This window comes from Budorcas taxicolor, chromosome 11 (genome assembly GCF_023091745.1).
Source record: "Budorcas taxicolor isolate Tak-1 chromosome 11, Takin1.1, whole genome shotgun sequence".
NCBI classification, from domain to species: domain Eukaryota; kingdom Metazoa; phylum Chordata; class Mammalia; order Artiodactyla; family Bovidae; genus Budorcas; species Budorcas taxicolor.
The window spans coordinates 22,547,673-22,619,761 of NC_068920.1; the positions used below are offsets into that span (position 1 = coordinate 22,547,673).

The 72,089-nt window shown below is 42.1% G+C and overlaps 1 protein-coding gene and 1 pseudogene across 1 annotated transcript; both read left to right on the forward strand.

Annotated features, from left to right (window-relative positions):
* Positions 1–5,292: 5,292 nt before the first annotated feature.
* Positions 5,293–30,542, forward strand: LOC128055145 (60S ribosomal protein L36-like; annotated as a pseudogene).
* A 10,932-nt stretch (positions 30,543–41,474) lies between these two features.
* Positions 41,475–42,352, forward strand: ID4 (inhibitor of DNA binding 4). Its single transcript, XM_052649691.1, has 2 exons — positions 41,475–41,924; positions 42,308–42,352. Exons 1-2 carry the CDS (start codon positions 41,475–41,477, stop codon positions 42,350–42,352), a joined length of 495 nt encoding a protein of 164 aa, XP_052505651.1.
* The last annotated feature ends 29,737 nt before the right edge of the window (positions 42,353–72,089 follow it).

A 72,089-nucleotide genomic window follows, 5' to 3' on the forward strand; every position in this document is an offset into this window, starting at 1 on the left:
AAATATATATATATATACATATATATCTAAAACATATATAAAATACCGAGAGGACATTAATAACATTCTACGTTTTTTTCTCAAATTCAATCCAGTCCTATTCTTTGAGTTGTATGTTTTGTATCTGTCACTACTCAGAATACTAAAGATTCTAAAATGCTGGATTCTGAAACATAACCATTAGAATAGTTGTTACATATTTAATTTCATGCTCCACTCAGCATAAAGCAGTTGTGAGACTACAGACCAAGGCAAATTAAGTGGTTCCTTAGATAATTTCCTGCTTAATTGAAAGCAGGTAGCTTTTTAAAAGTAATAATTGGCTTTGTTTCAAATGATTGTAAGGTTATTTCTTTTTTTTTTTTTTTTTTTTCAAATACATGGTCATAGGGTAACAGTCTACTTAGTCCAAACACAAAGGGCTGGAAGTCTCCCACTGAGTCTAAGGGATAAGAATGTGACCCAGTGCTGGCAACAAATGAATGGAACACTCCATAGAGGTGTGTAGATACGGGGGCATGGGGCAAAGTGGAGGGAAAAAAGAAAACACACACACATATATATGAACATATACATATGTCCTTTTTTCATTAACATGTACAATAAATTAGATATCCTTTCTATCACTCTGCTTTACTCTTAGCATTGGTTTAATGTTAGCAAGTTGTCAGTTATGGAATTGGCAGCCCCAGTTCATATCTAACAGACAGGGATTCCTTATTATAGTATAAAACTAACCATCAGCTATAAAAGACTTCCCTGGTGGTCCACTGGCTAAAGCTCTGTGTTCCAATGCAGAGGGCACGGCTTCCATCCCTGGTCAGGAAACTAAGGTCCCACATGCCCTGTGGTATGGCTAATAACAAACAAAAAACTAACTTTAGCTGTGATATACTCTGTCTTACTTTAGGAGATGCAGTACAAGGAGTGACTGAATGTAAGCATACCAACAAGGAAGACAAAGGAATAAGGTTTGGCACAAATACCTCTGTAATTAGTAGACTACAGAGTTCTGTTTTGCCAGGAGTTGGTATTCAGATCTTTTCAAATAAATCAGACCTGCTAAAAACCTTTTAAATTACAGAAAAGATAGAATGCTTTCTTGTTGCCTGGATTTAAGAGAAAAACAGAGACAGAAAGAGGCAGAGAGAGAGGAACAGATGTTCTTCAGAACCAAAAACTTTACAACATAACAAGGGAAATGTTGCTGCTTAGTCACTCAGTCATGTCTGACTCTTTGTGACCCCATGGACTGTAGCCCGCCAAACTCTGTCCATGGAATTTCCCAGGCAAGAACACTGGGGTGGGTTGACATTTCCTTCTGCAGGGGATCTTCTCAGTCCAGGGATTGAACCCACATCTTCTAAACTGACAGTCCAATTCTTTGCCACTGAGCCTACCAGGGAAGCCCACAAGGGAAATACATATATTGAATTTTTACATTCAATTGCCAAGATGATTCATGCAACTGATAACAGTGAACATCAGTACCCTACAGCTATGGGCAATGCTAGAGATGCATTTTTGGCATTTACTAAAATTCTAACTTGTCTGAGTCTTTTTTTATTGAAGAAGAGTGGATTTACAATATTGTGTCAGTTTCAGGTGTACAGCATGATACTGACTGGTTTTTGTTTTGCATCTGGATCTAAACTTTACACCTTATATAATAATGAACTTAAAATGAATTATACACAAATGTAAAATGTGAAATTATAAAACTTTTAAAGGAAAACATAAAAGAAAATCTTCAAGATCCAGGATGTAGTGGAAATTTCTTAGACACAACACCAAAAGCATGATACCTTTTTAAAATATCAAAATATTGGTCTTCCTCAAAATTAAAAACTTTGTTCTCCAACAGAACCTTTTAAGAGTATCAAAAGACTGGGACAAATTACTTGCAAATCCCATGTCTGATAAAGGATCTGTATCTAGAATTTATGAACAACTCTCAAAACTCAAAAGAAACAAAACAATCTAATACAAAAATGGGCAAAAAAAATAGGAAGAGAAATTTCACTGAAGAGGATATGTGGATGGCAAATAAAGACACTAAAAGATGTTCAACATTACTAGTCATTAGGAAACTGCAAATTAATAATATCATAGTGAGATATCACTAGACACATATTGGAGCAGTTAAAATAAAAAATGCTTTCTCGTGTGTGAGTGTTGGAAAAGTAAAATAGTACAGCATTTCTGGAAAATAGTTGGGCAGTTTCTTAAAAAACTAAACATATACTTACCATATGAGCCAGCAATCACACTCCTGGGCATTTATCCCAGAGAAATGACAATTTACATCCACAGAAGAACCTTTAAGTGAATGTTCATAGCAACTTTATTTGGAACAGCCGCCAAGAAAGGAAACAATCACAGTGTCCTACAATAGGTGAATAATTAAACGATGGTACAGCCGTATGATGAAATACCTCTCAGTAACAGAAAGGAACAAACTACTGTTACCTGCAACACCTTGTACAGATCTGAAGAGCACTGTGCTGAGTGAAAAAAGCCAATCTCCGAAGGTCACAAGCTTGTAACAATCAATTTATATAATCTTTCTCAAAGGGCAAAATAATAGAGATGAAGAATAGGCAAATAGCTGACAACCGTAGGGAATGGTAGGGACTGGGTTACTACAAAGGAGGACACCAGGAAGATCCTAGTTGTGTTAGAATAGTTTCAGGCCTTGACTGTGCTAGTGGCTACAACAATCTGCAAATGATGAGATGACACAGAATTACAGGGACACTTTATACCAATGTCAGTTTCCTGATTTTACAGCTGTTTAATAGTTATGTAAATGTAAACCAAGATGGAAACAAAGTAAAGGACATATTGAACCTTGCTCCACTGTATTTGTAACTTTCTGTGAATTGATAAGGGGAAATTAATTTAAAAAAGCTGTCCCAGGCCATACCCCAGACCAAGTAAACAAAAATTTCTAGGGAAGGAACCTAGCCAAGCATATTTTTTAAAAAGTTCCTAGGGTAACACTCAAGGGTGGCTAGGGTTGGAACCACTGGCAGCTAATGCTGTTACTGAAATTACAGGTGAGTGAAATACCTGTGATTAAGTCTAGTTGAAGACAGAAAGGAAGGGGAAAAAATTAATATGCAGATCTGTTTTAAATAGTGTCCCCCCATGTTGAAACCTGGCACTTAAATGAATCCAAATAATGTGGCTGGGATAATCAGTCATCCGTTAAGTTAGAGACCATTTTATACAAAAAATGTCAACCCCAATAGATTGTTCTTTGGATTCTAAAGCACTTGGTATGGATGTTATAATTTTAAAATGCTTAGGAGTAATTACAATCACGCTTAAATATGCAGCAATTTTAGAAAATTAATGTTTCACTGAGTCCTCATTTTTGATGGGTAACAAAATGAGTCCGTGGGTTTAAAGAAAAAAAAATTAACAAACTGATGACTGCCACCAGCAGTTTCCTGGGAAACATGAAAAGTAAATACTGCAATCTTGATCGTGAATTCTAATATATTAGTTATATTAATGGTCATCAACTACTACGTCGTAGTCTCTTTACAAATAACTGTGCCCAATGTGCTTAGTAATCACTCCTTAGCACCATCATCCAAAGATACTCACTGTGCATCATCTATTCAACTGAGTCGGGAGATGTAAAGTTTAGGAGAGTCCTTCTCTGCCTTCGAAGTGTTTAAAATCCATTTGGAGACTGAACTAAACATATAAACAACAAATAAAGCAAAGACGTATATGCTGAAACCTAGAAAGTAGAAAGGGGCCGAAGGGCTTGCTTTTACTGGAGGTATTTTTACAAGAGGTGGAAAGGGAATTTGCCTCCTCCCGGCTCAAGAATCCCGCAGACCAGCAGCTTCGGCAATGCAAATTTATGCTATCCGTGGGAGGGTTTCGCTTAGTTCTGCTATGGACTTACTTCCAAAAATGCAGATGTTCTGAAGCAAGAGTTTTGTCAAAAAAATAGAAGTGAAATAAAGCATAACGCATTACCTCCCACCCAACCCTGGTCAATAGCTAAGTCTTCTTCACTCCCTTCACCTCCCCAACTCGCCCACCTTTCAGGGCTTAAAGAGTTTTGGATGGGGGTGGGCTGGGGTGAGGGTGGAAATGGGTTGCATACTGAACTATTTGCCTTACTCGGAAAACCAGCAACCTCTTCCATCTCTCCTTCTTCTTTCTCTCTCCCTCCCTCCCTCTCCTTGCAAATACTCTCCATTCTTATTTACACCACTACAGCTTCCCAGATATGTTTTCTCTCCTGGGATGATTCATCGTTTTGGAAGCGTCCAGTCCCTAACTTCAAGTTCCTAAAAGTCTTGAAGTCTGCTTTAAAAGCAAAATAAGAACCGCCGCGTTTTAAGAGGGGATAGCGCGAAACTCTTTCTTTAAAAAAAGTTGTTTTGCGATCGTGGGAGGCAATCAACACCTACTCCGACATTCTTCTCTAGGACAGCCGAGGTTTATCATTTTCGCTATTACGGCAATAAATTTTCCTCCTTTTGCCTTACGCCTTTTGGCAGGAGCCTAGACTCTGCAGGTGTGAGCGCTTCCAAGGGCTGAACCCAACCGCCAGTAGGTCTGCCGAGCCTAGCATGGGATGCTGCCCAGCAAAACACAGCCCAGGGAGACCGCGACGGAGGAAGGGAGGCCGCAAGCACGCTTCAGGAGAGACTGGGATTAGAGCCCTAGAAAACTAGAGGGAGAGCATTTCCCGGCAGGGGGAAGCCGCAGGAGCCTGGAGAAAACGAGAAAGAAAGAAAAGAAAAGAAACCCACCCCCGCGCTCCTAGGCTCAGCGAGAGCGCGAGAGCGCGCGGGCTGCTCGGGACGCTCCAGCTGGAAGTCATTGTGCCGGCTGGCGTCGGCGTTGTCAAGGCGACCGCCCGGCCGGCGCCAGCGGAGGGGGGGAGGCGGGCTCGGTGAATGGGTGACGTCACGCGGCCGGCGCCAGGCAGTCTGGGCGGCCGAGCCAATGAATCAGCTGTCGGGGGAGCGAGTGCGACGCGCGGGAGGAGGGTGCTGGAATGCGCCGGGAGCCGCGCGGCCCAGGCCGGGGAGGCGCTGCGCCCGGCCCCGCCCCGCCCCGCCGGTCCCAGGGCGGCCGGCGCGTTCCAGGCGAGGCTGCGCTGGCGCTCCTGGCTCCTCGCGCCTGGGATGCGACTGGGCGCCCTGGCCCGCTAGCTCTCTGCGGATTCCCGCCCCCCGCCGGCGCGAGCTCTGCAGCAAGGCTCGGGTGCTGGGCCCGGTTCGATGAGAGGGGACCTGTTTTCCACCTATGGTGACTATGCCGTTTACTCATGAGAAAAGGGAAAACGAAATGAAACTTGTCCTTGTAGATAAAGTGGGCTTTGAAAGTATTGTTTCACTGCGGCCTCACTGTGTTCTGCATTGTGCTGGAATCACACATGCACACGCACGCACACACAGAATCAGAGGGCTCAGAAGAGTTTAAGATTATAAGGGGAAGAAAGAAATGTATCAGACTTAGAGCCGACTGCATTTCCTTCCATTAATCCGTGGTGTTGCACTATTCAGTGTCTGAAAGGGTCTAGGTGAAGGGCTCCCGTTTTTCAGTGTCTTCATGTTTTGTTTTTCCTCTGCCCTGACTTTCTGCATTAGACAGTGACCTTCAGAAAGCCAAGTTATTTCGGTTATTTCATGGTTATTTCAGTATCCTCGGCCTTTAGCAGTCTCTCAGACACATGATAAGCACTCTGAATTGTGATGGAGCGTCTACAACGCAAAAGCATATAATCTTTGAGTAAACGCTTGGGTTAAATGAATCCCCCTGAATTGCTGAGCATCTGTTTGGGGTGATTACTTGTTACTTTGGCGGTGTCAAGATTGGTGATGCTGAAACTGGAAAAGTAAAAAGTATGATCTGAGCATTATAGAAGGTGTTAAACCAGCTCTCCCAGCTGCAGTCATTCCCCTCTCTGAGCCTCCAGTGTTTCTTCATCTGTAAAAGTAGATTTGGTGAGATGTTTTCTCAAGATCGCTAAAATTCTGTAAGCCCATCATAGTATTTATCAACCATTAAAACAAAATTCTGAGTTGACTGTTTCCATAATTGTATTTGGTCAACAGGAAGAGCATACATTCATTCAACAAATAGTTCAGGGTGCTGCTATTCTAGTTCAGGGTACTAGAAGTTTTGATTGAATTTTTTTTTTAAGTTAGGAGATAGGATCTCTGACCTGAAAACCTCTAAAGATACCCAAGTAAGAAACTAGAAACGCAAAGAAGATGCTTTGTTGTAGCGTTGCTAAGCCGTTTCCAACTCTCTTGTGACCCCATGAACTGTGGCCAGGCTCCTCCATCCATGGGATTTCACAGGCAAGAATACTGGAGTGGGTTGCCATTTACTTCTCCAGAGGATCTTCCCCACCCAGGGATCGAACCGGAGTCTTGCATTGGCAGAAGGATTCTTTACCACTGAGCCATCACTGAAACTTTAAAGAAGCTACTAAACTGTTGTAGAACAGTGCTTCTCAAAGGTTGATGTGCATTGAAGTACCTAGTCTGGTTGACATGCAGACCTCAGGAGCAAGATGGGATTTTGCATGTATAATAGGTGTCCAAGAGTTTCTGACTCATGGACCACACTTTGAGTAAAGAAGGTCTACACTACAAAGTACTCATCGTATCTTAGAGTAAGAATATGATGGGTATTAGGTAGTACCATTTCCTGAAAGCCTCTAGAGGAGGTGAACTTGAGCCAGGTGGCTGAGGATGTGATAGGCTGAGGGGAAATGAAAACACCTCAGGAGAAGAAACAGCATAAATGATGACATTGGAGGGAAAAGAGCAAGAAATAAGTAGGGCAGTAGAGAGGATTTTGATGGACTGAATTTAGAAATATTTGGGAAAACTAAAAAGATGAGTATGTGCAAAAGATGAGTATGAGTATGTGTGTCTGACTTTTTGTGACCCCATGGACTGCAGCCCTCCAGGCTCCTCTGTGGGATTTCCAGGCAAAAATATTGGAGTGGGTTGCCATTTCCTCCTCCAAGGGATCTTCCCAACCCAACGATCAACATTTATCTCTTGTGTCTCCTGCATTGACAGGTGATTCTTTACCACTGTGCCAAATGGATATTTACTGGTGGGATGGGTAATGAAATAGAGAATTTACTATTGTAGAGCTGAAAAGATTCTTAGAAGTTATCAACTCCGACTATTTTGGTGCAAATGAGGAAACTGAGAAGAAAAATGATTCTGTTAGGTGATGACAGAGCTTGCAGTAGAAGTCAAGCTGAAAATATAGACTGCATACCTTCTGTACGAAGCAATTCAGTTCAGTTCAGTCGCTCAGTTGTGTCCGACTCTTTGCGATCCCGCGGACTGCAGCATGCCAGGCTTCCCTGTCCATCACCAACTCCCAGAGCTTGCTCAAACTCATGTCCATCAAGTCGGTGATGTCATCCAACCATCTCATCCTCTGTCGTTCCCTTCTTCTCCTGCCTTCAATCTTTCCCAGCATCAGGGTTTTTCAAATGAGTCGGTTCTTCACATCAGGTGGCCACAGTATTGGAGTTTCAGCTTCAACATCAGTCCTTCCAATGAATATTCAGGACTGATTTCCTTTAAGATAGACTGTTTGGATCTCCTTGCAGTCCAAGGGACTCTCCAAGAGTCTTCTCCAACACCACAGTTCAAAAGCATCAATTCTTTGGCACTCAGCTTTCTTTATAGTCCAACTCTCACATCCATATATGACTACTGGAAAAACCATAGCTTTGACTAGACGGACCTTTGTTGGCAAAGTAAAGTCTCTGCTTTTTAATATGCTGTCTAGGTTGATCATAGCTTTTCTCCCAAGGAGCAAACATCTTTTAATTTCATGGCTGCAGTCACCATCTGCAGTGATTTTGAAGCCCCCCAAAATAAAGTCTGACACTGTTTCCACTGTTTCCCCATCTATTTCCCATGAAGTGATGGGACCAGATGCCATTATCTTAGTTTTCTGAATGTTGAATTTTAAGCCAACTTTTTCATTCTCCTCTTTCACTTTCATCAAGAGGTTCTTTAGTTCTTCGCTTTCTGCCATAAGGGTTGGTGTCATCTGCGTAGCTGAGATTATTGATATTTCTCCCTGAAATCTTGATTCCAGCTTGTGCTTCATCCAGTCTGGCATTTCGCATGATGTGCTCTGCATATAAGTTAAATAGGCAGGGTGACAATATATAGCCTTGACGTACTCCTTTCCCAATTTAGAACCGGTGTATTGTTCCATGTCCAGTTCTAACTGTTGCTTCTTGACCTGCGTACAAATTTGTCAGGAGGCAGGTAAACTAGTCTGGTATTCCTATCTCTTGAAGAATTTTCCACAGTTTGTTGTGATCCACACAGTCAAAGGCTTTGGCATAGTCAATAAAGCAGAAGTAGATGTTTTTCTGGAACTCTCTTGCTGTTTCAGTGATTCAACAGATGTTGGCAATTTGATCTCTGGTACATACAGAGTTCTTGATACAAGGAAAACCATTTGTTATGGTTGTGCAAGCTGGAAATATGAAGGAAGAATGAAAACAGGAGAGACAGAGCTATAGGAAATAACCTAAAGTCCAAGCATGGAATTCTGGATAAGATCTGGGAGACGAGGAAATAAAGGGAAAGATTTAATCTGAAAATTTTGGATTGTTATATAAGTTATAATGCCCAGAACCAGCTGATTAAGTCATCTTTTTTTCCTGTAAAAGAATTACCTTCATCCTTCTCAGATTCCGATGCAGTATTTCCCAAACCTGATTTCACATCAGCATCACCCCAGAAACTTAAAAAAAAAAAAAAAAGGAATGCCTGGGTTCCACCCTGCATGAATTTAATCAGACTCTCTGGGAGTGAAGTTCTGGCATCAGAATTTTTAAACCTCCCCAGGTGATTATAATGTGCAGCCAGTGTTGAGAATCACTAATCCTAATAAACAGTCACTAGCCGATTTCATAGACTTCATTTCTGCCCCTGAACATTACCTCTAGTGCTATTATATGAGCACTACATCATTTTTAATACTTGGTGTATTTTGTGGTGGATTTTGATGGTTTATAGCACATTCTCTGAGCTCAATGTCATTTATCCCTCATTAACTGTCATGGCTTAGTTGTGAACATATCCTGATATTTCTCATTGGCAAGAAGAGAAAAAGTGATTTGGCACATTATTGGATGGAAGTGATCAACCTGGTCTATGAAACTATATGGTACCATAGTGTGGCAATGTGTTGACTTACAGATATTTTACTTGATTTTATCTTAGGTTTAACAATCTACATTAACAGCCTCTCTAGGATTACAGCTGATGAAAGAGGTAAGTACTTAAAATACCTACTTGGAACTTTTATTTTCAGTTTTCTCTCAAAAAATAATTTCGTTTTTGCTGAAAAAATAATCCTAAAAGTGAGAAGTCCTTATGGCTTTCTCTTGGGCGACTAATTTAATTTTTAAACCTGCATGGATTCATTCATTCATTCATTTCCCCAAAAATAATTGAGTACCTACTATGTGCAGGGGCTTTTTCACATATGAGGATGCCAAGAGAAGAAAAGCAATTTTTCTGTCTTCAAAGAGGAAAGGAGGGACTTTCCTGGTGGTTCAGTAGCTAAGACTCTGTGCTGCCAATACAGGGGGCCTGGGTTCAATCCCTGGTCACGGAACTAGATCCCACATGCTGCAACTAAGAGTTCTTTTGTATGTCGAAACTAAGACCCAGTATATATTAAATTTAAAATATTTTTTTAAAAGAGGAAAGGATAAGAACAATTAATGTGAGGTATTATATTTTTTGGTCTGTACCTTTAAAATGTACCTGACTTTTCCACACTCTCTTACAGCTGAACTCTGTATTTTTAAAATTTTACTCCATTCTGTTAAAAAACAGAACCTAATGCATCTATGTGTTCAAAAACCAGTGGAGACGCAAACACAGAGCAAAGAATTGTGGACACAGTGGGGGAAGGAGAGGGTGGAAGAGTTGGGAGAACAGTATGGATCACATTGCCACATGTGAAATAGGTAGCAAGTGGGGATTTGCTGTGTGACACAGGGAGCTCGACCCCGTGCTTGGTGAGAACCTAGAGAGGTGGGAGGGGGTGGGCAATGAGAGGGAGGGGACGGATGTATACCCGTGGCTGATTCATGTTGATGTATGGCAGAGGCCAGCACAACATTATAAAGCAATTTTCCCCCAATTAAAAAAAAAGTTTTAAAAAATCAAATTAAAAAAATCAAATCATTATTAAAAAACAAAAACGACAAATGAAAGCATTTTTCCCCTTCATTTTCATCCCATATCTGCCCAGTGTCCCACTCACATGCCCACAGAAGTCTCTGTTCTTATTAATGATTGCTCATATACCCATCCAGAGTATTTTTGTCAATATACAAGCAAATAGAAATAGATTCTTATTTTCCACATTTTTACATTGTTTTGTATCTTTAATTTGAAAATATTGCTAAGTTTTTTCCTATATCAGACATTATTTTTTTTCATTTTATTGTAACTCCATAATATTCTATTGTCTGGAAGTATCATAAAGTTCTTTATCTTATTCCTATTGATGGTGACCTAGGTTATTTACAATCTTTTATTACAAAGCTGCATACACAACCCCATATCTGTGACATTTTACACACATTGAATTTATTTGCAGGATAAACTCCTGCATCTATCTGAAATTACAATGTCTTTAGAGAGTGTATGTTAACATTCCTGTTTCCTTAAGCTAAATTCCTGGGAATGGGATTGCTGAGTTGAAAGTCATAAATATTTTTAAGGTTTTGATATTTACTGATAAATTACCATCTGAAAAATTTGTGTTGATTCATATTCCCCCTTGCATAGTGAGTACCCATTTCTCTGAGACCTTGCCAGCACTAGAAGTGAATTTTTTTTATAAACCTTTGTTTGTTTGGTAGGTAAAGAATGATTTGTGGTTGTATATATATATTTGTATATTTATATATATATTAACATGCATTTCTATAACACTGAGATAGTTAAAATTTTATTCCATTTGCCACTGCATAATAGGGAGTTGTTTGTTCATTTCATTTGCCCAATTTTGAAGTTTTAAAATTTCTTACTGATTTTTAAGAAATTGCTTATATTTATTAATATAACTAATAATAATAATATGGCTCCCCTTACCCTGTTCCAGGTGTTATGCTGTACATTTTTAATTGGTCCTGTATACTGTAAATATTTTACCTGAGTTTGGCATGTGCCTAATGTTTATTCAAACAGTATTTCCATTTAAAAGGGCTCCCTTGATAGCTCACTTGGTAAAGAATCCTCCTGCAACTCAGGAGACCTGGGTTCGATCCCTGGGTTGGGAAGAACCCCTGGTAGAAGGAAAAGGCTACCCACCCACTCCAGTATTCTGGCCTAGAGAATTCCATGGACTATACCAGTTAAAAACTTACAGAGGCTTTAAAAATTATGTGATAAAATAAATTAATATTTCCTTTCTGTTTCTTTGCTTTAACACAAAATATCTATGCCATTCAAAAATCAGATTAGCATTCATCTTTATTTTTTCAAGTTCCTGAGTTTGAATGATTTTTTAAGCCCAGATCAGTCATATATACACACATAAATATGAGTATTTTCAAATAATTGTATACCTACAGTGTAGCTGTCTTTTCTGTTTCAAGAAAACATTTATATCCTTTAAAAATTCAAAAAACACAGATAACTAAAAAAGAAGGTGGGACTCAGATTACCCACAATCTCACCAACCTAAACTAATGCTTACTAACAGAGCAAATCCAGATAGTTTTGTATTCACCAAATTCATGTATAAAAAATAAAAAAGAACTGATACAGATGAACTTACAAAACAGAAGGAGACTCACAGCCTTGCTGCTGCTGCTAAGTCACTTCAGTTGTGTCCGACTCTGTGTGACCCCATAGAAGGCAGCCCACCAGGCTTGCCCATCCCTGCGATTCTCCAGGCAAGAACACTGGAGTGGGTTGCCATTTCCTTCTCCAACGCATGAAAGTGAAAAGTGAAAGGAAAGTCGCTCAGTTGTGTCCGACTCTCCGCAAGCCCACGGATTGCAGCCCACCAGGCTCCTCCATCCATGGGATTTTTCAGCCAAGAGTACTGGAGTGGGGTGCCATCGCTTTCTCCGAAAACATAATTATGGTTGCAGGGGTGGGGAGGAAGGATAATTAGGGAGTTTGGGACGGACATGTTGGGACACGCTATATTTAAGATGGATAACCAACAAGGAGCTTTGTGTAGCACATGGAACTCTGCTCAGTGTTATGTGGCAGCCTGGATGGGAGGGGGGTTTGGGGGAGAATGGACACATGTCTATGTATGGCTGAGTCCCTTAGCTGTTCACCTGAAACTATCACAACGTTGTTAAAATGTGCTATACCCCAATACCAAATAAAAAAATTAAAAAGAAAAAAATATGTATAAATATGCCATACTAACTTCAGTCCTGTCTGACTCTGTGCAACCCTATGGACAGTAGCTTGCAGGCTCGTCTGTCTGTGGGGATTCTCCAGGCAAGAATACCAGAGTAGGTTGTCATGCCCTCCTGCAGGTAATCTTCCAGAACCAGGGATTGAACCCATGTCTCTTAAGTCTCCAGCACTGGCATGCAGGTTCTTTACCACTGGTGCCACCTGGGAAGCCCATGGGTATAAACACGTGTATATAAATAAATGTACTTACATATATTTTACAAAAATCGCGTTACACTGTGCATATCTTTTGTAACTCAGTTCCCCTAGCCACTTCCTTAGCTGCACAGGTAGGTATCATTGTGTGTCAATAGCTTTACATCTCATCATTAGTCATCAATGGAGGAGAATTCTCTGATGAGATCATGTCACTTCCAAGGGAAGGAAACCTGGGCAGAAGCATTCCAGGAAGAATCTTACCTGCTTGTCTGATGTTCATCTGACCAGAATTTCCTAAAGCCATTTAATCCTCTTGTTTCTCAAAGACTTGCAGTTTCGCTGCCGGCCTAAATGCCTGCAAAAAGTGGCTAACATAGTGGCCAATCATTAACCTACCCTAATAAGACAGACAGCTCAGAAAGAAAACAAAAATTGCTTTCTTAGCAAGGCATAGCTCAAGATACTCCTTTAGACTGGTTGCCTTCAGTTTGCTTTCTCTCCTCTTTCCCGCACCTCCTTCTCTTTCCCTACCCACTCTACACGCATGCCTCCTTTTAGATAGTTTTAAACTTATGCTTCTTGTTCATTTCTTAAGAAAAGTAATGACAGGGTTTGCTCTCCCAGAGACCTGACCTTGAGTTTGCCCTAACTGCAGCAGTGGCATAGACCCATCAATTATGAATGTGCTGGTTTGTGCAGAGGCTGTGCCAGGCCAGTGGTACTATTACCTTATTCTGAAGACTTTCCCTTATAAATAAATAATGAAATGTTTTGGTGAAATGCCTTTAGCAAAGGCAGGAGAAAATGTTACTTCTCAAAAGGCTAAACACTTTAAAGATTAAAAAGTTTCAAAAAGCCAGCGTTCCTAGAGGGCTTCCTTGGTGGCTCAGATGGTAAAGGAATCCGCCTGCAATGCGGGAGACCTGGGTTCGATCCCTGGGTTGGGAAGAACCCCTGGAGGAGGGCATGGCAACCTACTCCAGTATTCTTGTCTGGAGACTCCCCATGGATAGAGGAGCCTGGTGGGCTATAGTCCATGGGGTCGCAAAGAGTCGGTCACGACTGAGCAACTAAGCACAGCACAGCAGGAGGACAGAAACCATTAATATGAAAAGAAAGGAAGAAAAAGAAAGACATGAACTGGAAACTCTATAAAGTTAAACTAGTGCCCACAGTTCCCTTGAGGGCAAGTGTAGTAGACTCTAGTGAACAATCAGGAATTCCTTGGCAGGCCAGTGGTTGGAACTCAGAGCTCTCACTGCTGGGGCCCTGGGTTGGATCCCTGGCCAGGGACCTAAGATCCCACAAGCTGTGCGGCACAGCCAAAAAAAAAATGTGTAAGTGAAAACCAGAGAACCTAACATAGATTTTGGATACGCAATGACACTTATCCTCCAAATATCTTCCTAGGTTGTACATTTAAAAGAATTAAATCTCTGCACTTAAAAACCTTCATTCCTGTCTATTAAACATAATATTAAAACTGTGCAATAAGTAATTTCAATGACAATGTTATTACCTAGTGGTATGTAAAACAGGTTTTTATTATGAAATTTTTTTTTTCTGTTTCAACTAATTCATATTAGGCTTGTGTATTAAGCTAGCTGTTCGACTCTAGGTAGTAATTCAAGTAGCTTCATGAAGTACAATGAGCATTAGCTGCCTAGATGGTCTATTCTGTACTGTGTACTCTAGTCCTTTTCTAGCAACGTAGAAAATACTTGATCGTTGCCACTAGAGGGCAAATAGCCTCTGGACTCCTCTTGGACCAAAGAGCATCTCAGTCCCAGACAGTCGAAGTTTTCAGTTTCTCATATAACCTAGTCTTAAGCTTTACACTGCGAACTCTTAGTCAGTCCACAGGCTCAGCAAGCTAAGACCTCTAAAAGTCAAGATTTACCATTTTACCAAATGGTCCCATTTGGGATTATACATCTTTTCCTTGAGTGCCCTAACTCCTGACTTTTTTATCCTAACCCTTTCTGATCTCAATCTTAAACCACACTACTCTGCCAGCAAGGTAACCTAACCTCACAGCATTCAACAGCAATCTTAGACCTTCGAGGGGCAGAAAAGCACTCTCCCATCTGATTGATTTCTGATTGCCTTTCCAATCTCATATCCTACCACTCCCACTTGTACCAGTTCAGAATTACTCACAGTTCCTTAAACCCGCCCTTGTTCATGCCCTTGTGTCTTTGCTGAGGCTTCTAAATGCCAGCAATGCCCATCACATATTATGAAGACTCAGCTCAGATATTACTGATGAGAAACTTTATAGTCCTGCTCACCCTTATTCCTTTTACTTAGCGACAGATTTCATTTCTCCCTCCTGTTTGCTCCTCCAGCATCTAGCAGACACCTCTGTTAACAATGCTAACTCTGCTACTGTGATTATGTCTAGCAGAATATATGCATGTTCATTCTGTTCTGAAATGTAAACTCAGCTGTCTTGTCTTTTCTGCATTAGAAGTTGTTAGGGGTTCTAAAAGAAAGATGAATGCAAATAACTCCCCTCCTCTCCAGGAAGCAGAGACCAGGCAATTGTGGGTTTTAAAGACTGAGTTCTCTCTGCCCTTGAGTAAGGAGGTACAAGATTTCTGCTGATGAAAATTTGGACTTCATTGCTAGTTTTAAAAAGCAATTAGGACTTTTGGCATAAAGAAATATTTGGAATTCTGGAGAGGCTGAGGTAGACCGAAAATGGTCCAGGGAGGCCAAATATCATTGCCCAGAGCCAGGAAAGTGATTTGAAATGCAGCTGCTGCCTGGAGGTGCCCCGTGGGTGGGCTTAGAGAAGAGCCCCTGATGATGGGCAGTGATGATGTACTCGGGAGCAGTGCTGAATAAACCCTGCACGGCCCTCCCCAAAGGACTGTCTAGTTGAGTGGGCACTCTGCCTCAACTAGAAAAAAAATCGCAAGATGTGATTCTCAGCCTATGATCAAGTCTTTTTATTTTTTAGGCAAACACAGACTGTTCCTAAAAACAAAGATCACTTATCATGGTGATCATTTTGGAATGTGTAAGAGTATCGAGTCACTATGTTGTACACCTGAAACCAATAATATTGTAAGTCAATTATATTTCAATAAAGAAAAACACCCAAAAAACAATTATTGACAATCATTGAAAACAAGGAGTATCTAAGAAATCAGTCAAGAGGAATCTTAAGGAGACATGACAACTCGGTATAAAGTGGTGTTCTGGATCAGATCCTGGAACAGAAAAAGACTTAAACGAAAACTAAAGAAGTGTAATAAAGGCTTCCCTCCTAGCTCAGTCGGTAAAAAAAAATCTCCCTGCATGCAATGCAGGAGACCTGGATTCGATTGCTGGGTCGGGAAGAGCCCCTGGAGAAGGCAATGGCACCCCACTCCAGTGTTCTTGCCTGGATAATTCCATGGACAGAGGAGCCTGGCAGGCTACAGTGCATGGGGTTATAAGAGTCGGACACAACTTAGCAACTAAACCACCACCACCAAAGAAATGTGATAAAGTGTAAACTTTAGTTAATCACAATGTACCAGGATTGATTTGTGAATTACATTTATATATGATATCAAGGTTAGATGTTAATAATAGGGGAAGCTAGTGTGGGGTATATGCAATCTCCATTCTTTCTAATGACCCTGTAAATCTAAAACTGTTCTAAAAGCTAAATGTTTATTTTTAAAAAAGAAGGAAGGGGACGAGGAGGGGAGGAGAGAAAGAAAAACACAAACAAACTAACCTGTGAGAATGTCTCCTTCAAAACCTTTAGGAAACAGGACACACCCTGGGCACCTGGACCCATGAGTGCCTTGACTGTGGACACTGGTCAGATTATGCTGATTGACATCCCCAAACCCTGGTTTTAATAAGTTACCAATGCATAATTATTGAATTAAGATTTCTTTCCAGTAAGAGAGTAGCAAGAGGTAGTGAAGAGAATGTTTTGTGTGTGTGATAAATAAAACTGCAAAATGTATTTTGTTTACTTAAGCTGATAAAAAAAACAATTTGTAGGACTATCCAGTTCAACAGTGTTTGCCCTGACTCTTAGAGTTTTGTATGAATAACTAATAATAGTATCTTAGTGCAGAAAATAAATTCCATTTTTTAAGAATATTGTCATTTTTCTGATGTTAATTAACTTAGAGGAAAACCATCCTTATCATAGTGAGATGTTAAAATTGAGGTAGAAAAATACATAGAGATCAGATACAAAACATCTAAATAGCTTTAATAAAGAGCAAAGTTTCCGTGTTTTTTTTTCATATAAAAGGAAGCAAACGTGTTACAGTTCTCTTAAGCACTAATATTTGAAGTACATAGATTGAAAATGGAATGTACTTATATAATATGTTTTTGACATAACATTGTTCTCTGTTTTTTTAGTTTAGTGAAGACCTCTTGGAAAATGACACATCAAAAAGCATTTTATCCATGATATATATTTCAATATAATTTATAATAGAGACTTCTCTCAAAGATTTGCATATCTCATGATATTTGTCAATATCAATATGGTATGGTTTAATAGAAATGTACACTTAAAAGAAGAGAGTATGGAAGAAAGAAAAGATGGCCTCAAAATTAAGGTTTTAGATCATTATCTATTCAAAAGCTTTTCCTCTGCCAGCATTCTGTGCATTGACTGAAGCAGTTGGGGGTCTTGCTGATGACTCAGGACCCCGCTAAGCTGTCTTGCTTATCACGAGGGAGGCTATCTAACACAAATATAAAGCTGTAACCCTTTCTCCTTGGCAAGGAAGTAAAAAAAAAAACCTAATAGATTTTTAGTTTGAACAGGTAACTCCTACTGATATTTTATTCTGGACATATTGTGAGAAAAGTAAAAAGGTCATTTTTTGGCACTTTCAGAATAAATTTAAATCACTGATGTTTTAAAATAGACTCACTTTCAGATAGATATTAACATATATTCAAGAAAATATATTAATTCCAGATGATGATAATTAATGATATGAAGCTGATTCTGTTTCTCTCCAAAAATAAAATAAGAGGAATGAAGAAAAGGAGAGAATGCAGAAATGTACATGGTGGGAAGAAATAGGGTGGAAGGGGTTCTAGGTGGGTTAGAGAAGAAAGAAGAGAGGGTAAAGACATCTCTGTGCCAATAACTCTATGGTTCTATGGTGCTTGAGAAATTCATATGCATTTTCTAATTTTCTTCACAATATCAACAAATCAATTCTTATCCATATTTTAGAAATGGGACATTCAGAGAGTTTAGTAACTGGTCCAGGGTCACTCACAGTAAGAAGACGATTCAGATATCAAACCTAGATTTCCTTGATCCTATAGACTATGGAACCCAGTATGCCATCTCTCAGCATTTCCATATCAAAACTTTTCAGGTATGATTTTTAGGTTGGAGGCTTTGTTAGGTTAATTCCTATATGTAAGAGCTCTGGGAGGTCCAAGTCATTGACGAAAGCTAACAGAACCTCATCAATTCCCTCAACATTGTTTGATGACTGTAATCTTTGCTATCCTTTGTGGCCCATAAAGAAACATTTCATTACTTCTGCCAAACGCTGTATGCTATCCTATAAACCAGGACAATCTTCAGTTGGCAATATTCTTAAAGAATGGAATTTGTTTTATTTTCTGCACTGGTGCCATTTTTGCTACGTCTGCACTCACAGTGTTTAGGGCAGTGCTCAAAAATCTAATATCCTGGTTATGTTTTTTATGGCTCAGAGAGTCAATAAATTTTCAATTCTGTAAAAATAATTTCTTTTGGTTCGTTACTATTGTTTCTAGTTCTCTGTAGACACTTTTCATCTTGTCTTTCAATTCCTTAAAATATGAATGGTGATTGTGTCTGAAAACTCCAGTGTCTGGATCCCATGTGGGTCTGTTTGTCTTGTCCATTTTTCTTTTGGATTTTGGTCATAACCTGTCTCTTTCTTTAGCTGATTATTATTGATCACCAGACATTGTGATTGTAATTGTATTATTATTGATCACCAGACATTGTGATTGTATTATAATTGTCAAGAGATTTTATATGATGCTATATGACTCCAGAGTGAGGGTTCATATGCTTTAGGCAGGCAGCTAGGTTAGGGGCACTGCTGCTGCTGCTGCTAAGTCACTTCAGTCGTGTCCGACTCTGTGCGACCCCATAGACGGCAGCCCACCAGGCTCCCCAGTCCCTGGGATTTTCCAGGCAAGAACACTGGAGTGGGTTGCCATTTCCTTCTCCAATGCATGAAAGTGAAAAGTGAAAGTGAAGTCGCTCAGTCGTGTCCAACCCTCAGTGACCCCATGGACTGCAGCCTTCCAGGCTCCTCTGTCCATGGGATTTCCCAGGCAAGAGTACTGGAGTGAGGTGCCATTGCCTTCTCCAGTTAGGGGCACTAATAACCCCTAAACTCCTTAATCTAATCAGCAAATGGAGCTCATCTGAAGTTGGGTTTTTTTAATTCCTATGAGAATTGGTCTATTTCTAGTTCACTATTATTCTTGGGTCTAGCCCTTTTGAGTCCAAACTGACAGCTTGAGATGTTGTCCAAGATCTTTACTCCTTGGCAAGCATTACCTCCATGAGTCCATCCAAAGCTCTCAGTTCTCATCCTCTTAGCCCTAGCTTTCAAAATCAGCAATCACTTTAAGGAGAAAAGTGGACCCAAATACCAGGTTCATCTCTATGGACTTTCATCATCTTCTCGATCTTGACTTCACAATTCTTCACAGTCTTGCTGGCTTTGCACTGATTTTACACTTTTTTTTTTTTTTTTTTAATATTTAGTCTAGCTTCTCTAGCTGCTCTCAGTGGAACTTATGCTGTCATCAGTGGAAGAGAATTCACTTATACCATATCAATCATTTTAAAACTTACTGTTAGTATAAAAATACAGTTTCTATTTTTAAAAGTTTAGATAGTTGGCTTCTTGTAAAAAAGAAAAAACAAACAGAAATTACAGCAAACTGACCCTATGTTCCTGCACGTCAGCTGTCCCTTGAATTAGAGTAACTGCTGTCACTTTGAGATGGGTCAGGCGTGATCCTAGTTCACAAGTCTTGCCATATCCTAGTTTATTGCACGGCTGCCTTTGTTTTTGTGACCCCTGCCCCAAGTTTAAGGGACTGTTTATAAATTAGACATCATGGATTTCAATAGGCTAACTCAAGTTCTTTTCCCAGAAAATTAGTTACCACCCAGCAGCAACAGAGACTTTGCTTACCTGCTTTGGTGGTGGTGGTTTAGTTGCTAAGTCGTGCCCAACTCTTGTGATCCCATGGACTGTAGTCTGCCAGGCTCCTCTGTCCATGGGGATTCTCTAGGCAAGAATACTGGAGTGGGTTGCCATTTCCTTCTCCAGGGGATCTTCCCGACCCAGGAATCAAACCCAAGTCTCCTGAATTGCAGGCAGACTCTTTACCAATTGAATTACAAGGGAATTGATATACCTGCATTGATAACTCTCAAACTAAAGACATTTCTATCCACATAAGACAGTTGAGGTAAATCACACATCATTTTTATAAAATATTCTGCAATGAGTTTCCATCCACAAACATTTCTCTTTTTTACTTGCCAACTCACAAATTTTGATTATCTAATTGTGACCATACAATTCTAATCTATATCAATTGCTTAAAGACTTACAATTTCTTCTTTGAGTCTTATTTCCTTATTTCCTCAATTGAACTAATTAAATGATCTGCATGGAATTTTGCAAAAGTTAATCTGGGGATTAGTGAATGTTCAGTTGCGAGGGAAAGATCGACTGTCCCGTGCATTCTATCCATGACCGGCAAATATTCATTCTGTCTCTCACTCATCAAATATTTGAGCAGACAGTCTGTGCCAGGCACTATCCTAAATGCTAAAGACTATAAGATGAGTAAGACAGAGGCCCTGACCTAGAGAAGCCCGCTGTAGTAGGAAGACAGACACAGCAAACAATTCATACACTACTTGGTGATAAATGCTATAAACGAGTTAAGAGCAAAGAGCTATGGGAGGGAGTGACTAGGTATATCTTAGGAGTAGGGAAAAAAGGTTTCTCGAGGGAAGTAGAATTTCAGCCTACTCTTATGTGGATGATTTAGGCATTGGTGAAGAGGAGAAGGAGTTTCCCAGGTGGCTCAGTGGTACAGAATCTGCCTGCAGGGGATGCAGGTTCGATCCCTGGGTTGGGAAGATCCTCTGGAGGAGGCAGTGGCGTCCCACTCCAGTATCCTTCCCTGGAAAATCCCATGGACACAGGAGCCTGGCAGGCTGTGTAGTCCATGGGGTCACAAAGAGTCAGACACGATTGAGTGACTGAGCAGGCAGGCACAAGCACTCTAGGAATAACCACTGTACAGTAAAGCGTGGCTATCCTATCTGGGTTTACTCGAAAGACTAATGGGTCCACAGAGCTCAGCACAGTACTTAGCACAAAGTGGTTCTCAATACTTGTTTTGGGTGAATGAGCAAAGTAAAGAAACATGGGGATGTTTACCATAGCTACAGGTCAAGGGATAAGGGATAAACTGGAAGGAGATAAGATACGTAAGATAGTAACAGCGTATGAAGATAACTGTATCTCTGAACATTACATACACGTTTTCATCTAGATGCTGCTGCTAAATGTCTGAGATACTGCCTTCACTTAAGTCCAGGAGTATAGTACAGTGAATAGGGTTTTCAATATTATGACTTAAAAGAGCCCGTATTAAATTTTGACAATAAAGGAGAATACCAGAAGACCTGACAGTAGCATCAGATATATAAATTGCTTGAAGTAAAACAATGATAGTACATCTTTGAAGTTAAGGTTTTTCCCCATCTGTTATTTCTATTAACTCTTCCTGATTCCAAACCTCAGTAGCTATCCATTTTGTCTGAGGTCTTTATAGTTCTCTCAGTCCTAATTTTCCCCAAAAGTTGGAGATGCAATGTAGTATCCTGGATTGGATCCTCAAAAAGCTGAAAAAAAATGGGTTAGATTCAAATTGTCTGTAATTTAGTTAATAGCTGTATAACAAGGTTAAGTTCTTAATCATCACAAATGTATCATAATCATGAAAGATGTTAACATCTGGGGAAACTGAGGAAATGGTACACAGGAACTCTTTGTTCTAGTTCTGCAAATTTTCTGTACATCCGAAATTATTCCAAGTGAAAAGGTTACTTTTTTAAAGTTAGAATGGGAAGGATTATATTCACAACATATATATCACCATACTGGATGAGTTGCTATTGCCCTGTCCAGGGGGTATTCCCAACCCAGAGATCGATCCCAGGTCTCCAGCATTACAGGCAGATTCTTTACCATCTGAGCCACCTGAGAATCCTCTATTACCTACAGAGAAATCAAATTCACTTAAAGACTGACCCGTGATGTAGTTCTATCCCCTGGAATGACTTAGGCACCCCCAAATTCAGAGTATTTATGGCCTCCTTTATAAGTATCCTTTTGTGCTGCTTTTTGCCTTCCAGACTGATTGGGCTTTATATTTGCATTCTGAGGGAAAGGCATATGTATCTTGTTTTTTATGCTTATTGTCTTTACCCAGAACTGATATTCCCAGGATCCCTCATTAAGCTAGAAAAGTCACTGGGAAGTAAGCCATACTCCTTAATAATAACACTAAATAAAGAACAGCAAAAAAAATAAAAAATTACAGTAGAAATTCTTTGCTGGTGTAGTTCTTTTTATTCTTTGTACAATAATTCACATCTGTTGTGGAACATTTAGGAAGTAAATACAGAAAATAATTTTGTTTTTATTGGTATAAATTAATACTTCATTGCAATAAATAAGAGGGAAAGAAAGCACCCAGTGAACATACTGTCTTTAGCTGGCATTTAAGGTGATTGTGGAAACAGAATAAAATGCTAAATTATGTTATGACAAGCAGATGCTTCAGGTAATGTCGGGTAAACAATGGTTAACATAGCAGGCAGCATGTTTTACTGGGTTACTCTCAAGGTGTGCACATATACAGATAGGATCAGCATGATTCAAGAGCAGAATCTTTAAGCATCCATTGACTTACACTGTAGAGAATGTAAGTTTAATAATGATGTGGTTGAGTCACTCTTCTGCAAGACCACAGGCAGTAAAAGGACCCCAAAACCACTAAGAAGAGCATTCTCTCTGAGCATATGAGAAAATAGCATCCTCATAAATGTTATTCTGAAATCCACAGGCAAAAAGAATCAAATAAAATAGGGACTTCAAAGGTGACTCAGTGGTAAAGACTCTGCCTGCCAAGCAAAAGATATGGGTTCAATACCTGGATCGGGAAGATCCCCTGGAGATCCCCTGGCAACCAGCTACAGTATTCTTGTCTGGAAAATGCCATGGACACAGGAGCCTGGTGGGCTGCTGTCCACTGGGTCACAAAGAGTCGGGCACGACTTAGCAATTACACAACAATAACAAAGCAGAGGGGCCAGGGGGAATGATGTAAGCAGGAAGAATTTGCTTTGATTCCTACAAAGCAACTGGACAAGTGAGATTAGACTCATACCCAGAGTTTCTGGTTAGCTGTCAGAGTTGCTTCCTGCCCACAGTTGAAGAAGTGAAAAAAATATAGGTGACTTCACAGACCACCTGGCAAACAGCTGATCTGGAATAGTCAGAGCTGAAAGGACGGGAGCAGATAAGAGGTGTTGTAAGTGACAGATCTTAGTGTCAAAGGTGCCGGCTGGAGGGACTGCTCAGAGAGCTATGGGCAAAGCGCTGTGAGAAACTGAGCCTAGAATGTGTCCCTTAATCACAAGACTGATTGGAAGGACTAATCCTGAAGCTGAAGCTCCAATACTTTGGCCGCCTGATGTGAAGAACTGACTCACTGGAAAAGACCCTGATGCTGGGAAGGATTGAAGGCGGGAGGAGACGGGGACGACAGAGGATGAAACTGTTGGATGGCATCACTGACTCAATGAACGTGAGTCTGAGTAAGCTCCGGGAGTTGGTGATGGACAGGGAAGCCTGGCATGCTATAGTCCATGGGGTTGCAAAGAGTTGGACACAACTGACTGATTGAACTGAACTGAATCAAGACATTATGTTAGAGCTCATGCACTCATTTCATGTGTCCTATTTATAAGAGAAGTCCAGCAATACATTCACATGATGAGTACAAAAAAGAAGGGAAAAAAATACTTAGTTAGAGATTTTTTTTTTTTTTAAATCCTTTTACAGTGCTTTCTTCCAGTTGGAAAGTAGGCTATTTGGATAGCTGGCATCAACTGCATCATCAGGTCACTGAAAACACAGAAAGATAAAATTTCTACTTTAAAGAAATTACTACATGGCACCCTAGCAGACTGAATATAGAAGCAGGTGATAATATTTTTTTAGGTGGATGGCTAGTTTCCTATCTGTATTGAATATCTGTATCTATCACCTATTTGAATACATCTAATTAAAAAGTCTTCCTTCTTTCCTATGCTTGCTGTCCCAAGGTACAAAGCAGTAGCTGGAAGATGAGATAGATAAAGTGGATCCCACTGATACTGGATTTTTCCCTGGTAGATGAGGTTTCTTACTGCCTGTATTTGTAAGAGCATTTGACCTAAGGCACTCCCTAGCGCTTCTGTGGTGGCTCAGACAGTAAAGAATCTGCCTACAATGCAGGAGACCCATGTTCAATCCCTGGGTCTGGAAGATCCCTTATAGAAGAGACAGGCTACCCACTCCAGTATTCTTACCTGGACAATTCCATGGACAGAGGAGCCTGGCGGGCTACACATTCTATGGGATCCCAAAGAGTCAGAACAGGACTGAGCGACTAACACACAACACAATATACAAGGCCCTCCCTGCTCTTTGAAACTATTTCTTTCCATTTTCACTGGTCTCTCTTCTCACATTCTTTTCTGCTTCCTCATCTTCCCAACTTCTGAACATTGGTGTGATATAGAACTTGATCCTTGGACTCCCTTTTTTAGCTACCCTCTCTCCCTAGACTGCATTATCCAGGCTTGTGGAGACAATACCATTCACGTGGGGATGATCACTCCCAAATTTACATCTCGAGCACAAACATCTCCCTGAACTCTAGATTCAGATATGCAATTTGGGTCCAATTTGGATCCTTAGTAGGCATGTCAGTTTAATACAGGCAGAACTAAACTGTCATTCCCCTATCCCCGCCCCTCACATAGGATTCTCTATCAGTAAATGCCAACTCTGTCCTTTCAGTTGTTTAAGACCAAAAACTATAGAAAACTTTGACTCATCTTTTCCCTAATAACCCACAGGCCGTAAATCCAAAATATATCCAGTACTTCTCACCACTTTTGCTAAATCAGCCGATCAAAGCTTGGATCATTGCGGTAGCCTTCTGCCAACCTCTGTCCATGTATTCTGTAGAACGGTGTCAACACAGCAGCCTTAGGCTCCCCATCATATCCCCATCATATGTCTCTCAATATCCTATGGATGCTTACTTAAAATAGCTTGAGGCCATTGCTATTATTCTTGAAGAAGGAAAATCATGTGGTCTTGCAAAAGTCTTTTTGAAAACAAATGAACTAAAGTATAGACTATTGGAGTTGGGCAGAACCCTGTAGACTAAGTGGTGCTAGCCTCTCCTTGCCCTGGTAGATGGGGAAGCTGAAGGGGAAAATATTACATGAATCTCAGGCAGTCAGTAGTACAGTTAGGACTGCGGTCAGATTAGGCTGCAGGTCTGATCATGTCTCCAAGGCTGGAATCCATGAGTTTTTCAGAATATCTTACAGATTATAAATCATATTTACCCCCAAATCAGCTGATCTTTTTTCTGTAAATATTTGATGTCTACAACTTAATGAGTTTGGTGATGAGGCTATGTCTATGAACCCATTACAACAATCTATGCCATAAACATATTCATAGCCTTCAAAAGTTTTATCCTGCTTTCTTTCTTCTTCTTGTTGCTGTTATTCTTGTGTGTGCTATTAGGGCATACAATATAGTATTAACTATAAACACTGTGCTGCATTCTATCTGTAAATCTCTAGCATTTATTCATCTTGCATAACTGCAACTGTACCTTTTGATTTATCTTCAGATAATTCAGTAATCACAGAAGTTACATAGTTCAGCTTCATGAAAAGATACATTATATGTAACTTCAGTCAAAGTACTACAGCTAAGAATATATTTTTCATGACTTATAATTCTGTTGAATTTTGAGAGCTTTAGGGAGTGAGCTCATGTTGTTCTCACCGAACTCTGTGAAGAGTTTTCATTGTCAGAAAAAGGGCTCCACCCTCCCCTTTGCTGGCTATGATAAACAGCCCTGCCAAAGCTGCCCTGGTGGTTACACTGTATTGGGAGTTCTCCTCCAAAGTGAAACTTGGCTGGGCAACCGCCACTCCTCCTATCACTCCTAAGAGTCTATATTTGGAGAACCAGTTTACCCTGCTCTGATTCTTTTTGTACTTATTTTTTGACAGTTTCTTCCTTTAATCATCCCTGGCTTAAGTCTAAGCTTAAAAATAGAGCATGCATATGAATGATTAGTGATTAGGCTTCTGAAAGTGAGTATATATATTTACTTATAGGTTGTGTGTATACACGCTGTCATGTCTGACTCTTTGCAACTCCATGGACTGTATAGCCTACCAAGCTCCTTTGTCCATGGAATTTTCCAAGCAAGAATACTGGAGTGGTTTGCCATATCCCACTCCAGGGGATCTTCCCGAGCCAGGGATCGAACTGTATCTCTTTCTCCTGCATTGGCAGGCAAATTCTTTACCGGAGTCACTTGGGAAACCCCCTACTTATTGATATATAGATATAGATTATTAATCTAGCTGCCTCTGATTGAAGTTTTACTCTTTTGATTTTCTTAATCTACATTTATTCTGTTGACTGTAACTGCTAAATAATTTCACTCAGTCCTTCATTTTGAGGTGCCACCTCTGAGGATCATGAAAATTAAATGACTTATCTATATGTGGCGCTAGTGGTAAAGAACTTGCCTGCCAACGCATGGGACAAGAGACTTGGGTTCAACCCCTGGGTTGGGAAGATCCCCTGCAGAAGGAAATGGCAACCCACTCCAGTATTCTTGCCTGGAGAATCCCGTGGACAAAGGAGCCTGTGGGGTTACCTGTCCATAAGGTCACCAAGAGTCAGACATGACTGAAGCGACTTAGCACATGCATATCTATATGTGAAATCATTTCATAGTGCCCAGAATATAGTCACAGTTCAATAAATGGTAGGTTTTACATGCTGTCATATCATCACCACCAACATGCATCTCCACTTTATCCCCTCCCTAGTTCATTCCCATTCATAGTGTGTCAACCCCTGGGATGTCTACACAAATAACTCTCAAAAAATTATGTCTGGAATTGTCTACCTTTATCATAGCAGAAAGTGAAGAGGAACTAAAAAGCCTCTTGATGAAAGTGAAAGCGGAGAGTGAAAAAGTTGGCTTAAAGCTCAACATTCAGAAAACGAAGATCATGGCATCTGGTCCCATCACTTCATGGGAAATAGATGGGGAAACAGTGGAAACCGTGTGAGACTTTATTTTTTGGGACTCCAAAATCACTACAGATGGTGACTGCAGCCATGAAATTAAAAGACGCTTACTCCTTGGAAGAAAAGTTATGACCAACATAGATAGCATATTCAAAAGCAGAGACATTACTTTGCCGACTAAGGTCCGTCTAGTCAAGGCTATGGTTTTTCCTGTGGTCATGTATGGATGTGAGAATTGGATTGTAAAGAAGGCTGAGTGCTGAAGAATTGATGCTTTTGAACTGTGGTGTTGGAGAAGACTCTTGAGGGTCCCTTGGACTGCAAGGAGATCCAACCAGTCCATTCTGAAAGAGATCAGTCCTGGGATTTCTTTGGAAGGAATGATGCTAAAGCTGAAACTCCAGTACTCTGGCCACCTCATGTGAAGAGTTGACTCATTGGAAAAGACTCTGATGCTGGGAGGGATTGGGGGAAGGAGGAGAAGGGGACGACAGAGGATGAGATGGGTGGATGGCATCACTGACTCGATGGACATGAGTCTGAGTGAACTCCAGGAGTTGCTGATGGACAGGGAGGCCTGGCGTGCTGTGATTCATGGCGTCTCAAAGGGTCGGACACGACTGAGTGACTGAACTGAACGGAAATGAACCCCTAGGCTTCATAAAAACTCATATGTACATTGTTTTTTAAATTTATTATTACATTTACTGTTGATGACATTAGTATTTTTCAAAATGTGGTCCTTGAATCACTGCTTTTGAATTATGGGAAGCAGAAAAACTAGGGGTGGTCCCCAGTTATCTGTATTTTAGGCAAGTACACAGGAGATTGGGTTATGCACACCACCATTTGGCAACATGTGCTAGTCTACTTTTGATCCCTACCATTTCATCAATGCCATCATTTTGCTGTTGATTTTTAAGATGGTAAAAGAGATTTATTTTACCACAGCCTTAAAGTAACCCATATTTGCAGAGTACAATTCTTTAGCTCATAATTAAAATATATAACTATACTACTACTATATAAAGGTTAAAATCTCTAGGGGAAATAGAAGGACCAAGTACAAATTGCTAGATAATGGATGAATGATAATACAATGATTCAAACCTTGTCAGGGTTTAGGTACCTTCCTAAACTCCCGTGTGTCCCTAAACTGTAAGCTCCAAGTAACAGAGTTAGAAGGGAACTGGCTATTTCCCTGCTTTCATTAGAAGATTGAATTTGATGATGCACTATTGTGTATGCTGTAAATCCTTTTTAGAACTATATAAACTCTACTTCCTAGAAAAGAAGTCAATAACAATGTGGAAGATAGCCAGAATTCATCTTTGCGATAGGACTATAGAGTAATGAGACTAGTTTTCTTGGATGACTTACAGAAATCAAAATTGATAACATAAAGCCATACTTTGTATTTCAAAAACACAACCGCTACATGACTATAAATATCTTCTGAGTTGTAGATGAGATTCTTGAGCTAGATGGTAATGTTCAACGCATATGCACAAAGCAAACAGGATGCTTTAAAATCAGTGCGGAATCTCTTGCAAGATGATATATTAGTACTATTGGCATAGGCCAAGTACCTTTATCACCAAGGTGTCTGTTTATCTCTTTGTTTTCTTTAGTAAAGTAGCATTAGGCATTTAGAAGTGAAGACCAGTGAAGCATTTTACTAAAACTATAACTGGAAAGCTAATTGGAGATTGAAAATTAAGTGGGAATAGTGTGCAGAGTGATGTAAGGATGCCATCAAATCATAGAAATTACATTTGGAAAGGATCTAGATAATTTCCAGTCCAACCTCCCACCCAGATCCTCATATTCTGCTTTAAATATGTGAATATAGAGGAAATCCTATGTCTTTATCTAGTAAATATTTATATCATGCTCCAGCAACTGAACTGTCATTACAATAATAATTGGTTCAAAGTACCTTCTCTCACATTTTTTCCCTCCTTGTATTTACCTTCCTAGATGTCAGACCTGGATTCCTGACCTCAAACCCTTGTATTTTCTCTGTTATCTCTGAAATATTGGTTCAGAGATATTTGTTATTTTAGTACCCAGAGACCTCCCAATTACTAATCCAAATTCTTCTGCTGGTTACAAGACAGCCTTTATTCGGCATGTATTACAACCATGGTAAAATTATAAAAATTAACCAGCCAAGAGGAGAAGCCATAATGTTCTAGACACCTGATTTTTACTCATAACAAGGTAACAAGAACTAACATTGAGATCTTTGGCCAATTTCCCTCCTCTGCCATGGACCATCCCACTAGCAAGTTGATGGACTATTGAGAAATGGTCTTTGAAGTTGGTTATCACCCTGGCTGCCCCTGTCTACTCACTCCTAAAACCTGGTACCCTCTAGAAATACAGTAACTAGAACAGAGACAGAACTCTGACTGCTACGTCTTCCCATTTTTTGAAACATTTCTAAATTTTGTAAGGCATAAGGCAGATAATGTTTTTTTTAGGTTACTCCAAGTCTGAAGGAAGGAGAAAGTCCCTTATAACACCTGCCATAAAGATTCTGAGGAGGGCATGGCAATCCATTCCAGTATTCCTGCCTGGAGAAGCCCCAGGGACAGAAGTGTCTAGCAGGCTACAGTTCATGGGGTTACAAACAGTCAGACACAACTGAGGGACTAAGCACATAAAGATCTTAGAACCACCATTTCGATAAAACACTAACCACTCTTTTTCATTTCAGCAGGACAGATATAGAAAGATGCCCCAGGAGCCTGATGGCTCAACAAATGTGCTATGGCAGGGTGAAGGAAGAGTGTCCTCCTATTGTTATTTCCTGTCCCTTCAGAAATGAAATAATGGACTTCAGACCTCCTGAATTACAGAAGCACTGTCCTCATAATCAGCAAGTTAGAATACTGATCATATTCCAGCTGAGAAAATGAAGAATCATTTTCTACTAAGGACATTTGTATTCCAAGATGAATTTTGCCAAAATAGGTAAGTTTTATTAGTAACACCCTTTCTAAACTCCTGGAGTTAAGTGAAACCTTGTACCCACTTAAGTGACATAGTTCTATGGTTGTTTAATAAAGTGAATCAGCACCTAAGTGTCCAAGAAGAACTTCATTTTAAAAATGCCTTTTCAGTTGAACAGCAGCAGCCAGGGCTCTGCGCTCCCCCGTGGCCGTGGGCCTCCACAGGGCCACAAGGCGACTAAGAACATGAGCAAGTTGAGGCACAGCCACCGCCGTGGGTATGTCACCAACACACACCAAGTTCCTGAAAGACATAGTCCGAGCGGTGTGCGGCTTCGCCCCTTATGAGCAGCGGGCCATGGAGCTGCTCACGGTCTCCAAGGATGAGTGGGCCCTCAAGTTCATCAAAAAAAGGGTAGGGACACATATCCACACCAAGAGGAAGAGAGGAGCTAAGCAACATCCTGGCCATCATCAGGGGAGAGGCAGCCAAGAAGGACTGAACCCTTCCCCTCTGTGCACAATAAACCTTTTCAGGAAAAAAAAAAAAAAGGCCTTTTCTGTTCACTTATTCCTGATTTAAATTTTTATCAATAGAACAGGTGGTTTACCTTTTGCCATTGGAGTACATTATGGTGGTCACTACTGAAGCCTGGTAGTGTAGACATGGAGGAATAAAAAGGTTTAGGTCAACGTGGGTGAATATAGTGATTCATTGGTGTATATCAGGGACATAAACTTCATTGTCAAATTTGTTTGCAGCTGCATGTAAATTCTGATTGTAGGAGATGCTTGATCAAGAAAATAAAGAGTTGAAGAAATGAGAGGTATTTCCAGCCCTCTGACCTCTCTTTCCGATTACATCCCTCCCTTGAGAAATCTCCAGCAAATGCATACTTTAAAGTTTTATCAGCCTACCTAAGGCTTTTTGCTAAGTAGACAAGAACCTTTCTGGGATATCAGCTGAGCTGGTGGCTCCACCACTACTCTGCCCCAGCCCTTCCCCGTTCTCATTCCAATAAGTCAGCCACACTCTAAGTCTGTGCAAAATCTGCCAGTCACCTCTGACCCGCTCTTCACTAGGGTGTCATCCTAGTAGATTCTGTCAACCCTCCTGAACAGCCTGATGAATTCTTCGTATATGGATAATTCTCTTTACTGCCTATGATAAGTAGCAAAAGATAAGGAAGAACTGGCCTTGCCGGTAAGATGTTTCTGACAGTTGAAAATTCAAAACAAACAATTCTGGAAATTCCCTGGCAGTCCTGGAGTGAGGATGCAAGGCTCTTGCTACCAGGGCCCTGGGTTCAATCCCTACCAGAGAACTAAGATCCCACAAGTTGTGTGGTGTGGTAAAAATAAATAAATAAATAAATAAAACACAGTCCTGACACAGCTTAAGGAGAATTACATAGTAGCATGAAAGCAAATACAAACTGTCATGTAACATTGATGATGTGATAAGAAAACAGAAAAAACTACAAATAATAAAACATGCATGTGTGTATTCTTAGTCTCACAGTCATGTCTGACTCTTTGCGACCTCATGGACCATAGCCCACCAGGCTCCTATGTCCATGGAATTCTCCAGGCAAGAATACTGGAGTGGGTTGCCATTTCCTCCTCCAGAAGATCTTCCCAACCTGGGATCAAACCCGAACCACATCTCTTGTGTCTCCTACATTGGCAAGCAGAGTCTTTACCACTGCACCACCTGGGAAAGCCCCTCTTATTGATAAGAGGACATACCAAAACAATGGAAAAAATAAAATATCTATAATAAATCATGGCATGTCTGTATAATAGAATACTAGGCAACCATAAAAATCATGAGAAAGCCAAGTAATTATTGATCTGGAACTATACCCATATTATATGAAGTGAAAAATTAGATTTTCTGGGAAGTATGCATTGCACACTAAAGTCTTTGCTCAAGAAATAATATTTTTATTCATGGGAAATATACACAATAATATATTAACAGTGGTTTGTGCATGACCTTTGCTTTTCATCTTTGTGTTTAGAATTTCTTTCCAATTTGTATATACATTTATTATAAAATGGAAAATGAATAAAGCTACTCTAAAAAATTATAGTGAGGGAATGCATGATAGATGGCTTCCCAGATGAAGAAACCACATTGATCTAAGTCCTACAATGGTTATTTAAAGAGTTGGTGTCTCTGGATTGGAAGAAAGAGGAGTGAAACATTGTTTAGATGGGATGAAAATTATGAGATGAGGAAAAAAAGTACTAGGTGACTGTAGGGAAATATAAGTTGAGGGTTTGGACTGAAGCAGAGAGAAGGAGGGATACCCTTAAAGCTTCAGTCCTCCAAGCCTCTGCACTTTCTCTTCCCACTACCTGAAAAGTCGTCTTCCACTGATGAAGTCATCTTCCACTGATGAAGTCATCTTCCAGAAGACCCAGCTGGAATAACTCTTCCTCTTTGATGTTTCCTTTTGGACTCAGGTGTTGGTTTTTGCTTCCCCCGTGTCCCATCCATGCCTGTACTATTGCACAGAATGCACTTGTATTGCACTGATTACTTTTTAACTTGCTTAAACCATTTTGTAAACAGCAAGCTCCAGGAGGGGCTTATTTTTCTTGAACACAGTGCTGTCATATAATAGCTATACAAGATATGTGTGTGCCGGTTTGACTCGAATTGAATTGAACTGAATTGAAACAGTTTTGGAGAAAGATTAGTTAACAGAGAATCTTAAAAGTAAGGCTGAAGAGTTGGGTTTGATTTAATCTATAATATAGAGGTTGAAGCATATATCCCTTTGGTATATGAGGAAGCTTCTAGAAGATGGATAAAAAGAAAGCACTACCATTCTTTCAACTCGGTTCACCAGAGATTGGAGTTGGCAGCTCTGGGAAGGCTACTGATGGACAGTATTGGAAGGTGCTGAACATTGCCCATTTAAGAACCTGCCAGAGGGCAAAAATCATTTTATGTAGTACAGGCTGTAGATTCCTGATTAAGACAGACCAATGGGTGGATGACCCATGTTAAAATATTTTCAGTAAGTTTCTTTGATCTCCTATAACTCCAATCTTATGCCTAGAAGCTGCAATGACAATATATGTACCATTTTTTTACAACACTGTCATAGTGATTGTCCTATTTTTCCCAATAATGTGTTTTATTCATTTTTGGAACATAATATAAACAAAGAGAATCATACTTTGATGATGACCTAATGAACAAGATGTTTTTAAAATGGTAGATCTGGTTGCATTAGACCAAGTATTATCTACCACACACAAGTACAAGTGTTAGTCGCTCAGTCGTGTCCAACTCTTTGTAGCCCCATGGACTGTAGCTATCCAGGCTTCACTGTCCACAGAATTCTCCAGGCAAGAATACTGGAGTGGGTCACCGTTCCCTTCTCCAGGAGATCTTCCCAATCAAGGGATCAAATCCAGGTCTCCTGCATTGCAGGCAGATTCTTTACCATCTGAGCCACCAGAGAATTATCTAAGACTTTTAATAAATTTTTAAATTATCCGGTCAAACAGTTGTCTTTTAAGAAAAAATATTTTATGAAAGATTATAATATCATTTAATTCTATTTAAGAGAAAATTGTTTACCTGTATTCCCTCCCCAAGGGGTGGTTTTTTCAAACTGAACTGTTTTTATATACAATTACTAATGTTGATAAAGTTCAAAGTTAACTCAGTCTCTTTTCCTTTAATTCTGCATCTTTAATTCCTTTAGTGCTTTGTTGCATATGTTTTGCTAGTAGAAAAGTGTGCTAGTTTAATTATTCTACATACAAGTGAGCTTTCATGCTGTTTGTCTCCCTTCCACACACTTATTTTCCACCACAGGTACACAGCTCACTGACATCATGAACCATCCAACAACCAATGACAGCTGTGTGAGTTCTACAAAAATGTCTCCAAAATTCCTCCTCAGGGGCAAAATAATGCAACTGTTTCTTGAACATTGTATCTGTTCTTAGGAACCATGACCTAGATATAAAAAGATGGGAAAGCTATTTTTCTCAGCAAAGGCAGATTTGCTGTTTTGAATTCCTACTCAATGTTCAGTTCCAAGATGTGAAGCCAACTACTGTTTACTTGGTGTCTCTCCTCTAAGTAGTTAAAATACATTTAATTGAGCTTTTTCTGTAGGTATTCTGGGATTATTTTGTGTTCACTTTAAAAGAAAGGGAGGGGGCTTCCCTGGTGGTCCGGTATCTAAGACTCAGTACTTACAATGCAGGAAGCCCCAGGTTCCATCCCTGGTCAGGAAACCAGATCCCACATGCTACAACTAAGAGTCGGCATACCACAACTAAAGATCCTGCATGATGCAGCGAAGACCCAGCACAGTCAAATAAATAAATAAAAATAAATATTTTAAAATAATAAAAGAAAAGAAAGGGAAATACTAAAATCCCGCCACCAGTGAGGTCTAGCCGTAACTTATGCCATGAATAGAACAGACTATTAGCAAAGTCTCGCATTATTACCTGCTCCAAGAAAGAATGCGGCAGAGGAATATATATCAATATTTATTGGGACACGTTTTTTAAATAGTAAATAAACGAATAAATAAATTCTGTTTCATATTTCTCTATAAAGGATAATGATGAGCTAAAGCGAGAATCTGGTCTCTCTGGCCTCTTCCTAATCATTTTATCTATTACAAGCTCATTTCAATAATGGCACAGACACGGATGGACCTTGGTGTCTATTATGCACAAGTGTACTGCCCCCTATTGTTTACTTACTGCTTTTCTCCTGGGACTTTCAAAGCAGCAAATCCTTACTCCATCCCTCTAAGTCCCTCCTCTTGGCCAGTGGAGAAGCTGAGGCTACTGATTGAGCCATAGGATTTTAAGAGCAAATACAGGGTGCCTGCTGGGAATTCGTGCTCCCTGCTCTGGAAGTGAATGCATCTAATCCTGTTACATTGTGTATTTTCTTGCGAAGGAAACAATGAAGAGGAAAAAAATGCTAGGCCATCCTGAAAACAGAGTTATGAAGCATCTTATCTTCTCCACCCAGTGTGCATTTGCCCCAAGGCAGCGGCTAATCTGGGATCATTGAGACCGAAGAGGTCACAACTGAGGTGAAACAGAGATGAGAAACCAGAACATAGCTTTAGTTTTTGCAAAAGAAAAAAGTATTTCAAATAGTCAGGCTGAGTCTCCTCCTCAGAGCCTCAAAAACCCACGTCACAACAGAACAGGTCATGAACCAGCAAGGAGTGGATGTGGTTTTAGCAGAGTCCACTTCCAGTAAGTGACTGAATATGTTAATGCATTACTATGACAGCTGATACATTAAAGCAATATATGTCTCATGACTGCTTTGGACAGTGTCTCACCAGCATTCCGTTAATGCTATGATCCCTGCCTGAGAGCAATTTGATACAGAGTTTAAAGGAAAGACAGAGAGAGAGAGACCATAAAATGCCAACCTATAGAAGTTAGAAAACAAACCCTGGTGGATTCATAGAAGGAACTCTTCTGAGATTTGAAAGTGAATTTTTAAAATTAATACTTTTAAACAGCTCTATGGAGATATAACTGGCAATCAATAGATACAGATATGTTATACAACTTAATGTTTCAATATACATCTGTGAAACTATTACCACCGTTAAGATAATTAACATATCCATCACTCTCATGCCCCTTCATGGCCCTTGGCTATACGATTTTATCTATCTTGGATAGGTGCCTAACGGGAATGGCTGGGTCAAATGGCATGTGTACATTTTACTTTGTAAGAACTTACAAAATTGTTTTCCAGAGTGATTTTTCTCCTTCTACATTCCCATCAGCAGTACAGAGAGTTACAGTTGTTCCACAACCTCACCCATATTCAGCATGTTCAATCTTATTAATTTTAGCAGTTATGACAAGTGTGTAGCAGTATCTCCTTATAGTTTCGAAGCACAGCCCAAATGATCAGTGACTTTGAGCATCTTCTCGGGTGCTCATTCATCATTTGTGTATTTTACTTAGTGGGTACCCTTGCCTGGAAAATCCCAGGGACAGAGGAGCCTGATATGCTACAGTCCTTGGGGTCACAAAGAGTCAGACACAACTGAACGACTTCACTCACTCACTAGTCTTATGGAGCCTTGTGTCAATTTTTTAACTGGGTTGTTTGTTTTCTTATTCATGAGTTTTGAGAGTTCTTTATATAATCTGGGTACACGTTCTTTATATATTTTGGATACAAGTCCTCTCTTGAAAAAATTCACAGATTCTTAACTTTCATATGGAAACGCAACAACTCCAGAATAGCCAAAGAACTCTTAAAAAGAGGAGCAAAGCTGAAGGATCAGCCGATCAGCACGACCTGATTTCAAGATTTATAAAGCTGTATAATCAAGACAGTGTGGTCACAGTGTAAAAACAGACAAATAGACCAGTAGATCAGGATTCAGAGGCCAGAAATAGACCCATCATACATGCAACCAACTTTTGACAAAGGTGCAAAGCCAATCCAACGGAAAGAGGATAGCCGTTTCAATGAAGAGTGCTAGAACAACTGGATATGCAGAGGCAAAAATATTAAGTTCAATCCATATCTTAAGCAACATACAAAAAGAACCTGAAAACAGATCACAGATAAAACATAAAACCAGCCCTGAGTGGGCCCAAAGCAAAATGAAAACATGGCCCCCGTTCAGAAATTACTGAGAATTTCAAAACAGCAATGGCAGAAGCATTAGCCCAAGCATGGGGCCCTCCTAAATCCGGGACCCTGTGTTACTGAACAGGTTGCAGGCCTGTGAAACCAACCCTACCTAAAAATTATCAAGCTTCTAGAAGAAAACATAGGAAAAAATCTATGTTACCCTGGCTTATGCAAAGATTCCTTAAATAGGCACAATACCAAAAGGATGATCCCTAAAAGAAGAAATTGATAAACTGAACATCATCAATATTAAAAACTTCTGTTCTCAAAAGATTAAGTGAACAAAAAGATAAGCCACAAACTAGGAGGAACTATTTATCAAAAATAATAAATTTGAACACTGTACACATCATGTGCCAATGTTCTAAAAACTTTATATAAATTCACATATATATATATAATAAATACCTTATAAAGTAGATACAGTTTTAGCTTCATCTCATATAAAAAAAGATACAAGAATTTAAGAATCTGGCTTAACGATATAAGACAATAAATCAAGGAGCCAAAGTACTGGAGTCCAGGCTGTCTGATTTTGAGGCCATGTTCTTGATGTCTTCCACAGTAAAAACAAATGACATTTCTGTCTTCTCATTTTCTGGCCTTAATTTATCTGAGGGGAGATTTTTTTTAAAAATCACCTACAACTTATTTCAACAGACTACCTTGAAAAATTCCCGAAGTGGGCATTGTTGATGGCCACGACTGCCCAACTATGTTCAGTATACAAAGTCCTCTTCCTATAAGCCTTTTCCAAGGCCAGGTAAACCCAGCGGTTATCAGTGTTTCCGGGACCGGTATCAGCAGTCCAAGGGTAGCACAAGTTAAGTTTATAAAGCTTAGTGCCAGATAAAGCAGCCTTGATTTGAACTGCCTCATTGCCCGATTTTCTCTTTTGCAGCAAGGGACATTCCTGCAGCAAAGTACAGCATGGTTTCCTATGCCCAGAAAGAATGCATGGGCCTCATTCAGTGACCACTTACATCCAGAGAAGGACCAAAGCATGGGAACACTCATGTTTATCTATGTGCCTGAGCCCACCCACTGCTTCACTGCAGGCCACGGAGAAAGAAGTATCAAGTCCTAAAAAGGCATTGGGGCTGAATAGCACAATATGCTTGGATACCCATGCTTCATGTAAACACAGGGCAATTGTGAGTTCTGAGAGCCTGGGTGTTGCAATTCAGCGAGGGTCTGATTAGCATCTAGACAGCAACCCCAGAAAGAGGTGCAGACCCCTTTGTCTGGAGGAAGGGGTGTATACATCATTCTGGTCAACAGGACTCCCCAGCAACTCTCCTCTGCATATTTCACCCCTGGTTCCCATTGAAGTATGTTTTGGGAGTCTCCAGCATTTTCACAGCAAAGGGCTTTTGGCTTGTCTGCCTTACTTTTTACAAGCGCGAGGGCAGCAGTTTGAAGTGAAAGGGAAGAGTCCTGGGAAACTGAACTTCCGGCAGAAATAATATAGCTCGTGAGGTTGCTACAGAAGCTGGCAATTGCTGAGTAAACTCTGTTTTGAACTAGCGGTGTCCGGAGTCTTTCGAGACTTTAGCTTTGACGTCACGTAAGTGATTGTGCCTAAAAATCGAAAACAGACACTGCGTGAATCCTAGTACTCTCTGGTTTCCTGGGTCAAAAGGCTCAGGATGCATATCTCCCTCCTTTCCACAGTATAATGTTTTAGGTAGAACTGTGATTTTTTTTTTTTTAAACTGTCTTGCTGCCTTTCCACCTTCACAAAGAATATACAATGACTATTTCTGCCCCCTCTGTGGTAAGAGCTGGAGATAACATTTTTCCTGAGAGTTCTCGATCCTGTGGCCAGAGTACATTCCTTTAACTTACCCGTTAAGAGTCCAACAGTCACTCAGCCTCTCTGACTTAAGACAGTCACACACAGACCAACCCCAACAAAACCTAAAACTTCGGTATTTGGCACCTGCCACACCCAGGGCATGGCTTTCAGGAGATTTCACCAGGTTCAAAAAGATGGATATGATTGTCCCTTAGTGTTACCTATTTGAAACTTAAATTTTAATTCTAATCAACCTAGGATATGAAAAGTTGTGACGTGTGAGGGTACCCTGGGCATATCAGCACACAAATTTTGTCAAACAGAAAAATCATAGGTTCTTAATTCAGGGGCAGTTTTTAAACTCTCGGAAAGAGAGAAAAAAGTCGGTGGAACAAAACATCTGTACGTAGATCCTTTTATTACTATTATCTGCTGATGTGATTGGCTCCAAGGGAATCACTTGCACCCAGAAGGGTTCCCTTGCCCATTTCTATCTAAAATGGCAATATTCACTCTGTGTTTATTTATATCAATTTAATCAGTTATACTTTCCTGATGGCTCGGATGGTAAAGAATCTGCCTGCAATGCAAGAGACCCTGGGTTCAATCCCCAGATTGGGAATATCCCCTGGAGGAGAGCATGGCAACCCACTCCAGTATTCTTGCCTGGGAAATCCCATGGACAGGAGTCTGGAGGGCTACAGTCCCTGGGGTCATAAAGAGTCAGACACCATTGAGTGGCTAACACTTTCAAGCATTTATAAAACTATGCCTGTATTTAGAAGCGAATCTTCTTTTGGGTTTTCTAATTCTGCTTTTCTGGATAACTGCATGCTGACCATCTAGGTGTGCACATTAAGAATCAATAAGAATGTCACTCACTTCCAAACATCAGAGATCTTAATATATAAGGATTTAGGGGCAAGGAAGGTTGTTGCCTCTCCCTGTGAAACCAGCATTAAACAGTCACTCCTCACTTCATCAGGAAAAAGGAATGTACTCTGGAGAAACAGCAATGCCGTAGTCATAAAGTACACACGTGGCTAAACAAAATTCCCGCCCAATTCAGGTATTTCAGTTCTGGGAAGGAAGGGAGGGTTTCCTTACAGAGGGTAGACAGGAAGAAATGAGGTCCATGTCCCTTTCTTTCAATTATCTATAAAAATGAAGGCGCTTATTTATATAAGGTATATAAATTAAGAAAATTCTAGAGCTAATTCATCTAGCTTGTCTAAAGGTGGGAGGTTTGCAGACTAAAGGCGCACAGAACTCATGTCCCCACTGACAGGGTTTTCACGCTCATTTCTTATCTGAAGGGCTCAAGTTTTTCTTGCAGAGTACACACAAGGCCCTATCAAAGTTCACTGTGCAGTTTTGTTTTGAGCCGCTGAAGGACAGCTTTCCCATTAGAAATCTAACACAGGAACGTCTTTAATTAGCAGACTTTTCTGCAGGATGGGGCCCAAGCAGGACTACAGGGACTGAAGTGTGAATTTCAACACTTCGTTGCAAAAGGAGGAGACTGGACATTCTCAGTATCTTAATTGAAGCGGGGTACGATGACTCATACGTGAAGCAGTGCATTAATGGCCTACATTATGTTACAGGTATGAATTTTACATAAAACGGATTAATATTATATGTCATGGTGGAATTTTAAATACTCCGTGCCCATGCATTTTTAATATTTACGTGCTCTAATTTAATGTTCAAGGCAATTGCGTTTCTTGAGCCCACTTTTGCATCTAGATGGGTAAAAGAAAAACCCTACGACGTCTCGGTTTTATTTATACGTCCTTTCACCAAAAATGTGCATTCGGCCTTCTTTTCCATTTCCCCCTCCCCACCCGCCACCCCTCACCCCCCAAGCTTTAACGTTTTAAAAACAGGCACGGAAAGGCAACGCATTCCATTCCATCATTATGGTTTCAGCAGTTGGGCAAAGCTGAAGAAAGAAACGGGAGTGGGGAAACAGGAAAACGAACGTGCCTTCTAGAACAGCGTCCTTCTTAAGGCGCTGAAATCCAGGGATGGAGGGATGGGTGGTGGACGGTCCTCGGGCGCCAGGCTGTTAGCAGTGGCAGGAGAGCCTCGAGCAGGGCCCGGGCGCTCCCTCCACCGCCTAAGCCGGGGGGAGAGTGAATTCCAGCCGCACATTCCCGCAGCTCTTCGCAATTAACTTCTCCCTCTCTTTTCGCCTCCCTAGGGCACACACCAGCCTGGCCCGACTCCCACCCAGCTCTCGGTTCTCAAAGCCCCCACCCACGGCGTTGACGGAATGGAGTGCCCTTCCCATTGGCCCGAGCGTCATTCCCTGAGGTGGCACCGTCCGCCTGATTGGCTGGGCACTCCCGACCCCCCGCCCACCCCTCCACTCGGGTTGCCCGGCTCCCGCCCCCCGGCATCGCCGGGAGCCCCCGCCCTCGCCACCTCCCTCCGCGCACCCGCCCCCCAGAGCCCAGCCCGGACTCCGCTTTCGCTCGCGCGGCGACCCGGCCGGCGCGCTGGCCCCGCCCCCGGAGCGCGCGGCTTATAAATACAGCTGCGCGGCGGACCGGGCCGGAGCGGAGAGGAGGTGCGGTTGTGAGTCTGAGATAGGAGCTGGGGACACCTCGGGCCTGGGGGAGCGCGGCCGCGGCGGCCGGCTGGCTGTAGTCGGAGGTCCGAAGGGAGTGACTCGGGCGCCCGGTGGGCTGCTTTCTTTCCGGTGCCTTTGATTTTTTTTTTTTCTTGCCTTTTGGTCCCGGCCGAGTGTCGCCCGCTGTCGCCCAGAGCGATTCTCCGGTCAATTGTGGGGCGCGCGATCGCCTGGAGCTTTCCGGTGCCCCGAGCGCAGAGCAGGAGCGCGGGGCGCGAAGGAGAGGGGAGCGGAGCCGGCCGCCAACGAGGGGAGGGGGCCGGAGCTTGCCTGCCTCGCTCGCTCGCCCAAGCGGGTCCGCTCGCGCAGGGCGCAGGGCGCGCGCGATGAAGGCGGTGAGCCCGGTGCGCCCCTCGGGCCGCAAGGCGCCGTCGGGCTGCGGCGGCGGCGGCGGCGGCGAGCTGGCGCTGCGCTGCCTGGCCGAGCACGGCCACAGCCTGGGCGGTTCGGCGGCCGCGGCGGCGGCGGCGGCGGCCGCGCGCTGCAAGGCGGCCGAGGCGGCGGCCGACGAGCCGGCTCTGTGCCTGCAGTGCGATATGAACGACTGCTACAGCCGCCTGCGGAGGCTGGTGCCCACCATCCCGCCCAACAAGAAAGTCAGCAAAGTAGAGCTCCTGCAGCACGTTATCGACTACATCCTGGATCTGCAGCTGGCGCTGGAGACGCACCCGGCTCTGCTGAGGCAGCCGCCGCCGCCCGCGCCGCCGCACCTCCCGGCCGGGACCTGCCCGGCCGCGCCGCCGCGGACCCCGCTCACCACGCTCAACACCGACCCGGTGAGAGGCCCCGGGGCGGATGCCGCGGGGGTCCGCGGGGAGGGCGACGGCCGGGTGGAGGCACGCGGGCGCTCCCTTTCCCCGGGGCAGGGGCGGCGGAGAGTGACAGTTCGTCCTGCCGCTCCTCCCGGGGGCTGGGTGCAGCAAGCTTGGGGGCCGGCCGGGTGGGCGCGCGGGGCGGGGACCAGGGGCTGGGCGCCTTCTGGGCTGTCAAGTCCACGCGGTGCCCCCCGGGGAAGGGGCGTCTCCCCCTGGGGCTGCAGGTTGGGGTGGGGGCATGCGTCGGCGGGCCAGCCTGGCTTCCGGGAACCGATGAGGAAGACCGGGAGGAGCGCGGTGGGGGCGCCCGCTAACCTTTTCCTCGGTGTCGGTTGCTGTTCCAGGCCGGCGCGGTGAACAAGCAGGGCGACAGCATTCTCTGCCGCTGAGCCGCGCGTCCCAGGTGAGCGCGCGTTTCCCTTCTCGGGTGGCCGGTCACCAGAGACATCCCGTCCCCGGGGCCTTCCGGTGTCAGGCACAGTGGTGTTCTTTGCCATCTCCCCACCCTACCCCACCCCCCGCCCCAGCATTTCTGAGGGCAGATTCCCAAGGAAGATTCACCCCCCCCCCTCTCTCTCTCTCTCTCTCTCTCTCTCTCTCTCTCTCTCTCTCTCTCTCTCTCTCTCTCTCTCTCTCTCTCTCTCTCTCTCTCTCTCTCTCTCTCTCTCTCTCTGCCACCCATTTAGTAAGTGAACCCATACTTAGCTTCGAGAACTGGGGGACGGATCACCTCGTATCCCCGCCGCCCCCAGTGATCGGCCGGTCTCCCCGCCGAAGTGAGGGTACCCTCGTGGGCGTGGGGCCCGATGTCGCCCACCCCCTCCGCCCCGTGCAGTCTGACACCCACGAAAGAGGACACAGGCAGGGTCCCCGGAGTGGGTGCCCTGTGCTTCCCGGGGGCTCGCGACTGCCTGCATGGCGCCGGGCCGGGCGGCGGACTGCGGGTGTAGTCTGACCCGGTGGTTTGTTTTGGGTTGTTGATCAAGCATGTCTTGAGTTTGGTCGGTGGCGCCAGTTAGTCTGCAGCGGGAAGGTTCACACACCCCCTCTATTCATTCCTCTTCCACAGGTGTGCGGCCGCCTGAGCCCGAGCCAGGAGCCCTAGAGAGGGAGGGGGAGAGAGCAGAAGTTAGAGAAAAAGCCAACCGGAGGAAGGAAAAATAACAAAAAGATCAGCAAATCTTAGAAACGTTTCATTCGTCATTCCAAGAGAGAGGGAAGAAAAATAAAACTTTTCATCTTTGTTAAATTTTTTTTGCACGTTCATAAACATTCTACATACGTATTCTCTTTTGTCCCATTTATAACCGCTGTGAATTGTACATTTTTTGTGTCTTTTGGAGGTGCAGTTAAACTTTTAAGCTTAAGTGTGACAGGACTGATAAATAGAAGAATCAAGAGTAAATCCGACTGTTAGAAACCGACTTTGTGACCAAGGAGCTCAATTTTTGTTTTGAAGCTTTACTAATATACCAGAGCATTGTAGATATTTTTCTTTTTTTTGACATCTATTGTTTAAAATAGATGTTTATACGGAGGCAGGGAACTTTGTGTTCCCTGCAAGAATGTTACATATTGTATAGATAACTGAGTGACATTTCATACCATGTATATATAGAGATGCTCTATAAGTGTGAGAAAGTATATGCTTTAATAGACTACTGTAATTATAAGATATTTTTAATTAAATATTTTTTGTAAATATTATGTGTGTGTTTTTTTTTAATCTGTGGGAATATTTCTTTTGGAAAATTATTTTTCAGCTCAGTTGAAGAGCTCTTGATAATCTTGAATGTCTTTTCTGTTTGGTCTGGCTCTTAATTTGTTTTTGTTTTGCCTGGTGGCCGGTAGACTCGGAAGTAACAGTTATAGCTAGTGATCCTGCATGACTGCATGAGATGTTTAATCACAAAATAAACTTGTTCTGAGTCCATTCAAATGTGTTTTCTTTAACCTAGATCGAAATCTTTGTATTTGAAGCCTACATGTGAAAAATGCGCTTTATCAGTTTTTAAGTACAGGGTTTGATAGTGTAATATATAAAGAGTAAGTGTTTGTTTTTCCTTTTTTAACCGAGGTCAAGATGGATTCGGAATGATTTTGCTTACGGGATGGGGAAATGCTTGGATCCTGATGAGTTTATGAAATCTACTGTTTTATCAAAGTGGAAAAATGCTTATCCTTCATTTTACACTAAAGCTTAATGTCACTGAGTTTCATGTCTGTACAGATTATTTAAATCATAGAAATGAAAAATGTTCTCTGCTTGCTACCAAAGGACAAACTCTTGGCAATGAACACTTTCTGCTTTCCTTCCTCCAAAGAATATTAATAGGCAACAGTGGGAGAAAAAAAATATATAAGGCATAATGGCAAATCCTTCAAGCAGGAATAAAAGTCGATCTTCAAACATTAACTTAAGTAGACCAAAAATTCTGATGACCGCATCTAGATTATTTTTTTATAAAAATGATTTTCACTATAGCTATGTTAGTTAACCGCTAAACTACTGTCCAGTCTCTTGTGATGTGTAACTGTTACATGTGACTATTAAAGTAGATTTATCTGTCTTGTACCGTGATTTCTGGTCTCATTTCTTCAAAACCTTAACACTTATTTTTAAGACTTTCTTTTCTCTTGAAGGAAGGTAGTATATTCTGGGTTAGATAGGACTGTCAGGGCTTGTGAACATTATGCATTTAATGTGATCAGTGCTCTACACACCAGTTAGATGGAATTTTTAGAGTGAGAATTAAGTAGGATTTAATTGGGTGCTTTGTAAATAGTTAGTCAACTGTGTGTGTAACGTGGTCTGTTTGATTTTTAAAAGGAAAGGATTTGTTTCAGCTTATATAAGAATAAAAGTATTACAAACCCAAGGGACTTTTTATGAGGTCAAAGTCAAATATTTATATGAATATGAAATATGGCCTCTAGTAGTCAGTTGAAATGGCAATATCTCAACAGAAATGAACAAAGTTAATGCTGATAGATTCTAAAAAATGTAAGATTTTAAAAAATCTGTCCCCTGTCTCCTTCATGTTACCCCCTCAGCTTTGACATTTCACTGGTCTTAGGTATTTTTAGAATTTGATGTATTTGATGTTGAGACTTATAAAGTCAAAGGACCACTTGTTTAGATGAGGTTTATTTTTATTTTTGATGTTACTCATTCTTGTCACACATCGAGGAAAACACAAGAACACTGCTGGAATTCCAAGTCTGAAGAATTCTAACGATTGCCTTCTTTGTTATTAAGAAAGGGGACAATCCCTCCTTTTTATTTGGCAGCTTAATTTCAGTAGGAAGCAAGTCACATGTCCTCTGTTGGTTGGAGTTAGGCATTTGTCAGGCCTAACTACCATATCCTTAAGTTTTTAAGCAGAGCTTAAACTTATGCTGGGAGATTGTACATCTCAAAATGAATATTTTTGATTTTTGAAGATAAGTTGCTCCTTAATTAATTTCATATTTGGGGCATGAAGAACCACTAAAAGGGAAAAAAGTATTATGGATGTTACATTTGAGAGACTTGACATTTTCCCCTCAGCCACTCACACAGCACTGAATGTCTCTAAAGAAGCTAAGTCACTGTTCACTAAATTTATATGCAGTTGTATAAGATAATACATTTTATTAAATGTTGGCTGTGTCCTAACCAAATAAAAACATTTGTCATTTATCTATGTAGTTGTAATGATTCAGATAATTGGTTTCACAGAAAAATACTGACTTCTCTCATTTAGTTTGTCTGCCTTTAATTATAGGCACAACCAAAGAGTAAGAATCGTTTACACCTACAAAGGGAAAAAAAAACATCTCATGGTGAGATGTTTCTCATTGTGATTTTAAAATCCTGAACATCTCAAGACATTTCATGTTGAAGGAGAAAAAACTTTCATTTCAAAGAACTAATATACTTTGACATTGTATAAATCTTGAGTCTATTGTCAAGCTTTAACTGAATTTTTAGAACTTTAAAAAATTTTCACCCCATAATCTGTTGTATTAAATGCCTTCTATAATAATAAATCTTCACTGAGCAAAGGGTTCTGAAGTTTGTGGTTTTTAATTGACTTCTACTGAGTTATGCAATTTTTCATGATCAAGAATGGGTCTTTTGATGGATCACCTCAATTATTTACAGTGTTCCTTACCAGGTGATGAAAAATGTGGCTTGAAAATGGTGATATGAACGAAAAGGAAATCTAGTTTGAATGCTAGAGAAATCTTGTTTACTCTTTGGTATCTGCTAGGAGAGGGAGCAAGAATTCCAAAAAGCCAACAGAATGATCCTCAGGGAAACTAGAACCCTCTCTCTCTCTCTCTCACACACACACACACACACACACACACACACACAATAATGTTGACAAATTATTTCACAGTAGTGCAGAACCAAATAAAACTGGCTCTGTCTTTCTAGCTGACGCACTTTAATTATATATATGTTAATCAGCCCAGATAGCCCTTGGGTCTCTACTGGGCCAAGGACCAACCCCTCCAGGTTTCTGAAGAGGGAAAAGCTTCCCCTTGCTGCTTTGCAAGTCCAGGAAATTAATTTACTCACCTCAGAATTAATCTTAATAGGGTTGCCCTCAGTAGGTACTCTTCAGACCCAGATGGTTTCTTTCAATTACAACCCATGACATTTTGCTAAAATATTAATTATATTAATTAGAACCATTGCCCAAAAGGTTTTAAAATTGTAATTTTACTTCCAGTTCTACCTTGAGCAATGATACAATAGATACTTGAAAAGATAAAACTCTTACAAAAGGGAACTCATTTGTTCCAGAGAGATGAACTGCAGTCGTAGAAACTTAATTAAAAGTGCTTTTCAAATTTTTGATGAATTTTTTAAAAGTGTGTTTCTGTGTTCAAGTGCCTCCTTCATGATGATTTATATCCTGGCTATTATAAAAAATTTTGCTTAGGTGCTAAACTCGGGTCTGAACACATTGCCAAAGTTTTTTTATACTCACCGAAGCAAAGCAATTCGGTAGTCAGCTGCTGAAATTGACTCTGTCATTCATAAGTCTCCACAATAAATTCACACAAGGGATATGAAAAAGGGGCCATAAAAACTGAAGTTAATTTGAAAAGCCCCTTTGAGTCCTTAAAAGAGTAAACACATCAGTTTCTCGGGAAGAAGAACAAAATATGTTACCTGTATTCCACTGGCTAAATGTGATTGAAAAGGAACTTAAAATATTTAAATAAAGAGACCGAAGACAAATTTTCCATATGAATTCACTGAATCTGAATGTTTTTCCAATAGGAAATCTCATACTTTAGAAAGAGATTTCCTAAAATATTACCAAGGTATTGGCAAAATATGCAAATTCCTGTTGAAACAGGATACCATTATTTGCTTTAAATGACTGTTTCTCAATTCATGATGATAAAAAGTGCGTATTAGCACTTTTAGCATGCATATTAAATTCACATTCTAAAACTTCATCTTTCATTCCAATGTTTAATTTCCAAAAGAAGGTACTGCAGTCCTACAGTTGTTCTTCATGCAAATTCATGTATTTTAGAATGTTCCTTAAATATTTTCTTAAATATTTTAAGCATTTTTTTAAATATCTACTGCCCATTTCATAAACTTTAGCAGTCAACGGACAGACTGTAACTGTGTGTATGTGTGTGTTTATCTAAAAATAGTTAACCAACATACAGAAAAATAGGTTTGAAAAAGAAGTTTAACTCTAAAAAATAAGTAAATTGTTTTAACCTTCCTCCATTCTCCACTTTAATTCCTAAGACTGGCGATTTCCATGAAGATGTACCCTTCATTGTTTGGACTGCTGTGAGTTAGTCATGTCATGTTTAAGCATAAAGAATGATAGAAAATAAAGAGCAAGTAAATCAATTCTCATGTTTATCATCTCCTAGAATTTGGCTTAATCTCATAAGAAATCTGAAGAAAAAAAGAAAAGACCTGGGCGGCGGGGGGGAACTAACTTACATGGAAAACCTCAGAGAAAGCCAGAGAAAGAGATCTAAATTTGTAGACATAATTTTACACCTTACTTCAGCAATAAATCTAAATACTTTTGCACATGTTAAACCTGAGCTTGAGGCCATAATTTAAACAAAGTAGGCTCCTTAAAGGGCTTCCTTAGTGGCTCAGAGGTAGAGAATCTGCCTGCCAGTGCGGAAGACACAAGAGATGCTGGTTGGATCCCTGGGTCAGGAAGATCCTCTGAAGTAGGAAATGCAAACCTGCTCCACGATTCTGGCCTAGAAGAATTCCATGGACAGAGGAACTACAGTCCATGGGATAGCAAAGAGTCAGACACAACTGAGCACACACACAGGCTCCTTAAAATATTCGGCTATATGTGATTCTTCTTTGCATGTCCTACAGTGCTTTACCAGGGCCTGGTATAGTATTTGTTGCACTGAATTAAAGTTTTAGTCACTCAGTTGTGTCCAATTCTGTGCAAAACTACGGACTATAGCCAGGCTCCTCTGTCCATGGGATTCTCCAGGCAAGAATACTGGAGTGGGTTGCCGTGCCCTTCTCCAGGGGATCCTTCCAACCCAGGGATCCAACCCCTGGCCTCCTGCATTGCAGGCAGATTCTTTACCATCTGAGCCCCCAGGGAAGCCCATTAACAGAGGATCTGTCTTCCCAATGCTCTCAGTTACTCAGTTGCTGCTTCATCTACAGTGATTCACAGTTGAACTTGAGACCAGCATATCTACCTGCCTCTGGTCCTCTCTGCCACTGAAGTGCAGTAGAGTTGAAACAGCATTTAAGGTTTCTGCAAACATGTCCCTCTTTCTGGATTTCCTATTGCCTTGGTCAATTTGGGCTGCCATAAGAAAGTAGCATTGACTGGATGGATTAAACAATAAATGTCTATTTCTCCCTGGTCTGGAGGCTGGGAAGTCCAAGATAGGGAGCCAGCCAGTTCTGTTCCTAAAAGTCGCTGCTACTGCAGGATGAGCATAGCAATCCTCGTGCTTCCTTCAAGTCCCCACAGTCACACAGGGTGCTTGGCTTCCTCCTTGGAGCTGGACCATAAGATAAAAACAGAACCCAGGGCTAAGCAAGGTCCTCTTCCTGCCCCTGTGACCTGGATGGAAGGATCTTTCAACTCGCATTTCCATCAGTCCTTTCTCTTCTTTACTTCTGGCTGCCTTTAAGCATAGTCTATACTTCAGCTGCGGGCTTCTCTGGTGGCTCAGATGGTAAAGAATCCGCCTGCAATGCAGGAGACCCGGGTTGAATCCCTGGGTTGGGGAGATCCCCTGGAGAAGGGGATGGCTACCCACTCCAGTATTCTTGCCTGGAGAATTCCATGGACAGAGGAGCCTCAAGGACTATAGTCCATAGTGTCGCAAAGTGTATCAGACATGACTGAGCAACTAACACTTTTGCATGCTTCAGCTGCACCGAAGTTCTCCTCTGGTGGATACTAGCCAGTAGAGCAGGCTTCTCTCTCTAGTCCTGACACAGTATGATTGATTTCCCGAGAGTTAACAAAAGAGCAGGCTCAAGAAGGACACATATGCAACATGGAGGGTAGGAGTGGGAGAGGGGACCTGCCCTGCCAGCCAAACCAGCTAAGTCCACTTGCCCATCCGTGGGTAGGGCGGAACTAGCTACATCCAAAATGGTGCGCTTTTTTGTGCTTTCTTTCCGCTGCAAGTGGTGTTACCCCCGCCTGGATCCCATCACCCACACTCCCAGTCTAGGCTGTTGCTGACCTCCTTCCCATCCTGTAATACCCAACCATCACCTCTTCTGCAAGAATTATAAGATGCCTCTCGCCTTCATCCCCCAAAGAGCCAACACACCCCATGCTATAGTATAATTATTTTCACATGTCTGTGTTTCCTGTAGCTTCCTGACCCTCTAGGGATTCCAGACCACAAAGTACTAGAAGAACATTCCTGTAACTCTCCGTGCCAGCAAATCTAGCAAATTCCTTACAACTCAACAGTGCAGTTGAGAGATTTTCATTATCTCTGAAAGACTTTGGCTGCCTTAAATGTGGAAAACAGATAAGCTGTGTGCTCTTGAGAGTGAGGGAGTGTGTGGTCAGCCTTGGGCAGAGAGAATCAGAAGGAAGGGCTGAAGATAGGAGAGGCTGAACAGATGCTGGGTCTCCAAGAAACAAGAGACAATTCTGACCCAAGTTGGGATAAATAAACAAAGACACCTCAGTGCCAGATATGAAAACATGGAGCAATGACCACACACAGGTGTGGGATGTGATGGGTCTGGGGTGTAAGCAGGAAGATGGTGCAGTGGGGTTTCTAAGTGTGTCATAGGCTACTCTGTTTCCCAGGACGTGGGGTACATCAGCCACAAGAAATGCAGTGACTCCTCATGAGTCAGTTCTGAAAGAACACACCTGCTGCCCGAATAAGAATCCCTTTTCCAGATGGAAGCTTCATTACCTCTACTATGACCCAGGACCCTAGAAACAGAATCAGATAATTAGTAACCTGCCATATGTCTTATACGGAGAAGGCAATGGCAACCCACTCCAGTACTCTTGCCTGGAAAATCCCATGGACGGAGGAGCCTGGTAGGCTGCAGTCCATGGGGTCGTGAAAGTCGGACACGACTGAGCGACTTCACTTTCACTTTTCACTTTCATGCATTGGAGAAGGAAATGGCAATCGACTCCAGTGTTGTTGCCTGGAGAATCCCAGGGACGACGGAGCTGGTGGGCTGCCGTCTATGGGGTCCCACAGAGCTGGACACGACTGAAGCAACTTAGCAGCAGCATGTGTCCCGTTTTCCAGTGAAGGAGACAGAAGATAACCCAGAGGTGAATGGTGGAGTCAGATCTAGAACCTGGTTTTTTCCATCTCTAATCCAGGACCACGAACCTCAGTATGGATGGATTCTGTCCCAGTATACTCTTAGGGGGTTTCTTTCAGCTCATATTCTCATCTACAAATTGCCCCATGCTGTCTCCTAAAAAGATGGAGTCCAAATCCTAAGCAAGTAGTCATTAAATGCAGGACTGATCTGGTTGCCTTGTATTTCTTTCATGGTTGGTGGTTTAGCTGCTAAGTTGTATCCAGCTCTTGAGACCCTGTCGACTGTGGCCCGCCAGGCTCCCCCGTCCAGGGAATTCTCCAGGCAAGAATACTGGAGTGGGTGGCCATTCCCTTCTCCAGAGATCTTTCAATTGTTGTGTTCTGGCTGCCCTTTAAAAAGGAGAACAGAGGTAAAGTACTTTTATAACAAGAATCAAAGCTCTTTGACAAAGGAGCAAAGGCAATTCTGTGAAGCAGGGATAGTCTTTTCCATGAGTGATGCTGGGACAACTGGATGTCCACGTGCCAAAAAAAAAAAAAAATGAACTTAGTTTCAGAGCTTACACCTTTCACAAAGAATAACTCATAATGGGTCATAGACCTAAATGTAACGTGGAAAACTAGAAAGCTTCTGGAAGGAAACATAGTAAGAAATCTGTGTGACTTTCGGTTTGGTGATGAATTTTTAGATCCAACAACAGAAAGCATGAGACTTGAACCCTAGGTTGTGGTCATTCAGTCGCTAAGTCATATCCAACTCTTTTGACCCCATGGACTATAGCCTGCCAGGCTCCTCTGTTCATGGAATTCTCCAGGCAGAAAATACTGGAGTGGGTTGCCATTTCCTTCTCCCGGGGATCTGCCGCTTCCCAACCCAGGGATGAAACCTGGCTCTCCTACACTTTACCACTGAGCCACCAGGAAGCCCAAATCCTGTGTTATCCTCCAGCGTTTTATCCCTTGCATCCATTCAACAGAAGCAGCGTGGTGTGGGAGGGGTCATGGAGTATGTGGTCAAGGCAAAAGAAGTGGATGCTACTCAGAGCTCTACAACTAATTAGCTGTGTCCCCTCAGACAAGTAACTTTTCCATGTTCCAATAGCCTCATCTGTGAAATGAGAATTACCTATTATTGCATAGAGGTTTCTTGAAAGGTACAAAGAAAGTAACATATGTGAAAAATTTATAAGACAATGGTTATAATTTTGGTATATATAAAAAAAAATCTGAGGGACTTTCCCTGGTGGTCCAGTGGTGAAGAATCCACTTTCCAATGCAGAGGATGTGGGTTCCATCCCTGGACAGGGAACTAAGATTCCCACATGCTGGCAGGGCAACTAAGCCTGCCTGCCATACACTACACCTGAGAGAAGCCTGAGTGCAAGTGTGAAGATTCCACATGCCACCACTAACACCTGATGTAGCCAAAAAATAAAAAATACATCTGGAGAGAGTTTTCAGTTTTCGATTCCTGAGTTCCACCCTTCCGTCCCTCCCCTCCACCAAGACTGACTCATCAGGTATAGTGTCAGAACCAGGAATCTGCATGTCAGTGTTCCCCCAAGAATCTAAGGCAAGTCTCCCAGGAACCCCACTTCAAGAAACAGGACTGTAAGCCATAAAATGCCATATAGGTTTAGGCTGTTGTTGCTATGCCACGCATGGTGGGTTTCTCCTTCTTTTTATAGCACTTTCCAATTTTTCCTTCCATGGTGACTTAGATGATAAAGAATCTGCCTGCAATGCGGGAGACCCGGGTTTGATCCCTGGGTCGGGAAGATCCCCTGGGGAAGGGAATGGCAACCCACTCCAGTATTCTTGCCTAGAAAATTTCATGGACAGAGGAGCTTGGTGGGCTACAGTCCATGGGGGTCGAAAAGAGTCAGACATGACTGAGCAACTAACACTCTCACTTTCCAGGTGAAGTAAAAAAGCAGAGATTAATACAATATCATGTTTTACCCATCCCACTGAATCTTAAATTTTCTAAGGAAAGATACAAAAGAAAGAGATCAATTTCTACCCTCTTATACATCATTCCAAAATTTAGGTTCTCTTACCACATGTATGTATTGACTTAAAAAATGTCTGGAGAAGATGAGAATGCACAGGCAACAATGAGCAGTATCTCTTTAATGGTAAAGAGATTCTTCTGGATAAACAGATTTAGGAAAAAATGTTTCATTTCTCCTGGTACATTATATATCATTCTAAGAGACTAACTTTAACATGATGTAAAAAAAATACTGTCTAACTGGTCTTGCTCCAATCTGTTGTGTTAGACTTGGAACTGTCCTAATTCATGGCTAGCAAATGTTAAAATACCATACGCATGTAAAGTTGGGATACGATATAATTGTACCTTCATTTCACATAATAGATTTCTTCTTGCTAAAATTATATGATTTTTATGAATCATAAAAAGCAGTGGAGACCATGGCTTCCATTCTTCTAAAGCTGTGAATAAGAACTTTAAAAAAGGAAGCATTAGGAAGTCTGTGGAATTAGGTTTTGCACTCTGCCACTTACTGTGTGGCACTGGGCAAGGTACTTAACCTCTCTGAGCCGTATTAAAACTTTTTTTTATAATGGGATTACAATAGTTATCAGTAAGAGTCTTTATGACTCTTTATGAGGATCATGTTTGCAAAGCCCCTAACTTAGTGCCAGCCACATGAACTATTCAATACAAGCTAGTTTCTTTCTTCTAATCATTCGCACCTCTATTCATATTCTAAGACCTAAGAATGTGCTTGCCCTCCTCCCACATGAAAATGGGATTAACAAGCATGGAGGAGCAAGGGATGTGTGTGTATCTGGGTCCTCAGGATGCAGGGCAAGGATTTCAACAACGCATCAACCTTTCTGGGAAATCAAGATTTTAAACCTTCTAAACGCACAAACTATTTTCTGTGCCATTTCTTTTTCTCCAGAATAACCCGGAGGTACCTACATACAAAAGATATAAATGACCTACATGTTGATGGACAAAGAAGGATTTGAGGAAAGGTGGGAGTCTGAAGAGCAAGAAAGAACTGCCGTGGTAAGAAAGCAGAGAAAAACAGATGAAGGCTTACAGGAAATTAAAACGGTGGCCTAATAGCTGTTGATCTTGCTGTTAACATGATCAGCCGGAAGGCTTGTTTGCTTTGTGATCTACTTTCTGATATTAGTAGATAGCTAAGGGCTACTGGATTGAGGCAGATGCTAAGGATGGGCCAGAGGGAGCAACTCCCTACATAAACTCCCAGAGTCAGGGCTGAATAATCTGGCACCCAAAAATATTCTCCTGGTAGCGACACAATTTTGAAAACCAAACATATACCACTGGAGTGGTACACAAGAGTCCAGGTGGTATTTAAGAGAGAAACGAAAATTAAAAACAGCATTAAAAATTGTGTATCTCTTCATGGCTTAGAAAAGCGTACCTTTTACAATGCATGTTTAACATAATTTCTGATAGCTATGCTTTATCATAAACTAAAGTTTATCACTATGCAGTTACAGGAGAAGGCAATGGCAACCCACTCCAGTACTCTTGCCTGGAAAATCCCATGGACGGAGGAGCCTGGTAGGCTGCAGTCCATGGGGTTGCACAGAGTTGGACACAACTGAAGCAACTTAGCAGTAGCAGCAAAGCCAAGATTAATTCAATAAGGTAAAGAAATCAAGGTCAATTGCTATACTTCACTGAATCATAAAATAAGAATTTTGAAGTAAATTCAAATGTCCTTACTTTACCGAGAAGAAAACTGAGACTCTAAAATGTAAAAATGAGCCTTTCGTAAGATGACTTAATAGAGGGGCAGAGCTGCCAGCAAATTCAGGACTTCCAACCTGCAGTCTCCTTAACTTTATTAAGTTCAACGGATTTATGGTTATTTATCTCATTGGGTTCTTATTTGTTGCATGTATATTTCTTTTTTCTTGTGGATCATTTTCCTCTCAAAAAAATTGTGTAAATACAGCCATTTCTCTTTCTTGCTTGCTTTTTTTCTTCACTTATAATTTGAGGATTGACTGGGGTCATTCCTGAGAGAGCTATGTTCAGGAGAACAATTTTTTTTTTTTAAATTCTGGCGATGACTGCTCTGGAAAACAGAAATGTATCATTTTGCCTAGAATTATTTTGAGATGAAAGATCTCAGGATTACTCTGGATTCTGTTATTCTACAAGTGGATTCCATGGGTGCATGCTAAGTCGCTTCAGCTGTGTCCAACTCTTTGTTACCCTATGGGCCATAGCCCACCAGGCTCCTCTGTCCATGGGATTCTCCAGGCAAGAATATTGGAGAGGAGTGCTGTGCCCTCCTCCAGGGGATCTTCCCAACCCAGGGATAGAACCTGAGTCTCTTGCATTGACAGGCAGGTTCTTCACCACTAGCGCCACCTGGGTAGCCTCCAAATAGACTACAAGGACACTTAAAGAAAGCTCCAGACTTCCTTTATGATCCTATGGAGTAATAGAGACCCTGTTAATTTGTTTATCAATTTGCAGCTTTAATTTCATAACATGTGAAACACTAGTAAAAAAATAATCTCCTGCCTCAATATTTTGGAGAATACAGAGAAATATACTATCACTGTAGACCAGTTAGCTCTTGCCAAGTCTGGTTTTTAATACGATACATATGAAGAGAATCCTCTATTTGCCAACATCTATAAAGGGACAGATTTCCTCAGCTCCATGGTAATTGTTTAATATTAAACCAGTCCAAAATTTCAGGGCATGTTTCTCAGAAACACTTTGTCTAGCATCAGTTGTGGACCTAGACAATATAGCAGCTGTTAATTCTAGGTTACAGAAACAAAAATAAAATAAAAAAGATAACGTGCAGATTCCTAAGATGGGAAGTTCCCCTGGAGAAGGGATACGCTACCCACTCCAGTATTCTTGGGCTTCCGTGGTGGCTCAGATGATGAAGAATCTGCCTGCAATGTGGGAGACTTGGGAAGATCCCCTGAAGGAGGGCATGGCGACCCATTCCAGTATTCTTGCCTGGAGAATCCCCAAGGACAGAGGAGCCTGGCAGGCTACAGTTCATAGTGTCGGAAAAAGCAACTAAGTGCAGAAGGGAAATTCTTCAATGCAATCGAACTTGTTGAAGAAGTAAAAAGATAAATAAATAAACATCAGTTCTTTTTAAAAATAAAAAATATGCTCAAAATCAATGGAGTTCAACTTTTAAAAGGCAACGTCTTCTAGATTCTTTAAGTATTTGAGGTTTTCCAGGTAACTTGACATGATTTTAAAATGCTTTTAATACAAAAGGAACTAGAGTGAAAATAATTACTTAAAACCAGGTCAGATATTTTTAAAAGATCATTATGAGCTTTGCAATACCATTTCAGGGTTGATGTTAACAATCCAATTCCTTTCTGTTCACGGTTTTTCCCTGCCAAATGACATAGAAGAACTTTTCTGGGAGGCTGTATTAGTAATCAGCACCTGATTATCAGTCTTTTTAGGAAACAGGATCACAGAGATGAACCCTGGGATGAAATCCTAAACTCTGCAAGACTGGGTTGAGGACTCTGCTTTGCTTTCTGCCCAAGTGCTTCACGCCTCTTCCCCTCCAGCGGTGTTTTTCTTCCTTCACCCTACCTGCCCCCAGCCTCCCTGAAACCCCAATCTCCCAGGAGCTGGGGCACGTCCTTCCCATCACAAGCTTTCCTCTGCAAGCACTGGAAAATCTCAAAGAGAGTAAGAGAATCCTTTGCTCCCACATCCTGTGATTCTCAGTCCCTGTGCAATTTACCAGGTAGGGAGAGACTGCACCCTCTTTGTGGGGAGGGTCTTGCTTATTTCAGAATATCAGCCAACTCTCTTACAAGGCCGCCAAAGCACGCAGGTAGTCTCTCCACACCACCCTGCACGGCCATTGCTCCTGCGTCTCGGCCGTGACTTTGCTGACATCGGCATCGCAGGTTTTCAATCCCTAAATCACGTGGCATGAGGCTTCCGTGGTGGGCAAGAGGCCCCCACTTGCCCTCCATATCACCAAAGCTCATTAGATCCCATGAATCAAATATCTGCTTTGACAGATATTAAACACGCAGTTCTGGAAGCACATACTTCTGGCTCAGCTAACCCTTGCAGGATGTGAGTTTTGATAAACCTGCAGATTTTCTATTGACATTCCTCAGGTTACAGGCTTTCCTGGTCCGACAGGCAGTGTCAGCTATCTGCTGCCCTCTTTTGAGTCTTAGGGCACACTGCAATCACAAACGGAGCCCATTTCCTGCAGGAGCCTCTTCTGCCTGTCAGGGTCGGGTGGGTGGATGGGCGGGTTCAAGCTTCTAGCTTGGTTTTCTGATGACCAGCAAGGGCTATTCCAGCGGTGTTATAATGGTACTTTAACCACTCTGACGGTTTTCTTCTGTGTCGACAGCAAAAACCATTTTCTACAACAACAAAGCAGCAGATGAATTACAGGACAGGCTATTGTTCCGTTTTGTTTTGTTTTCTTATCTTATCCCAATTTGTCACCTGGACCAGTGCCCCTCAGGGCTGATCTATTTATTCCCCTAAAGTACTCACACACGTTTCTGGCTCTAAGGATATTATTGAAAGGAAGGTGTGTGCCTGAATACATTCCCAATGCCCGTCCAGCTGAACACATCTGCCCTTCTAGGACAATGATCAGGCTGAGGTCCTCACAGAGGAGACAGTAGTAGTAGTAGGGTTAGTCGCGCAGTTGTGTCCGACTCTTTGTGACCCCATAGACTGTAGCACATCAGGCTCCTCTGTCCATGGGATTCTGAATGGGTTGCCATTCCCTTCTCCCTTGCCGACACGGGGATCGAACCTGGGTCTCCTGCATTGCAGGTGGATTCTTAGCCGTCTGAGCTACAGGGAAGCCTCAGAGGGGACAGAGTCACAGACAGATCAGACGGTCTTGCAGGAAGTTAGACCTGCTGGGCTGGGTACAACTCATTAATACACCTTCGCCCCACCCCCCTCCTACCATCTGTATAATGGTTTCTTCCCCGAATCCTCCCGTTAGCCTCTCACCACTCTGTCCCCATGGCTGCTGGTCATCTCTCCTGTTTCCTTGTAGCAAACTAAAATAGGAAGCAATAGGTGAGAAGATGCTCACTGAAAGTAAAACAGAAGAAACGATTGTCATCTTCCCTCAAAATCATGGGAGTTCTTTGGAGAATGAGAAGATGGCAACAACGTAGTGTTCAGAAAAACCATGAGAAACCATGGCTAAGGATCCCGGTCTATCAGGAAGTTGATATCTGTCTACTCTTTTATGGCAATCTCTCTGTGTGTCTCTCTCATGCTTCTTTGAGCTCCATCCGACCCCCATGGCAGTCTCTTATTGAGAATGGCTGCCCTCAGACCACGGAGATGGAAAAGTGATCCCACTGTAGCTCCAGGTGGGGAAAAGAATGGATGGTTCTTTCCCCCAGCTGAAAGAAATCCTGAATTTGTCTGATAGTTCAATCAGGCTCGGAGAAGATTAAAGTGCAGCGAACATTCAGAAACTCTCACTCTGCACCAGGGCTGGCTTCCTGGGTGTGTAGCCTGTGGGGTTGTCTACAGTCCTGCCCTTAGAAGAGCCCACACTTAGCTGAATGCTTTGCTGTCATTGTCTTGAAATTCTTCAGACTTTTTGAGCATGGGGCCCGCATTTTCTCTTGGCACTGGGCCCTACAAATTGCCTATCTGTTCCTCTGCAGCCTAGTTCTGAAGTATCCTATTGTGCCTGAAATGGTGGGTTGAGAAACATTTACTTACTTGGCAGGGGGTGGGGGGGTGGGTGGCGGAATGATGTGAGCTTTACCTTCTACCTGCATTGGTTCTCTTAGCCGAAACGCCTGCATGTGAGGGTAATGCTACGTGCTTGACTCTTCTATTCCCAGGGCCAGCAGGCTTGGTCAGTTATGGAAAGGGAAAGTTTCCATGGAGAACTGTGTGATGTGCCTGGAAGGAATCATCGTAGCATGAAGAAAGATACTGAGAAATTCTGCTCCAGGGAGATAGTTCAGTAAAAAGAGAGGTTCACAAACAACTCCCAGGGGTCATCCTGTTGTGTCTAGAAGAAAGAGACAAGAAAAACCGTTTCTTCCAGATTCTTCCTTTTCAACTGAAGCCACGAGGCCCCTGGCACACTCAGCCGATGTTTTTTATGTCTCCTGCTGTTTACTCTGAATCCTTCTCAAGCTGTTGCAGAGAGGCACTGCATCAACACAATTTATTTCATTACGATGCCATGTCATATCATATATCTCCTGTTCACAGTAGGTTGACAAGGCATTGCGTTTGTGTACGAGCATATATGGATACATATTACCACAATTGCGGGGGAATAGTATTTATTGAGTGCCCACTACCTTATTAGATGCTACAGACAGAACTGTGAGGGCACATATAACAATTTAATAACAGGGGGAAAAAAGATACTCTTTCTATTTAATTCGGCTTGCAGAAAAACAAAACCAAACCAAAAAAGAGACTACTTGATAGTTCCTCTCTGTGCCTGCTGGATGGTGGCAAGAAAGACCTCTAAAGCACATAGAGCTCTTATCTTTGTTCATTCCCCAAAGAATAATAGATCAGTCAGAGCTCTGATGCTGTTTTAATAATGTACAATTTACAATTCATTGGTTACCAAGCACTCACGGTATAATTAATTTTACAGACCTGTTCAGCAAATCCACATGGTTTTGTACAATATGGGGAGGGGGGGAGGGGGGAGAAGTATTACCAGGAGGAGGTGGAGGCTGGGGGGAGAGTGAAAGAAAAAAGCCATCTTTCCTCCTCTTTCAAAGTAACCGAGTCCTGCACCAGCTGCACAGATTGGCAGGCAACTGTAGGCTATAGGAGAGATTGAGTTTGATGCACAAGAATCTCCCCACCAAAAAGCTTTGGACCAGCAAAAATGATAATGCTCGTGGGTACTATATTCAGTCTCCTGGGAAGTGCTCACTGAGGAAGCATGGGGACTAACCACAGAGCAACATCAAGCCATCACTCTTAGAAGGAAGCTGCCTACTTCCTAACTACACTCTTGCATGAATAAAATCTAAAGCTGCATGTGATCACCCCCTCCCTTTCAAAAATGTGTAGCAAAAACAAGAGTACCAACTGGGGGTGGAGGGGCTGGGAGAGGAGGGACAAAGATTCCCTGACTGTTTTCACGACCCTCCAGAGGGCCATCATTTACTTGAAGGGGCCTCTGGAAATTCACAGAGAATTCTCAAAGCCAAAGAAAATTCACAGGAAACCTGTCTAAGTGTATTTCTGATCAATGATCTGCTTTGTTTTAAATCTTTGCTCTGAACTTTTTGGATTTCCCCAAAATATACATAATGTTTTAGCTTAAAATCAGTCTGTCCAAAAAGGAAAATCTGCTCAATTATGTATCGCTGTCCTTAAAAACATGAACATTAAAATTTTTTAAAAAGTGCAGAGGTGCTCAACATACTTCTGTTTATTTCTAAAGTCTGTTTCTCTCTTTACTGTGGATTCTAAGGCACCCAGAATGGGATATAAACACATGCAGGGCAGAAATTCTGCACCAGCACCAAGTGATAATCACTTAGGTGCTCATGTCCTGCACAGTAAGGAGGCACAGATGGAGACTCAGACCCCAGCTTTGTCCCTTGCTAGGTGCTTGCATGCTAAGTCGCTTAAGTCGTGTCCGACTCTTTGCAATCCCATGGCCTGTAGCCTGCCAGGCTCTTCTGTCCATGGACTTCTCCAGGCAAGAATATTGGAGTGGGTTGCTGTGCCCTTCTTTTGAGTATCTTCCCGACCCAGCGATCGAACCCACGTCTCCTGTGCCTCTTGCATCGCAGTCAGGTTCTGTGCTGCTGAGCAACCAGGGAAGCTCCTAAGGTATTTTGTTGGAAAGGTCATTTAACCTCTTGAGGGCTTAGTTTTCCCATCAATAAAAATAGAGTTGAAACACTGACTTGTTCACAGACTTGTTGAAGAGCTAAGGGAGATCATTTGTATATATTCGTCAGCATAATGCCTTATTTTTGGTGGGTGTCAATAGTAAACGGTCATTGTGATTCTGTTGATGTTATTCAATCATGGTTAGTCATTTTGCTATGCTTAATGACTCTTTTTTTTTTTTTTTTGCTCTTTTTTGCAGCCTGGATAATAACCAGAGGAGACATCGACCAACATTGACTCCATCTGATCTGGGATGCTGACACGGTGCCAATGCTTTCTAGTCTCCCACCAGGGAGGAGGACTAGAATGGGGCGGGGGGCGGTGGTGGTGAAGGTCTATGACTATTTTGAATAACCAAGCCTAAAGTAGTCCTGTTCAGAGTAGCCTGAACTTCCCTTCATTGGAATTCCAAATGGGTTGCTTAACAAAGGTGGGATATCGTCTCCATTCGTATATTAAAGTGCTTTCCAGGGCTGAGACACCACACAAAACAAGTTCAGCAAGGGAATGAGGAAGTAGGCGGCATACTGCAGGGGTCGGTCAAAGACATTATGCTGCCCACCCTCTAGAGTCGGTCTCCAACAAGGCTCCTTCTGCCTGGTGCTGCTGGAGCCAATAGGAGACCGAGGTGGTTTAGAAGCAAAGTATCATTCTTCAGTGAAAGAATGGAGCGGTATGAGCTCATGATCGAGAGCAGGAGTGAGCTGATGTAATAGCATTAGTAATAAAGTGCACAATAAATGCAATACGCTTGAATCAGCCTGAAATCCCACCCCCCACCCTGAGTTCGTGGAAAAGTTGTCCCTCACAAAACCGGTCGCTGATGCCAAAAAGGTCAGGGACCACTGATCGAGAGTGCCCACCGGTCAAGGGCCGAGCTGCGGAGCCGCAGTCTCTGCACACGGCCCTCCGCCCTCACGTGGGACTTTGGTTTCCGGCCAGCGAGTCTGCGCACGGCCCGGTGAGGGGAGGTGTGCGGAGCAGCCATTTTACACCAGCAACGCTGGTCTGAGGTGCCCGCTGTCCGGCCTCTGCACTCGGCTCCCTGTCAGCAGGTGAAACCGGAAGAACAAAGGAAAAGAGAAAAGCAGGTTAGACTTTATTATCCAGATTCTGTTTTTATTCCCTGAGGGGATTGTTCAAGGGCTTTGCCTGTGACGATGAGGCCAGCTGTAAAGGGACCGCTTCTCCTTTAATGGACATCCAGGATAAGGCGGGGCGAGGCGGGGGCACAGTGGTAAAGAAACCGATGCAGGAGATGCAGGAGAGGAGGGTTTGATCCCTGACTGGAAGATCCCCAGGAGGAGGGCATGGCAACCCACTCCAGTATTCTTGCCTGGAGAATCCGGTGGACAGAGAACCCTGACGGGCTAGGGTCCATGGGGTTCCAATGAGTCAGACACCACTGCACCGCAAAACAACAGGAGAGTTTATGGCAAGAATGGAAGGCCCCCGAGAGCATAAGGGAATGGAGAACACCATTGCTTGTGTTCAGTTCAGTCGCTCAGTCGTGTCTGACTCGTTGCGACCCCATGAACCGCCGCACGCCAGGCCTCCCTGGCCATCACCAACTCCCGGAGTCCACCCAAACCCATGTCCGTCCAGTCGGTGTTGGACATAGAGTTTAATATTTCCTGGATGCTCTCCTAAATGCTTTGCGTGTGTTAGTTCATTTAATTTCTCATAATTCCGGTTACAATTCCCATTTTACAAATAAGAAACATGAGGCACAGACAGGGTAAGTCCAAGGGGACAGATTTTTTTTTCCTGTCAACCTAAGTGACAGCTCTGCAGCTACTAAGATCATCAAGATGGGTGTTCTCCTCGAGACTGGGGCTGAAATGAGCAATGGCTTAAAATATTGTTGTGAGATTACAAATTATAGCCACTTCTAGTTGGAAGCTTGGAGAAAGCTGGTGGAACATTCCCAAGCCAGGAGGATTTGGGGGGTGTGGGGGAGGGGCGGAGGTGGGGAGGAGAGGGGGAGGGTCTGAAGTAGAGAACACCTGTCCTGTCCTCTGGTGACTCCTTAAGGGTGTTGACAAGGGGTGGTTCCCATGTGCTTGTTGCCTGCTGCTGCTGCTGCTAAGTCACTTCAGTCATGTCCGACTCTGTGAGACCCCATAGACGGCAGCCCACCAGGCTCCCCCCGTCCCTGGGATTCTCCAGGCAAGAACACTGAAGTGGGTTGCCATTTCCTTCTCCAATGCATGAAAGTGAAAAGTGAAAGTGAAGTCGCTCAGTCGTGTCCTACTCTTGGCGACCCCATGGACTGCAGCCTTCCAGGCTCCTCTGTCCATGGGATTTTCCAGGCAAGAGTACTGGAGTGGGGTGCCATCGCCTTCTTTGTGCCTGTTGCCTAGTAGCTCTTTTTTCCACTGAAGACTACAAACTGTGTTGTGCCCTTCTGTTTTAGTTGGGTACTTGTGGGTAGGGCAACAGAGACCCATTCAGAATACAAGGAAAGGGGACAGTGCTGTTGGGAGGATGCCCACAGATTGGAACTGGACCATGAACTGCAAAACTCTAGAAATCCATGAGGCTGCAGCGATCAGCTCCTCTTCCTTTCAAGGGCAGTATCATCTCTTTCTGTCCACGTCTCTTGTCTTTTCTCTGCATCTCTCTGCCAGATCTCTCGCTATCTCTTTCCTATTATTGGCTGCCTTTGCCTCATGAAGGTTTCCAGTCCCCTTAAACACTACCCACCATGGCCTCTCCTACCCCAACTCGATGCCAAATAGTCCCCCTTCCTACCATTTGAACATATTTGTTACAGTGTCTTTGTTTGTATTTCCAAGAGGGAAAATCTGATTGGGTTTGAATTTTTTTCTGAACAGAGGTATAGGCGCTGTCCAACCTGAGAGTTTTCTGCTCTGCGGTAGGACACCTACACCTGTCCCAGTTAGCTGTGAGACAGTGGGGGTCACATGGTACAGAACATGGGCCTGAGGGCCACTGCTTCTGCGTGTATGGGAGGTGTGTGCTAAGTCGATTCAGTTGGGTCTGATTCTTTGCGACCCCATGGGCTGTAGCCTGCCAGGCTCCTCTTCCATGGGATTTTCCAGGCAAGAATACTGGAGTGGGTAGCCATTCCCTTCTCTAGGGGATCTTCCCAACCCAGGGATGGAACCCATGTCTCTTATGTCTCCTTCATTGGCAAGAGGGTGCTTTTCCACTCAAGGCCACCTGAACAAGGCAACTGATATTATTCAAAGAGACTCCATCCAAGGCCAGTGTTGCCAGCCAGCCTGGTGCCCCTCTAGACCCACATCTGGATCTGGCAGTAAGACCATGCTCTCAGAGGAGGCTCACCAGGACTGGAAGGAGGCTCTGATTCAGCAGAAAGCTGCCCAGCAACTTCCTCTGGAATTTTAGCATACATTTCCAATTTTTTCTTGTTTGGCCTGCTCTTCATCTCCTGCTGGCCCTCCACCTGGAATCATCCTCAACATACACACACACTTGCACTCACATTGGTGTGCTCATCAGTCATGTTTGACTCTTTGCGACCCTGTTGCCTGCAGCCCGGTAGGCTCCTCTGTCCACGGGATTTCCCAGTCAAGAATACTTAGAGTGGGTTGCCACTTCCTACTCCAGAGGATCTTCCTGACCCTGGGATCGAACCTGCCTCTCTTGCATCTTCTGCATTGGCAGGTAGGTCCTTTGCCACTGTGCCACCAGGGAAGCCCCTCACTTCGGGGTAAGCCTCTCCTATTGTCTATCGGATCTGCTCACACTCTTCTTCTTAGGAGACTTTGGTGCATGCCCTAGGTTTTCCCCCGCATCTGACCTCAACCCAAACTGTTGTTAGCTTACCTTCTCTCTCATCAGGGCTTCCCAGATAGCTCAGATGACAAGGAATCTGCCTGCAATAAGGGAGACCTGGGTTTGACCCCTGGGTCAGGAAGATCCCTTGGAGAGGGGAATGGCAACCCACTCCAGTATTCTTGGCCTGGAGAATTCCATGGACAGAAGAGCCTGGCAGGCTACAGTCCATGGGGTTGCAAACTGTCGGACACAACTGAGCAACACACACTTTCACTTTTCACTTTCTTGTCAGGGCCAGTGCCTCAAAGGAATTTCCATTTTCTGAACCACACAGTCTATGACGGATGGACAAATGCGTTTTGCTGTAAGGGCACATTGGGTCATGAATGATGCGGAGCCGATGTCTATCAACTGCCTAGAGTCAGTTTGCTCAACAGCATGTGCTAGTATGAGTTCAGTCACTAGGAGTGACTAGTTGCTGCTTGTCACTCACACACATCAAATACTCAGGATTTGCTTTGGTTTGTGGCAAAAATGAAGAAGTGAAGTGAAGTTGCTCAGTCATGTTCAACTCTTTGTGACCCCATGGACTGTAGCCTACCAGGCTCCTCCATCCATGGGATTTTCCAGGCAAGAGTACTGGAGTGGGTTGCCATTTCCTGCACAAATGAAACAATAAAACAAAAATATCTCCCACCAAGCTAACCTTCACGTGCCTTCAATGAATGCTTCTTATCATTCCCATCTGACTCTAAATTGTTGTGTGTGTATTGTGTGTGTGTGTGTGTGTGTGTGTGTGTGTGTGTGTGTAGCCTCTTCCTAGCTTTGATCATCTAGATGTCCTGATAGTCATTTATTCCATGGCAACTCCTTCATCTACCCATCTGGCCCAGCAGGATGTAGTTTATTTTATTCTTCTTCTTTTTTAATTGCCTTCAATACTGTACAGTCACATCTGATTTTTTTCCCCAAGGCAACTGTCAGGGGCATCCTAAGTGTTCCCTGAACATACGACCTTGATTGGGACCTTCCTGTTGTCCAGTGGTTAAGAGTCCATGCTTTCAGTGTAGAGCAAATGGGTTCAATCCCTGGTCTGGGAACTAAGATCTCACATGATGTGGGGCATGGTCAAAAAATAAATAAATAAATAACCCTGATTTACACTGGGTAGCAGACAAATTTGAATCTTTATGGGATTTTTTCCCCCAGAAACCAAATATCTCGTATAGCTTTATATATGGCCATGCAAGGACTCTGGTGTGATTTCTAAAGTGCTAGGATGACCCATTGCTCATCAAAAGACCCTTTTGCATATTTTCTGACTCAGTGATTATCTCACAGGGAGATTTAAAAACTATGGATGCCAGACCCCCACCAATACCAGGTAAGTCTGGCGTTGGAGTCCAGGCATAAGCACTTTTTTTCCTTTTAATTCCCTAGTGGTTCTCATGTGCAATCTTAGTTTAGAATATCTTCCTTAGTTCAATAGTTTATAAACTTGGCTGTACCTTGGAGTCACTAGGGAACTTGAAACAATACTGATGCCTGGGTTTCATCCTTGGAGATTTTGATTTAATTATTTAGGGTTTTAGCCTAAGTTTTTAAAAACTCCCCAGGGGGCTATAATATGCAACCAATATTGAAAATCAGTACCTTAATGGATGCTTAAAATTTCAATATTAGGCTATTCACTTATCACTTAAGTTTCTGATTGACACCAAAAAAAGACTTGTCATTGGGTGAAAGATGATGCTTTTCTTAATTACTTATATCTTAGTGTGAATGTGGTCCAGATTGAATACAAGGTAGTTTAGTTGCTAAGTGGTGTCTGACTCTTGTGATCCCATGGACTGTAGCCCACCAGGCTCCTCTGTACCTGGGATTTTCCAGGCAAGAGTGAGTTGCCATTTCCTTCTCCAGGGGATCTTCCTGACTCAGGGATTGAACCCAGGTCTCCTGCACTGCAGGCAGATTCTTTACTGACTGAGCTATGACAGCTCTTGAATACAAGTCTCCTGGCTAAATTTGAGTTTCAGATAAGCGGATAATTTTTAGAATAAGTATATTCCATGTAATATATGGGTATATTCATGCTAAAAAAATTATTCATGGCTTATCTGAAATTCAAATTTACCAGGGCATCCAGTATTTTTATTTGCTAAATGTGGTCAGTCCTATCCAGAAAGCTTTCCAAGGGCAGGATGTAAGAGTGGGGCATGGAAAAAGCCCAGCGAGAAACATGGAGACCCTGAGGGGAGAGCGCAAGGAATAGTGCAGAAAGACCGCAAAGCAAAGAAGGACTATGCAAAGCCCCAAATCACTTGCCTTGTCCAACTCACTCGAGTACCATTCTGCCACATCTTTGTAAAAATCAACATAATCTTCCTTACCTCACCAGCTTAGGTGGCAGAGTGTACATTATCCCTCAAGACTGGTCTGCGACCATGCACAGCAGCAGATGTCTTGTGTCTAGACTCTCTCTCCTGCTCATGTAAGACCAAGATACTGGGCTGGCCGAAAGGTTCTTTTGGGTTTTTCATAGCATTCTATGGAAAAACCGAAACAAACTTTACGGCCAATGCAATAGACATATAATCCATCGCTAATATATTCACTGATGTTCTAAATTTTTTAATTTAGAATTCACTATATTTAGAATTACACATTTATGAAAATTCTAAATATAGAATTTAATTAAGAATGTAATTAAATCTCAGTATAAAATTTAATTATACTCAAAGCTTTCCAAATGTCTGGCTTTGACTTATGATAATTGTAACCTGCTTTCAGAAAGTTAAAAAGAAAAAAATGCCTTCAGAGTTAGAGAAAGAAGGTAGATGTGTAAGTAAATATGATAAAGGCTTCCTAAATTAAATTCCCAGTAAACCTATTATAAGGTCATGTATTCTATGTACTCTAATCCCAGCCTCCACATAAATTCACTCGTTATTTTCTTTCAAGGACAGTTTTTATTTTGCTTTTCTTTTGAACTCTTCCCTTTACATTTGTAGGTACCTAGGGGGTTTTCCTCTCACTGGCTTCCAAGTTATCCAAACAGAGTATCCTTACATATGGTAACATGAAATGTTGATGCACCTAGGAGAACTGGGTCTACATCCAGAAATCCTTCCTTAGATTCCTGAGATTCAACATATTTTACCCTACTATGTTACTAGGATTTAGACAGACAAACTTATTTGTCTATAAACATTTTTTCATTTCCTCAGTTACATCTGACCAAGCATGAAGTCAATATCCCAGAAGAACAGGGAAGACATTCCTTTGTCTCAAGCAAATTCCACAGGATACCTGAGTATATAATGAGTTCTTAGTACATCAGCAGTCCATAACCTTATTGGCACCAGGGACCAGATTCATGGAAGACAATTTTTCCACAAACAGGGTGGTGAGGGAGATGGTTTATTCAAATGCATTACACTTACTGTGCACTTTATTTCTATTATCATTGCATCAGCTCCACCTCATCATCAGACATTAGATCCTAGAGGTTGGGGAGCCCTTAGTACATCCTTCCACTCCCTCAAATCCCCTCTTCTTCCTACCCTCAATGACCCCTTCCCACCATTTATGTTCCTTGCTTTCTCTTACCGTCATCTCATCGTCTTATCTGGCAGCTTCATGGAATGACACTTTTCAGGTATCTTTGAGGTCAGTTAACCCTCCTTGATTGGCCACCTGAGACGCAAATGGTCTTGTGACCTTTCCATAACCTTCTCTTAAAAGAGAAATGGTTGTTGCCTTTTCAGAGATTATCCAAATAAGGATGTCAGGAAAACGCCCTTTGCTTTCCTGCAAAACTAAAAAGTTTTGTGGTAGGGCAACGCAAATTATGTTTCCCTGGTGGCTCAGTTGATAGAGAATCCACCTAAATGTGGGAGACCTAGGTTCAAATCCTGAGTTGGGAAGATCCCCTGGAGGAGGGCATGGCAACCCGCTTCAGTATTCTCGCCTGGAGAATCCCCAGGGACAGAGGAGCCTTGAGGGCTGCAGTCCATGGGGTCGCAAAGAGTTGGATACAACTGAGTGACTAAGCACAGCACACAGCAATGCAAATTAAGTGTTTAAAACAAGGGACATTCTTCTTCTCTTTTGCAGTGGGCATACCAAACCTCCCACTAACATGGCCCCTTCCTAAGGGTATTGCTGAGTAGACAGGAGTTGTTGGTTTGCAGTGGGAACACCAGGTATTATAACATTGCTGTCCAGCTTACCGATACCTCCCAAGTCAACTTCTTATAGGATCTCTTCCCATCTCTCCCTCTTCATCAGATTTAACTCAGAGGTGCTGAGCTAGAAGCTAAGCTAACCAACCAGGAAGGGTGCCTCTGGTCAAGTAAGGAGCTACCAATCATTCTAAGACCTGTTGGGCGAGCTTATCAGGTTCCCAATTTCTCCAGAAATGCCTGGCAGTTTCAAGGATCGAGATAAGCACAGCTGTAATCTACCATGATCCAGAGCTTATTCACAGATCACAGCTGTGTAATTTCAGGTAACATGCTTCCCTTGTTTGGATTTGTTTAACATTGTTAAATATATAGTCAGACCATCTGCACAGTATTTTTTTTAAATTGGAAATTACAACCATAACTTCCTTTTTATATATCAATAAACTAAACAGCAAAATTTCAAAGGGATCCTTCTGCACCAAGCACGGAAGCAGAATGCCTGTCCCACGCCACACCACTGCCTAATTGCACACTAATTGGACAAACGTGATTAAATATTTCAAGATCTTTACTAATTGCCTCTATTTTAGCTTTAAAATTTGCTTGCCACCAACAAATTTAATGACACTGGTGTCTAGTCATCAGCAAAAAGCCCAAGAGTTGCTCTTTAAAATGTACCTAGTCAGAGTATTTACTGATTGTGCATTGTCTCCAATGTAGCTTAATTAGAAATCCAATCAGTTCGCTAAGTCTAATTATACTTGATTTGTAGATTCAGACTATGATACATAATGAAGCCAAGCAGCTAACAGTAAACGTGCCTGAAATGTAACAATAAGAGAAATATATATTTTTTTTAATGTATGTCTTGTCACTTTAGAAAATCAAGTAATACACACGATCTCTCATGATGGGGATTGGGGAGGTTTGAGCTTCTCAGTGTTTCCTTGAACCAGATTCCAGTTCTATTGGTGAAAACCTGCTTTGAAAGATGATGATCAGAAAATATTTCTATGTCTCCATACTAAAGATTAAAAAGAAAATAGAGACAATTGCTTCCGTCCGTTGACTCTGTGAGGAACTTTTGGGGAATTATTTCATAGAAGTTGTTCCTTGATGAAACTGATATGGTTAAAATGGACACATTCACGTAATTCTTAATTTTTTTTAAATTTGCCTTCCAGAAACTTGTTTCGACTATCTTAGAAAATGCCTCATCCGGTACCTAAAAACTACAGTGTTGATATAAGCATATATTCAAATATGTGAGGGTATAATTTTGTATGTACACACAATTTTACTAAGAGGAATACTTCTAAATGTATTATTGCATATCTGCAATAATTTGCAACCAATTGTTGGTCTGTGGAAACAGGTTATGTGAAGTAGAGAAAAGAAGCTTAAAAAAAATTAATGTAGATTAATATGCCAGTTACCACTGCCTCAGTCATCCAAGCAATGTGAGGCAGTGGTAGTTGGAGGGTTTTGAATACTTAGCACTCTACCTTCCAGAATCCACTCATTTCTGTTGGCACATAGGATGCAGACATGGTGCATCCTAGGCAGCACCACAGGCGTGGTGCTGAGATCTAGCCATCTCACCTCAAAGCCATCTCACCTCACAACCGTCGCCTGCAAAAGATGGCAGTGCTTTGGAACGGTAAGGACAGCAGTGATAATGCTGGTTCAAACACGCCTCAGGAGTCACGGGCATTTCACTTTCACTTTGAACACAGTGGGAGAAATCAATAAGGTGAACCAGAATGAAGGGAAATGGATAGGAAAGAAATGTGATTTTTCAGCTTTAGGGATAATATTATAAACATAATGAAGGATGATTCAAAACATCCTGAAACTCTAAATTAATTACCGCGGACTGTTCAATAAGAGACTATTACTTTAGCACAGTTATTTTTCCTTTAATGTAAAGCTTATCTTTTATAACATGGATGCATGCTAAGTCACGTCGGTCATATCTGACTCTCAGCGACCCCATGGACTATGGCCCGCCAGGCTCCTCTGTCCGTGGGGATTCTCCAGGCAAGAATACTGGAGTGGGTTGCCATGCCCTCCTCCAAGGATCTTCCCTACTCAGGGATCGAACCCATGACTCAGGGATCGAACCCATGGCTCTTACGTAACCCACATTGGGAGCTGGGTCCTTTACCATTAGTGCCACCTAGGAATCCCATATCTTTTTATAAGAATGTAGCCTAAAAGAAACATTGACATATGCTTGGATGAAAGGCTCCACAGAACTGCAGTGTGTAAGCGGTTTTAATTTTTGCATTAAAAATTAATCATTTATATTTATTCTGGTATTACTTTTAAAAAGCTATGCAATAAAATTGCTCCATGTAAGTGTGTGTACATGAGTGTTTGTGAACGTGTATGATTTTAAAGACTGATAAGTACATAACTCTTTTCTTTCTCCCTGTTTCAAAAGCATCTTGTAGCATATACTGAACCTCGAGAGTTTTCCTGTGCTTGCAGTTCTTTGCCTTTGGACGCAATTCCTAATCAACATGGCCTCTAGCCAAGACCCTTAGTTTTACTGTTTTGTTATAGCTCTTATCTTCCCTGTACTCTGGTGTCAGCCTTTATTGATAATGTCTCAAACTTTAAGCATAATGCCAATTAAGGAGTTGTTTTTCTCCAATCAGAATTCATCACACTGACCTTTGGGTTAATAGAGACAATCCTCATTGGATGGGACACCAAAAGTTCTTCTTTACCTTCCTTTCCTAGGAAGATTGCTCTGCTAATATTGCCACTGAGATATTCAAACACAGTGAGGTGTGGAAGCTGGGAGGAGACAGAGATGCTCTTATTGCTGAAGTCTGAGGCAGGTTATTTCCCTATCTTCTTTAAATGATTGTGGTGGGAGAAAGTGGAGCTGTAAACACATGACCTGAACCTGACTCCAGAATGGCTAATTGAAAGCATAAGTTGACAGCCATCTCACTTGTTTAAAATAACATGGTTTCTGTTATGTATTTGACATTGACTGAGACAGAATAATGTTTTTCACATGTGGCAAAAAAAAAAAAAAAAAAAATACAGGGCAATACAGATATTCACAAATGTCTAGAAAATCAGGAAGGAAAAGAATCACCCAGTGCAGTCCAGTTACTTTTTAAATGCTGGTGAATTTTTAAAGGAGAATTTTGTTCCTTTTTTTCCTCTCAGCTTAGCTTTATCTTTTCCTCTTATTAATAAGGCCTGGCCCCTCGTTAACATGCAGGCAGAGCCTAATGAGCCTTGCAGACTCCTGTAATTTCTTCACTGTTGAAAATGCCTGACACTAATCTATGCCATTTATACTAATAAGAGGTGGATCAGCTGATATTTGGTGCAATGAAAATATGCTAAATATACTTTATTGAATTGCACGTAGTTAGTTCTTCCCAGTTCGCTGTATTACAGCAACAGATGCACCATCATTACCTCTGCGCTCTGTGTGGA

Bases quoted from the DNA above. Each gene is read 5' to 3' on its own strand.
- ID4 (XM_052649691.1), top strand. From the start codon at position 41,475: ATGAAGGCGGTGAGCCCGGTGCGCCCCTCGGGCCGCAAGGCGCCGTCG. The intron at 41,925-42,307 runs GTGAGAGGCCCC...TTGCTGTTCCAG, and splicing joins CCACGCTCAACACCGACCCG to GCCGGCGCGGTGAACAAGCA.